Source organism: Mesocricetus auratus, unplaced genomic scaffold (assembly GCF_017639785.1).
Source record: "Mesocricetus auratus isolate SY011 unplaced genomic scaffold, BCM_Maur_2.0 Super-Scaffold_100004, whole genome shotgun sequence".
NCBI lineage: Eukaryota > Metazoa > Chordata > Mammalia > Rodentia > Cricetidae > Mesocricetus > Mesocricetus auratus.
Window position 1 is genome coordinate 99874132 of NW_024429189.1, and position 72089 is coordinate 99946220.

Consider the following 72089-nt stretch of genomic DNA (forward strand, 5'->3'; position numbering starts at 1 on the left):
ATAGTTGTTGATAATAACTTAAATGGTTTTCAGTGTTGTTCAGCATGCAATGCTTGGAAGCAGCCATGCTCACTATGTTACCTCTTTTTGTCATTTAAGTCACCCTCAGAGTACCCTCCGGAAACTGAAGCTGGTGGTGTACTTGATGATGGCAGATCCTCTGTGGTAGGGTTCTAGAGATATTACCCCAGATTTCAAGCCCAGCCATGGTCTTTGCAAAAGGAAACCATTGCTCGAAGAATCAACAGAAATGCTTATAAAAATCAACATAGGGAACACAGATGACACAAGCATGATTTTCAGAAACCAATGCCAGTTCTAGGCAATTTAATAAGCTCTTTTGGGCTCCAGTTTTGCCACATGTAAGGTTGGAGACATAATAGTTTCTCAGAACTAATGAAGATCCATTGAACTTCATGGGCTTATGGTCAGTTTTCAATGAGGATACCAGCTCACTGCAAAGAAAGCCAATCATCAGCCTCAGTGGCAGGCAATACGGGAGCCAGAATTGTCTGCACAGTGCTCCGGCCCTCATCTGTCAAAAGTAACTGAGGACTCTCAAGATGACTCAGCAGGTAAAGGGGCTTGCTGCCAAGTCTAGTGGCCTGAATTTGATCCCAGAACTAGTATGGTGGAAGAAGAAAACTGACACTTGCAAGTTGTCTTCTGACCTTCACATGTGGGCTCAGCATGTGCCTATCTACATACACACATATGTACTACCCTAAATAATAAATAAGATGCTTTTATAAAGAAAAATAGCTAATGAAATGGGGTGAATAATAGTCTGCCCGTACACATGAAGGCAAAATGGTGTAAAAATACTTTTTACGGAGCCACTGAAAACTAACAGTTGAATTGAATTCACTGTTTCTTCTGTGTGCACATTTGTCACCATCGAGGGCATCAATCTGTTTCTATGGTAGCCAGATAGCCAAACAGGCTGACTATCTGAATAGTTGTTGGTTTTCAGAGTCATCTGATTTCTGCATACTGCTCTCCATTTTAACAGACCTCCTTTCTCTGTCCACTTACCAAATTCCTTCCTATTCTTCACAAATCCCCCTCCTACTTGGGCTCTCCCATGCAACCTCCCAAGATTGCAATGTACACAATAGCCCCCTCTTTGAACTGTAGTCCAAGCTGGCATTAGATCAGATTCCAAATGCTGTAGATCTGAGCCTTTCATAGAGTCACTGAGCTGGAAGAGACACCAAGGGGCATGTAGTACAAACCCATAATTTTATAGATAACAAAACTGTGCTCCGAAGAGTTTGGCATCTCGCCATCGATCATTTCAGGCAGTGACTGAGACCCTGGATTTTTGGCTCCTGTCCGAAGTTCTTATAGTGCTAATGTAGGCTGTCGTCAGTGTTCCATGGTTTTGCAGATCTCTCCACTAGGTTGCAAAACCCAGATACCAATATTTTGACCTTAGAATGTGTAGTGTACTTCTTGATTATTTACATGAATACCAGTGTCATGGTCTCTTTAATGGAAGAGGTAAATAACTTATGGTCATCCTCAAGTTGTTGATGGGAGGAATGTAAAGAAAAGATGTCTGTGTTGTTTCTAAAATGGCAAATTCTTCATTTTCCCTTCTCTTTACATAGTATTTTACTAATATAATTATGCTTTTAGGGGCCATGTATTCTGCTAATAATATCTTCCTGAATAGCATATCCATACTTATAACTTGCACATGACACACATCAAGGCACTGAGGCTCCATTAAGCATATACATTGGGACAGTATCCACCTCCAATCCCAGTCAAGGGACATTCTGTTATATCTAACCTGAACTCTTAAAAATGTCAGTGTTCATACAAAAAGACTTTGAGTGCCCATGCCACAATATGGGAGGCTCTCTCAGCTTGGACTTTTGGGGGAGGGGCAAGGCCCTGCCCTGAACAAAATGACAGACTCTGGAGATGCACCATGGAGGGTCTCACCCTCCCTGGGGAACAGAGTGGGGATTGGGTGAGGGTCTGGGGGTTTGGTGGGGAGAGCATAGTAGGAGGGGAGGGAGAGGGAGCTGGGATTGGCATGTGAAGCAACCTTGTTTCTAATTTAAATTAAAAAACTTTTAAAAATGCCAGTGTTATGAAAGACAAAGGCAAAACACAAACATATTTCAGATTAAAGAGATATGGAAAGACATGACAACAAAGTATGCTGGTTATGGATAGATACTAAGAGCTGGAAAAATGAAGTATCTATTCAAGACATTTTGATAACTGGCAAAATTTGATTTTGAACAATGAGTTTATAGAACTATGCTGTGCTAATGTTAAACCTTCTGGTTTTCTTACCACAGTATGTTTATTCAGGGTAATAAGATGGCATCATCTTCTTTGGGGATTAATGATGAGACATACAAAGGTAGCATGATGCTGCCAACCAAATAGTGCATGCGTGTGGGTGTGTATGTGGGAGTATGGGTGTCTGTGCGTGTGTGAGTGTGTGAGTGTGTGTGTGTGTGTGTGTGTGTGTGTGTATGTTGTATATGACTCTGAACCCAACTGCTGCCATTTTCATTAGATCAACTATGTCCTCTTGCAAAAACATAAAACAAAAACCTGTCACAGTTGGGCTTGCTGATTCCTGATATTCCTTCAGACAATGGAGAGGGGCACTTGTACCCTTTTGTGAATATCCACCTACTCCTCACAGCCAGTTGTAGGCAATTCTGCCTTAATTGTGTGTGGGCTCAGGGCTGGGTTAGTGAGTAAATCTAACAAATTCATTGATTCCCCATGGTAAACTTGATGGAATCTGACTTTGGTTTGTCATTAGGGACCTTGTGGAGAATGTATTGGGGTAGATGTCACCTAGTTCCCTCTCAACCACACATCTGGGATAAAATGTTCACAAGAGTGGGTGAAAGGGAGAAAGAGACACAGGGAGAGACATATATGGGGACACTCGCATAGAGTTTTTAGTAATTATAATTCATATCAATATATCTTCCAGTGTGTTTTGCTCTTCCAAAAGTCCTAGTATATTTTCCAACTACTTCAAAGAGGTACACAATGACAATACCCTGACTTGTTCAAATGCCACTCTGACCAAGAACTCCAGGAAAGTACCCATCCTGGCACTGGGAGCTACGGTATCCATCCATATAGAATACTTCTGTTCATATTCTTTAAACACACACAGACACTCGTATATAAATGAATTATATATGTGTATATTGTATATATTTGTGCCTATTCTTTGAGAATTTTGTAAGTATATTTTGATCATATGTGGTAGGTTTCTTAATGGCTTGTTCATAGCTCCTAAATTTCAGTTAACCCTTGCTCCACACTCTTTGTGCCCACTTGTTTTTGTCTCCTGTTTTTTGTTTTTGTTTTTCGAGACAGAGTTTCTCTGTGTAGCTTTGGAGCCTGTCCTGGCACTCACTCTGTAGACCAGGCTGGGATTAAAGACGTGTGCCACCAACACCCGGCGAACCCTGTCATCCTTATGCCTCTGTAACTCAAGCTATTCTAAGTTATTCCCTGCTAAACTGCTGTCAGTCCCCAACATCTCAGTCTTAATGAATGTCAGGGTGTTCTTTGAGAAAGCTCTTTGAGGCCCAGAAGATGGAGCAGAGAGGGTCTCTGGACAGAAATAAGGGTCTAGAGCCCCACAAACAAACTTTTTATACCTCACAGTTTCTCTCAAGATGATATAACAAACAACACTAGTACACTGAGTTTAAGGTACTTGGTTTTAAAATGTTGTGTCTCTATTATGAAGAATCCACTTCTGCTTAAGTAATTTAAAACAAATTCATAGGTTAATAAGTAAACCTTAGATTTCTTTTTTAAAAACCAATAGGGCTGGGTTCTCACTTGGAAAGGTGTTAGAAAGTGTCATCTTTTAAATAAAGGTTGATGGTGGTCTCCTTTACTTAGTCTACTTGTATTTGTGGACCATAGGGCAAGTAAAAGGCAGAGCTACCCTACAGTCCTGATGATGCTGAGAGAGGAGAAAAGTAGAGGTAGGCAGGTAAGATAAAAGTCCTTGTGGTTTGTGAGTAGCCTTTCGCCAGAGCTGTGAGCAATGCCTTCCAGCATCAGGATCATGTTTATACTGTAGCATCTAAAGTGACCTTGGACAGTATCTCAAAAAACACATACACATTTCAGCTCATATGTAAGCACATTTCTGGTTGAGTAAGGGTTTAGGTCCAACATCTTTTAAACTTCTCTGAGCTGACTGAGTTTTGATCCCATGGACAATCCCATGGGATCCCATGGACAATCTGATGCAAAAGAAAACCAAATGTTTTCAGGAAAGTCCATATTTAAGAAACTTTTCCTTGGAGATTCAGTCAAAAGGACCTGATAACACAAAATCTCCTTTCTCTGCCTTAAGACTGTCTCATGACTTTTGTTCATATATTGTGGAAATCATCTGATTCTAGCACACATTTTGTACAGGCTTGTATGCATCAAGATAATCCAGGAAGCAACTGAAGATACATATTCTTGGGTCCTGTGCTGGTTATCAACTTGACAAAGCTAGAGCTATCTGGGAAGAGGACCCTTAACTGAGAAAATGCCTCCAGCAGATTGCTTATAGGCAAGTCTGTAGCGCATTTTCCTGATTAACAATCGGCATGGATGGGAGGGTCTAACCCATTGCGGGTGGTGCCACCCTTGGGCAGTTGGTGGTATGAGGAAGCAGGCTGAGCAACCTTGGGGATCAAATCAGTAAGTAACGTTCCTCTGTGGTTTCAGCTTCAGTTCCCACCTCCAAGTTCCTCCTCTGACTTTTCTCAATGACAGATTTTGATCAGGACCGTATCTTACATAAGATGAAATCGTGTTTTTGTCACCAAGTTGCTTTTGGTCATGGTGTTGTTTGTTTTATCATAAAAAATAGAAAGCAAATAGATTTCAACTAAACACAAACGAGAGGATGGCAAGGAAAGCTGTGCCTTTAAGGGGCACCTCTGTTGGTCTCAGTACTCATGCCCACAGTCGAATCCAGCAGAGGAACTGGTGCTTAGCATGGGCATCAAACCCAAAATTTCTCTTGGCTCTGCATTTGGTTGTAAACTTCCAAGGTCTCTATAACCCTTTTTTTTTTTTTTTTTTGCCTTTCAAAGAAAGGACTATGACCAGACTATCTTTTACGTTTCCTTCGATAGTAACGATCATGATCAGCCTTTGTATGATTCCATAGAAAGTTGTGAGGTGACTTAGAGACACCTACAATATTAAAATGTTAACTAAGAATTGATTCCCAGGGTTGTAGACTCTGATGGGAAATGCCTGAGTTGCCCCATCTGTGTACATCAGCCCAGACTCTGACCGCAGCCCAGTAGTTCCTTTGTCAGAAGCTGCCTGGCAACAAAAGTGTTTCTGATCCAGTGAAAAGCAAAACCATATGCATGTTTATGGCTTCCACTCCTGAACAGTGCTCAGGGAGTGTTCATTGGAAACTCCCTTGCTACAGATTGGGTTAACATGTTAACCTCTTTGTATTAAGGGGTGGAGGGGGACTGGAAGAGATGAGTTGAACCGATTGTCTGGCAAATGTGGTGCACGAGTTCGCCTCCAAATATAAGCACCTGGGTGCCCTCTCCCCCACAGCCCACCTTAGAACACGCGGCAGCAACTGTTTATATCGGATGCATTTCCCAAAGTTTATGAATTAGTTGCAATTAAATGTAGCAGACCAATTGGTTACTTGGGGCTTTGGGAAATCCCAGGCCTGAGAAAATGACCTTTAGACCTGTTATCCCGGTCCACATGCCAATTATCTCTTCTCCCCCCATCTATACCAGGTTACTGAACAAAATAAGCAAGTGAGGGTGGAGAGAGCATGGGCTGGAGCTGTCGCCCTGGTCTGCACTATTGAGTCATCACCGCGATGTGCCAAATTACTCAAATGAGTCTGGTCATGTTCACATTGAGCAGCCAGGAGGATACTCTGAATGACTCGCATGAGGACATGAAATGCCAGCGGGATTCGTATAATCAACATCGTGGCTTGTGCCAAGAAGGGTGGGTGGAGTCGTGTGCCACATGCAAGGGATTCCTAAATGTTTACTCTCATTTACTGGCTGGTTATATTTGACTTCTGTGGGTTGGCACAGCAACCGTTCTGTTTAATTCTGGCTCATCTAATTGTTGGAGGGACACTTGAGGACTTTTAACCTAATGTTTGAAAAGCAGTTGTTCGGGGGCCCCTGTGCCTTCTCCTGAGGGGTGCTTGTTGGTCTCGGTGTTTCATTTTATCTGCAGGCTCTGGGACAGATGAGTGCAGATTTTGCTCGTGGATTTTACTTGTCTCTTTCATGCTTTCTTCTTCTTTCTATTCTATAATAGGGCTAATAATAGCACCTTTGGGGAGTATTTGGAAAGTTAAACCAATTAGTATGTGTTAACTTAGCACGGTGGTGTGGGTATAGTAAGAGCTCAAGAAATACAATTTAGCTTCCGATTTCCATAATGCATTATTCTAAGTTACACGTGTCAGGACCATACAGCATTGTTTGAGCTCTCTACCACCCTTATGTAGAAGTGATATTTCTACCCAAAAAGGTAACAGAAGTCCAGGCTCATGGAGTCCATCTCATTGCTAGAAACTCACAAAACCACATGATCTACAATTCTGGTCCTGCCCAGAAAGGGGTTTGTGAAGGTTGATGTCAAAATGTCTTTGTTATATGGTGCTGACACCTTGAAAGAAGGGTTTCCCTTGTGTTCTCTGGAGACTCACGCTCAGTGCTTTCTATTCTGGGCTCCAGTCTCTCCAGAGTGTGTTCCTGAGCTGCCTGGGGATCTGTTCAGACACAGCTTCTGACACAGCAAGTCTGGGGAGGGCTGGGGCCAGCTGGAGAGATGCAAGCTCTGCTGTTCCACAGAACAGGCTATGAACAGTGATGCTGTGCCTGCTAGGCTGCATCCAGGAGAGGCGCTGTCACAGTGGTACAGCGCCAGCCCATCCTACAGGTCATTTCAGTAATGTTGTGGGTAGGGAAGAACTTAGGGGTTTCTAGGAGAGCATTTTTCAACTCTGGATGCTTATTAGAAAATGGTGAGCTCCATAGTTTTCATGAGCCTACATTATCCTAAGGAAATAAAAAAAAATCACCTTGATGGGGGTGCTGGAGAGCTGATTCAGCATGAACTCTTCCTGCAGAGGACCTGAATTCAGTTCCCAGAACTCTTGTCTCAATTGCCAGTAACCCTAGCTTTGTGCTAGAGTTTTACACACACACACACACACACACACACACACACACACACACACTTTATTTTTATTTTTTTATTTTTAAATTTAAATTTAAATTAGAAACAAGGTTGCTTCACATGTCAATTCCAGGTCCCTCTCCGTTTCCCTCCCCTCCTCCCGTGCCCTCCCACCAACTCCCCCCAATATCCCCTCATTTTCCCATGGAGGGTGAGACCCTCCATGGGGGTGTCCATAGTCTGTCATTTCATCCAGGGCAGGGCCTAGACCAAGCGTTCAGGATGAGAGTGCATCTCTCATTTTTGGATGGGTGACTAAAGTCGATTTGTACACCCGGGATAAATACTGATCTACTACCCAAGGCTCAATAGATTACCTAGGCCTCCTCACTGACACCCACATTCAGGGTGTCTTGATCAGTCCCATGCTGGATTCTGAGCCATCAGTCTGGGATTAAAGAGCTAAACCTTGTCAGGTCAGCTGTTACTGGAGATTAAACCAGCCCAGTCTGGTCATCAGTCCTCCCTCTCTGTTACTGGATTTCTTTAGTTCAGCTCAGTGCTTAGCCATGGGAGTCTGCCTCTGCTTCCATCAGCCACTGAATGAGGGTTCTGTTTCCCAGACTCTCTGGCCATGGGATTGTAGGCTGGCACTCCCCATATCTATGTCTAAAATCCATATATGAGAGAGTACATGCCATGTTTCTCTTTTTGTGACTGGGTTACCTCGCTCAGGATGGTTTCTTCTAGTGCAATCCATTTGCCTGCAAATTTCAGGATTCCATTGTTTTTTTCTGCTGAATAGTACTCCATTGTGTAAATGTACCACATTTTCTCTATCCACTCTTCAGGTGAGGGGCATCTAGGTTGCTTCCAAGTTCTGGCTATTACAAATAAAGCTGCTATGAACATAGTGGAACAGACATCTTTGTTGTATGAATGTGCATCTTTTGGATATATGCCTAAGAGTGGTAGGCTTGTGGTAGGCTTATTCCCATTTATCTGAGGAATCTCCATACTTATTTCCAAAGTGGCTGTACAAGATGGCACTCCCACCAGCAATGGAGGAGTGTCCCCCTTTCACCACATTGTCATTGGTGTTTTTGATTTTAGCCATTCTGACAGGAGTGAGATGGTATCTCAGAGTTGTTTTGATTTGCATTTCCCGGATGGCTAAGGATGTTGAACACTTTCTCAAGTGCCTCTCAGCCATTTTAGACTCCTCTATTGAAAACTCTCTATTTAGTTCTGCAGCCCACTTCTTAATTGGGTCCTTTGCTGTTTTGGAGACTTGCTTCTTGAGTTCTTTGTAAATTTTGGAGATCAGCCCTCTGTCAGATGTGGGGTTAGTGAATATTTTTTCCCATTCTATGGGCTGCCTTTTTGTCATGTTGTCTGTGTCCTTTGCCTTACAGAAGCTTCTCAGTTTCAGGAGGTCCCGTGTATTAATTGTTGATCTCACTGTCTGTTCTACTGGTGTTATATTCAGGAAGCTGTCTCCTGTACCAATTTGTTCAAGGGTACCACCCACTTTCTCTTCTAAGAGGTTCAGTGTGGCTGGATTTATGTTGAGGTCTTTGATCCATTTGGACTTAAGTTTTGTGCATGGCGATACACATGGATCGATCCACATTCTTCTACATGCCAGCATCCAGTTATGCCAGCACCATTTGTTGAAGATGCTTTCTTTTTTCCATTGTACATTTTTAGCTTCTTTGTCAAAGATCAGATGTTCATACATGACACACATACTTTAAAAAGTAACAAAAACATGAAAACAAACAAACAAAAACAAAACAAAAAACCAAAAATCCAACCTTGACAGGGTTTGTCCATTTACAACAGTAGCAAAGATGATAGCCACTGCATTAAGACAGAGGTCTCCAACTATAGCATGTCTCAGAAACAGTGGAAAGAGTTTGCTAAAATAAGGAATACTGGGTCCCACCCCCAACATTAATTAATTAATTAATTAATTTACATTTTTGAGACAGAGTCTGTGTGCATACATGTTTGAATGCAGGGTTGATCTTTCTGCCTCAGACTCCTGAGTGCTGGGATTACAAGTAAATGTACCTAGAGTCCTTTCACTTTATCTTTGTAGCACTGGGAACTGAACCCAGGGTCTTGGGTCTTTAGGGCCCTGGGCTTAGTAGGTGAGTGATCTGTCACTGTGCTAACATCTTTTATAGCTCTTTCAGTGTTCCTGGGGCTGCAGAAGGCCAGGGAAATTGAATCTCTATGATCCAAGAGAAAATGATTACTGCTATCTGTGGGCCACACAAGGAGAAACACTGCTCCAGTATACAGTAGGTTGTCCATCTATCCATCATTCATCAATTCACTCACTCATCAAAATGTTTGTAGAACCCATGCAGGAACACAGTTCTTTAAAAAAATTTATTTGTTCCTTTTAGTTGTGTGTGTGTGAGAATGTGTGTGTACATGTGTGAGTGTGTGTGTATGTGTGTGTGATATGTGGTGAGTTCATCCAATCAGAAGAGGCTTATCTTTTCCCTGGAGCTGGAGGTATAGGCCGTTGTGAGCCACCTGACATGGATGCTGGGAGCTGAGCCCAGGTTCTCTGCAAGAGAAGTACGTTGTCTCTTCACCACTAAGCATCTCTCCAGCCAAGGACACAGTTCTTAACAGTACAGAAAGAGGCATATTAGCTGGTAAGTGTTGGGGAAGTCCTGTTATTTGCCTGTGCATTTGTCAATAAAGTACTGTCTGGCCAATAGAAAACCTAGATAGGAGGGACTAGGAGTCGAGGAGGATTCTGGGAAGGGGAAACACAAGAGAGTCAACATGTGACGCCATGGGGGTAGGACTCCGGGAACTATTCTCCGGTAAGAAACATACTTAGATTAACAATTATGGGGTAATTACTTAAGGCAGAGCTAGCCAGTAAGGGACAAGCAAGGCCAACAGCTTCATAATTAATATAGCCTCCTGTGTGTTTATTTGGGACTAATGTGGCTCTGGAACCAGGTTGCCGGGACGGCTTCACTCAAGGAAATAGCTTCTCTTAACAGAATGGTGATCAGGAGTGGGATCATGAATTTCCACGAAGAATGGCAAAAGCTTTAAAGGAATTTTAGAAACAGAAGAACGGAGAGACGCACAGATTTTGGTAGCAGCATTTTTCTCAGGTGTGCTCTGTTTTGCTAGCAACAAGCCGAGGTTCACGCGGCTCGTTTACTGGAGTCTTCCTGACTCGGCATAAAAAGAAAAAGAAAAAAAACCAACAAGGTTCTTTTAAGAGACTCTGCTAACGATTAAAAGGTGTGTACGTACAGCTGGAAGTGGCAGCTTTTGCTGGATGTCAGCATGGACTGAGGCGGTAAGCTAGAATCACGCTTACGCCCGCCATCTTGAAACGGCAGTTTAAAACAGCCGCGGTTTTACAAATAAGACACGTGGCCAGAAAAATGTAAGGATTTACAGTAAAGTCAGACTTGGATGAACAAAACCTTTAAAGGTTTACAGTGTGTTTAAAAATATACGTGAGATTGAGAGAGAAAATGAAATGACAAAGTGGTATATAAATACAAAAGCCGGCGTTGTGGTGGCGCACGCCGGTAAGATTTACTCCAGAGGCAGAGGCAGGCGGATTTCCAAAGAGAAATCCTGTCTCAAAGAAAAATAAATAAAAGTAAAATAAATAAAGTAATAATAGATAAATAAATAAGCCACGTAAAGATGGAAAATACACAGAGAGTCTGGATACTGTACGCTATTGTGTTTTTCAGTTTTTTGCTTGCTCAGGAAGGAACTGCTACTAAAGTACACTTGCTTATAAATGCTGCTAAATTAATACAACTTATATCTTTTGAAAATGCCTTGACCTCAAAATTTAAGTGTAAGGATATGTTACTTGGAAAAGGAGTTTTTATTTATGTTTCTACAGAAAATGAAAAGCTAAGGATTCCTTCCAGGCTTTTGTGGTTTGACGAACCAAGACCCCCGGAAGCAGTGGACCAGGTGTTCCAACAATCGAAACAGCGAAGATGATGCAGTCTTACAGACCCCGAAAATATGGACTTATACAGGTTTCTGAGTTTTGTCATGATCCCCATGGTATAAACAGCGCCCCCTTCCAGCAGGAAGCAGTTTGGAATGAGCGACATCCCAATTCCCATCTTGTTTATAAATCTTTGTTTTCATTTAAATGGGATTGTTTATAATTGGCTAGTGATCACAGCCAATCTTTTTTAATGGTAAAAAGGGGAATTATGGTATGGGTATTGTTTTTCATTTATTGACACAAATTCAAGGTCAATTTTGTGATATGTATCTTTCTCCTCTTGATTAAGTATTGTGCTTATACAGATCTTTTAAAATGTAATGCATAATTGAATACAGACTATAGATATTTACTTATAATAGTCAGAACTTATAGTTAGGTAAGTTAGGTTTTCTAGATATATAGAGATGTATTTGAGACAGATAGATAGTCTTCAAACCTTTCAAAGACCTTCAGAATATGGCATTTAAAATGGTTTAGGGTTTGTCTTGACAATGAGAAATGTCTGCTCCTGACAGCACCAATTACGTCTGAGAGGAAGATGGGCATTGAAGTTTGCTTTCAACATGGCAAGATTAGCCATTTGGGCAAGAAACTGCTCTTGCCTAGATTGTTTGACTGTTGTTGTATCATCTGGATATGCAGGACCCACAGGAAAGTGACTACTGAACTCAGTCTTACAGGGTTCCTGCTTGATGAAGAGTCTACGAGACTTTCTGCAGGACAAAGAAAAATGACTGACAGACTGCCAACGCAGATGGACAGTTTGAAATTTCCTGCTTTGCTGAGAAGTGTTCCAGACACATTGTGGCCTATGGGCTGAAGATGGATGCCCCAACGTTACAGAGGAACTTCGGGTGACTGTCCAGGCAGTAAGATATCTCTGTCAATCCTAGTGTTTATATATTATCCTTCTGTGGTCTTTGATGGAGTTGAAGACAGATAGTTATAATTATAGTTTTCCTTAGTTATGATAAAAGATAAGCTACATATAGGACTTTGGACTCACAAGGATGGGATGGATGATATTTTCTTTAAATCTTGCTAAAATATTGTAACTATGTTCTTACTTGATAACTGTTCTGTCATATACAATTTGACTATGTTAAAATTAAGACCTTTTGTCTAAACAGAAAAGAGGAGATGTTGGGGAAGTCCTGTTATTTGCCTGTGCATTTGTCAATAAAGTACTGTCTGGCCAATAGAAAACCTAGATAGGAGGGACTAGGAGTCGAGGAGGATTCTGGGAAGGGGAAACACAAGAGAGTCAACATGTGACGCCATGGGGGTAGGACTCCGGGAACTATTCTCCGGTAAGAAACATACTTAGATTAACAATTATGGGGTAATTACTTAAGGCAGAGCTAGCCAGTAAGGGACAAGCAAGGCCAACAGCTTCATAATTAATATAGCCTCCTGTGTGTTTATTTGGGACTAATGTGGCTCTGGAACCAGGTTGCCGGGACGGCTTCACTCAAGGAAATAGCTTCTCTTAACAGGTAAGCACATAGTGCTGGATCTATTTGAGAATGCAAAGGAGAAGCATGGATCCCTGGAAGTGAAGTCTACACGGCCACCTCATTGATATGTCAGAATTAAGAACTAGATACATTAGTACCGAGGGAGGTTTCAGACAAAGACGGAGGGTTAGGCAGAGGCCATGTGCAGTTAAGGGCAATCTCATGATCATCAAAGCTTGCCAGTGAAGAATCCAGTACCGGGAAAGAAGGGAGTTAGAGTGGAGAGTGGGAGACAAGGCTAGAGAGATAAACAGCAGCCAGCTCACAAAGAACTCCATGTGCCATTCAGACTTTATTTCAGGGACAGGATGGTGCCAGTGACAGATTTCAAGTGGGAGAGAGACACGGTCAGCATCACACTTGAAAACATTCTGGCTGAAGTGTAGAGAATAGACTGTGATGGAGGTAGGAAGACTGGTCCCAAGAAAGAAGAAAAGCCACTGTCATTTTAAAATGTTTACTGCGAAAGGTCTTAGTAGCAGTAGTGTGTGTGTGTGTGTGTCTGTGTGTGTCTGTGTGTCTGTGTCTGTGTGTCCTTAGACAATATGCTACAGCTTGTGTTTAATGTCTTAAGTCTGAAATGGCCACCAGAGGACAGATGGCAGGTAAAGTAAGGCAGTCCTCCTAAGAGACTGATGTGTTAACCAGAATCAGAAGTGAACAGTGGAAAAATACATCTATTCAATCCAAGACTTACCTGAAACTTCTTTGGGGAAGTTTGCCAATGACTCTAATAATAATTATTAACAATAGTAAGTGATAAACGCTTGGTTTAAATCTGCCATTTCAAGGTAGAAACAATTGGTCCAGGAAGGTGTGCACTGCAGCCACGGAGGCACTGAGGCTGTCATCTGGCAGTTCAAAAGTTGTGTGACACTGCCAGTCCCAGCTATGGCCAGAACTATTATTTTTTCTTGGCTTCTTCCAACTATAGCCAAAGAGACATGGAGCTGAAGGGGTGACAGAGATCGACCATTCTTCCTTCCTCCTACACACACACACACACACACACACACACACACACACGGGTCGGGGAGAGAGAGAAGTGTACATCCCTCTCAGGGTGGAAAATTGTCAGTGCCTGGTCCCTCTGACATTCATGTCCATCCAAAGACTCCCAAAGCACCACATTATTTTTAAATTAGAAATTTCTGAACACACAGAAGATTCAGAGCTCTTACAGCTAAATGCTAAGGAAATATTTATTGATGTCAAGACACTTTAAATTATGGTCTTCGCCTCCTAAAACATTCCCCAAGCTGTCAAATTAGCCACGCAAAGGAAATCCTCCAACCTTTCCATTGCTTTCTCTACTGGGTTCAGTCTCATGCTCCTTTGGAGACAGAGACCTTCTACTTTTCACAACAATGGAAAGGACAGGTGCATTTGCTGGTGTACTGACATGCAACACTTTCTTGTTCTGTCCATTAGCATAGTCAGCCTCCCCAGTGTCAGCACAATGCATGTTTTCATAATTCTAACCTTACAAAGGAGAAAATGACATGTACAGAATGCCATATGTGACATGTTCAAAACAACATATCTAGCACGCCAGAGACCTGGAGCTAGGTTTATTTGACATGAAACCTTATCAGGAAATTTAAAGAATTTAAGAAAAGATTACTCTTCTTAAAGAGAACTAAAACTGAATTAAAAATTCCAGGCTCTTCATTTATTTGAAAGAGAAGAAATCCTGGGCTGGGGTGATGAGCTGCAGCCTGCCCCAAGCTCCGTCGGTGCAGAACTTAAGCCTGGAATCTGACTCTTGTCCTTCATCTCCACTTTGGTCACATGAAATGGTGCCTTGAAAGGCTGGGTTCAGTGTCCTCTCAAAGAGGACCGCAATGTCCTCCACATTCAAACTGGAAAACACTAGGTGTTAGGTGTTACCTAACCTCACAGCCTGCAGTTTCTAATCTGTTCATTCTCACTCTGCCCAACCCAGTGTTACTCACCAGGAATGCATAATGCATTTTGAGAGGATTTTTGAAGCGAGTCATCAAATACGTGGCAATGCAACCATCTAAAGTTCTGTTCCCAGCTCTTAGCTATTCAATGTATTGCATGAACATGTTAGAAGCACAAATGTGCAAAACTCAGCATCCACCATTACTTGGTCATCATGTACATAACAAACCCTATCTTCCTCCTCACCCCAGCACGCCAACTTTGAGAAACCTACAGAATTATTCCTATGGAAATGGGCCTCTCCCTCTATCTGGGATGTGATGGAGGCTGCAAAAAGGACTCCCGAAGACAGAGCCTTTCAAGGCTTGTTTCCTGCTGGATAACTCACCAGATCTTTAAAACTGGAATGTGAAGCAAGGGTTCAGCCAAGGAGCTGGTGAGCTCTAATGGAGCAATCTGCTCTCCCCCGACAGCTTTTAGCGCTGACTTTTGGAATGTGTTTGATGAAAGGAAAGCAACTTCTTCAGAGGGAAGATACTGATGCAGCTTGGCTGAGGTTAGGACCCGTGGGAACAATACCCCAATGTTATCAGGGGTTTGTGGGCCTCCAGCTCCATCCCCAACCTGACAACAGAAGGGAAAGCATGTTTTAAAGGCCTAGCTGTCAGCTGTCATTGTTATGAGTAGATGTGGGCTTTTCTTTTCCCCAAAGGAACTGAGGAATCGCTGTTTAGCTGTTGCTTGGATTGAGAGCTTCTTTGTGATTGCTTTTTCCCCCCCAAGCAAACCTAGAACCAGGAGCACAGTAGCTTAGCTTCTACTACCTGCCCAGACCATTGGATTTATTAAATGACTAAATAGGTAAAGGAAGTTTTTCATTCTTTTCTACCATCAGGTTTGAGTGCCATTGATCAATAAATAATTAACAAAAGGGGGCATCTTTATTTAATATTTTAGACTTCCCAGTGTTTCAGGAAAATAAAACATCTAAAGAATCGTACACCACTAACATCTCTATTTATGTAACCGTTAGGAATCTAACAGTGATCTTTCAAATAAATTCTATTCATCTTTATCACCATGGTTAAGCAAGATTATTAGCACCAACTAATTAATCTTATTGCGAATTTCAAAATGTGGCAATAAAAGGTTGGTCTGCCTAATGGTCTTTGGGCATAAAAGAGCAAAGGAATATCTTCTAGCTGTATCAAAATGGGCAATTTAAGAGACAATTGTATTGACAGTTTTTGGTTTTACAGACACACACACACACACACACACACACACAACCAAAAACTACCACCTACCTTTTGGTTGCAGTTCTGTGCTTAGGTCAGTATCTGGGAGTTGGGTGCACTGACCATCTGCCCCCACCCCAAGTCACTCTTTTATTGGGTTTGGCAAGCCTTGCAAGGCAACTGTGGGCAGTTAGTAAACCCACCTGGGGCTTATAAAGATAGTTGGTCCTTGATTAGCACTAACAAACTGAGCGAACCAACAGCCAAGGGTATTGAGCTTGTGCACCTGGCCTGGAAGGACAAACTGATCAGAATTAATCAAAAGTGACATGATTTAAATGACTTATAAGTTGATAAGACATTTAGTGTGACACTGGCATGCTGGCCCCACCAGAAACCCCTGAAAAGACTTCAACTCACCAAGGAATTTTGTGGGCTCTACAAAGGTATCTTGAGTTTTTCAGCTACTACTTCCATCGTTATTGTTAGCTTTAAGTCAACTGGTCTCTGGTAGAATCACCAGGGTTAAGGCTGTGGCCTCCGTGAAGATTGTTTACTTTTATCTTCCTCAGATTCCACAGGTTCTTGGAAGCATGAGGTGTCTATTGGTAAACCAAGTTCTCAGAAGGGTGAGGTGCTTACGAAAGGAAGACAACAGTCAGACATTCAGGCTTCCACGCTGTGACTCTCTCAGGATGTGCTTGGGACACAGACAGGTCTTTATGCAAAAGGAGGGTTTCCCTTGAAGTGCACCTGATTATACTCAACCTGGATTCAAAGAGCCCTGTGCCATGTGAAAGGAAAATGTTCTACCATAAATCTGCAGATCGGAAAAGGTCAAAGTCACTCTCAGTAATTAGCCTGCTGAAATACAGTGGCCTGCTTTTTGTTTAACCTTTTAAGAAAAGGGCTCTGGTCCCACATGTCCCAACAAGCAGCCTTTCATCAGGCACACTCTCAAAGCTCTCACCCCTCCTTCCTTCCCCTACCTGCAGCCCTGGCAGACCACGCTTTCAGATTGTTGCTTGAATTCCCCCAGCCTTAGTATTTGGGTTTCCTTCTCCATGTACTCTCTGCAATACTAATCACTTGAAGTTTATGTAGAGGTACCGCTTCGGAGTAAAGCAAGCTATGAATAGAGAAACCCAGAGGTCTCTAATGCATCATTTCAAATACTCAGAGAAATCTGTAGGCATGCACTGGCAATTAGAATATATGTTGTTTTGGTCAAGTACGTTAAGCGACAAGCTTATTAATTTAGCTTTTCTGCTACTGTGTTAAACGTCTCTGGGTAATTTGGTAACTGTTAGCATTGTGGATGTGTAGTATGTAGTTACCACAGAAATATGCTGTTGGTATCAAATACACATTGGGTTTTGAAGGCAATAAAAAGGAAAGCATGTTAAATATTATTTTATGTTGATTATGTGTTGAAATAATAGTTTGGACATATTAGGTTATACAAAAGACAATATTTAACTTGATTTCACATTCAGGAGGCAGTGACAAGAGATTTAAATGTTTGGGCTAGCCTTAGCTACCTAAGGAAAATCCCCTAAAGAAAAGCCAAAGCTGGTTTTACCCATATCATTGCTATAAGGACTATAAAAAGCGTACGAAATTGCAAACATGGCTTGCTTGCTCTCTCTATTGGAAGGTGTGAGAGCAACAGGCCATTTGCCTTCCAGAGAAAAAGGAGCAATGTGAGATGTTTATTAGAGTATCACATGCTCTGCCATCTAATTTTGTCCTTCCTGGTGTTATTATATATAATAATATATTATGTAATTTTTATATGTAATATATATTATATAGAATGCATACTATATATTATATATAACTAATTCTTGACTTATTTTCTAGGTGTGTTAAAAGTTCAAGAAAATAAACTTTCTCCCTCCCTCCTTTCCCCCTTCCCTCCTTCCTTTCCTCCCTCCTTCCCTTCCTTCCTTCCCCAGAAAATGTAAGGCACATGGTAGGTTAATGGAATACTTTTCAGATATAGGACACTTCCTAGATGGAGAGACTGGGGAGAGGCTGAATATTAGAACCCAGGCTTAGTAATGATTACTCAGACTCCTGACTTATTATGCTCAGGTTCCTTTGAGACAACTTCTGCCTAGTGACTTGTAGGTAAAAGTCACTTCTGAGCTGAGTAACTAGTTTCCAGGTTGCTCTTTTCCTTCTGTAAGATTGCAAACCTTGCTATAGATAGATATTGTTTCTCAAGTTTGGGTCCCCAAATGACTTGTAAATCTGGAGCTCAAGCAAGAAATACTCACACTTTGCTTTCAGTGGTTGAATAGCAGGAACTCTTTGCATTGGGGTAGAAGGCTGTACAGCTCTCCATCCTGAAGTCTTACATTGTACAGATGTTTATTCTTTACTAGCTAAAAACAAAGAGGGTATTATTGCAATCTCTTGCATCAACAGTGAGCTTCATTTACAATGTCAAAGCTAGAGCATCTACATTTAAAACACTAATTGAACTGATAGCAATGGTAATGAGTTAAGAATGTCAATCAGATTACTCTGGGAAACTTCTCCCTTGAGCAAAAGAGGTGACTATGAAAGAAACAACCTTTTAAAGAGCAGTTACGGATCTCCCTGAGTGGCACTAATTGATGTGTGTTGGATCATTTGACTCACTTTGTCACTGTTTTTGACAACTAATTGTGCTCCCTGCCTTACTTCCTGGAACTGATTTATCAAGGATGTAGCATGGAGGTCTTGGGAAAGCATGCCTGAATGATGACTGAATTTGGGAGATGTGAATAAAAGGAGATTGATCCCGAGGAAGTGACCCCAGGTAAAGAGTGAAAAGATACAAGGTTCTGGAATCTAATCAATTGCTAGCAGAAACGGAGTCTCTAGCTTGGAGGTGACACAGCTGGCTTGGAGAAACTCCATCCTTCATTTCTCAAACATGACCTTCTGTGTCATACTTCTAAATAAAACGTTTATTATCTGTTTCTATTTCAACTCCCATGTCTTCTCTCACCTTCCTGAACAGTTTCCATCCACAGCACTGATTAACAATGCAGAAGATAAATGAATCATTTTGCTCTACACTGGAATATAGGGCACTATGGCTAATGAGCTGCATGTTTTAACACTGATTTGCTTCTGGGATGCTCCAACTGGAGACACCATCTAAATCCTAGTGTCTTGAGAGGCTCTGGGAATGCTCAATGTGTCACCAGACAGAAGTGGAGACCCTTCATAGAAGCTGAGCATAGTGCTAGGAGGACCATGGGTGGATTCACACTGTATACATCCTTTTTCTGGTTGAAACATTAGCAAAGGAAACAAGAGAGATGTGACAGCCTGGGTTATCCGGGAGCAAAATCTCCTTTGGGCTAAGTGGCCAGTGAATTAGTTTCTTCCTTTCCTGGGTAGTATGCTTCCTGCCAGCCTCACAGTGGCCTCTTAGGAAGAGTCTGAGATCGAAACTCAGATACATATGATTTACTGAAGGAGTGTTGGGGTGGGGAGAAAGGAGCAGGAGGGGCAGGGATTAGAGATGAGTAAGCATGTGGTCTCCTGTGATCCAGCTTCAGCCAGGCCCATGGGGCACACGGGATCATGCATTGTGTCCCAGCAACAGTTGGATCTTTGTGTAAAGAAACTACTTTTTTGAGTTCCTGACTCAGAGTGTCATTATCTATGTATGCATTGCTCTAAGTCCCTAAGTAGGGGGCAGAAACTGTGAGGGTAAGTGGCTCCTGACAAGTCACAGCAACTCTGGAAAAGGTGGGACAAGAGGTAGGCATTAGCAGTGGCAGAAGATGGAGGTAGTGAGAGCATGTGCCCAGGAAAGGGGACCTTGCCGGGGCATCCCCAACCCCAGCACTCTGCTGATATTGCTCTACCCGTGGTCATACTTCTCCAGGTGTTTGTGTTTGGGCCTCCACAGCCCTTGTATTCTAACTTCATATTTCAGTAATCTAAAATGAAGTGTCTGCTGCCTCTGTTGACAAAGGAGGGGCATACTTACTGTTCCCCAAAGCCTCTTCCACCTTGGAGAATCCACGTGTTCTCTTAGTAGATAAAAGGATGACCAGTTTTCTTTTCCTGGCAATAAATGACCTTTTATAGAGAAAATATCCAGTCAAGGAAAGGTTCTGAAGGTAGAGGTGTCAGAGTGTCTGTTCTATGTCAGTTTTCTAAGGTAAACCTCCATCTTGGAAGGAAACTCTTAAGATTTCCCATGTTCTAGCGCAGTGGTTCTCAGCCTTCCTAATGCTGTGACACTTTAATACAGTTCCTCATGTTGTGGTGACCCCAACCATAAAATTATTTTCATTCCTACATATTCTGCTACCCTTATGAATAGTAATGTAAATATCTGATATGAAGAATATCCAATATGTAAGCCCTGTGAAAGAATTGTTTGACTCCCAAAGGGGTCATGACTCACAGATTAAGAACCACTGTTCTAGATGGAGGTGAAGCATGCTATCCTGCAGAAAAACTCATTAAGCTCATAAAGTAAACAACTGAAAGGTTTCAGGAAGTCCTTGAAACTGACCAGATTAATTAGGAGACTCCAAGTCACCAGAAAGAGACACCAGCCCACCTGCCTTAGAAGACTCTCAATAAGCTGGAAAGGCTCATACCATTTAGACCACTAGGAAGATACAGAAACCAGTCAACCTGCCTTGAACAAACTCAGACCAACTGACCTAGGTGGGACAGACACTCTTGAAACTGTGAGCTGCCTACAGACTATGCAATGTTCTCGAGGTTTCACATTTCCATGAGTCATGACCCATTCTGAGGTGGGCTTTGGGCCATTTCTGCTCATGTAGGTAAGCCCTAACCCATATCTCTGTAAGTAACCCAATGAAACTTGGTGTCAAAGATTGGACTTTGCTATATTCTTACTTTGGCCTGCTGTTGGTTACTTATCTGGGGTGAGTAGACGTTTGTTCACATACTACAAAAATAGTGTCATAAAACAGTGTCAGATTGGATTAGTAACTCTGTCTGTAGAAAGTTGGGTACAGAGCCCCACCAGGACTGACCAGGCACATTGAGCATTCCCACCACACTGACTTTCTATAGGACTTTGTCAGATCCACACATACTATAGGAAGTTTGTGGCTGGACACTCAGAGTCCAGAAGCTAAGAAAACCTGGCATCACCAGGGAAACCTGTAGCCAGGGCTAATTCTGCCTGGGGAAGCAGGGAGGGTGAGGCATGTCCTGCTCTGCTGTCTTAACCACCGAGGGTAACAGCAGGAAGTCAGCCAGGCAGCCCTCTATTTTGTTGGTGGTGGTTGCGACACATTTATTTGTTTTATTTCTTCATTTTAAAAATGTACCTGTGACTTTCCATTCTTCCTCATCTGCTTTCTCTTATTCCAAATCCAAGTAGTACTATAATGAACACCCCTCTTCACTTTTTCACTAGACAGTGGTGTCCAGTGATGAGGACTGTCTATATGCCAGCACATGCTGTGTACAAGTGACCTTATGGAAAAAAATCACAACCAGCCATCAGACTGGCTGGCTGAGAGAACAGATATGAGCAGTGCTTCTCATCATGGAAAAGAACTGCAGCGGGGAGTGGACATAGGGGAACTGCTTTCAATTCTTACTCTGCTGCCAGCTGTGTGACTTTGAATGCCTTGCTAACTTTGCCATGCCTTCATTTCCCCAAAAGTTTCCCTAACACTTGACTCTTCAGAGCTGAGGGTACATATTGTCCAGGGCAGAAGTGGTATAAAACATCAGCCCCGATATAAATCCCAGTGAAGGCATTCAAACACAGAAGTCGAGAAACAACATTCATGGGCTCCTAAACACAAAAATGTAACCACTCATCGCAATGAAACCAGAATTTTCTTAAAAGTCCATACAGAAAACAGTCCATACCAAACTATGTAACAATGTCCATGGGATGCTGAGGGGATTTTGAGTCAGTCATCCTTCAAGCATTCCAGCCACAGAACACCACAGACTTTCTTAAGCAAGCAAACAAACAAAGTATGGCAGCGTTTAATCCCATCAGCCAATGAGAGCCTGAACAGGAAACCGTGAACCGGGGTCACCGCGATAAAAGGTTGCTGATGGTAAACATTCGTGTTATTTAATAGCAATAAAAACCAAGGAGCCATTGAAGTCGCTGTTACAGAACAGAATGTAAGTGCCATAAAACTAAAATATAAAAAATAATATACACAATAAAACCAGGAATGCACATTTCCACATTCTTCCATCAGAACAGACAATAGATACTATCTGGTGGCTAATGTTTGCACATTGTTCTTTCAAGCAATAGTTTAGGGACAATCGATTTCATGAAGAAGCCTTTTTTTTTTTTATTCCTGAAGTTGAATCATTCCTTGCCTTTTCCCTTTCAGCTCTGAAGTCAAGACAAATGGCAGCTAAAGCTTTGTTTTAAAATATCAACCGATTCTTATATTGATTATTGATCTCCTGTTTGTCTTTCTTTCCTTAGTCCAGTAATCCATCCTTCCCTCCACCTTTCCCATCTGTCTATAGATATAGAAAAATGCCAATAATGAAGATCTTCTAAAGCAAGTAGCCATTGTTTCTGAATAAAAAGCGATCCTATGTAATTCCAGATTTAATTTTGAATGTTTTAGTACTTGAGTAAGTTAGTATGAAGGTGCATCATTCTCATAAGAAAGCTATGACAATATCACTTCCAAACAAGGGTAGTGATTCACTCCTTTAGTCTCAGCTCTCAGGAGACAAAGGCAGGCAGAAACTTGTAAATTAGAGGCCATTCTGGTCTACATAATGAGTTCCAGGCCAGCCAGGGCTACACAGTGAGACCTGGATCAAAAAGAAGGAGAAAGGGATGAAATATGCCAGTACTGTAAAGTAAAAGTGGGCACAGACAGCTCTGTCTGTGTATAACTGTCAATGTGAATGCATGTAGACACCTACTCATATCCTCCACATGATTTCCAAGTAAGAAGGCCCCTTAAAGGAGGCAATAGAATAAAGTGAGTGACAGCTTTTATTCTTAATTTTTCAAGTTTTCTCTGATTATCATAATATTTGTTTGTTTGTTTGGTTGGTTTCTCAAGACAGGGTTTCTCTGTGTAGCCCTGACTGTCCTGGAACTCACTTTGGCCTCGAACTTGGAGATATATAAGGACTGGAAGGATAGGTCAGTGAATGAAATGCTTTCTGGGAAAGGTGAGGAGCCAAGTTTAGATCCCCAGCACCCATATAAGAAATCTGGGTATGGCCATGGGTGAATGTAACTCCATTGTTATGTGGATGAATGAGGAGCAGAAGGATGGACGGTGGGGGAGAGACGAAAGGCAAAGACAGAATTCCTGGGCCTCATTGGTCAACCAGTCTAGAGTCTAGCTAAATCTCTGAGCTGTAAGTTCAGGGAGGTGTGCTGTCTCCAAAAAAAAGTAGAGAACAATAGAGAAAGATGCCTGACTACCTGACTTCAATTTCAACTTCAAGCTTTCACGTGAACACACACACACACACACACACACACACACACACAAATAAGAATGAATTTTAGAGAAAAGAGAGACACTTCTAAAGACCTTCTTTGGATTGCCCAGGAAGCTCATTGGCAACTGGCAAATTTTTGGAACTATCTTCTCAGAGGCCCCAGACCTTTCTGGTCGGCACTTTGAGGCCTCATGATAGTAATCCATTACCAAGCCTTTAATGCATGGCATGACTTTGCCTCTAATTTCTTACATACTACAGCAAAGCTGTTCCCAAAGGAATGAAGAAAGCCTGGACACATAGCAAGCAGGTCAGAGGCAGTGGGGACTGCACTGAGGAGATTCACATTATCCAGAAGGAGTGTCTCATTCAACAGTAACACTGGCCTCCTGCTAGAAGATGACATACAGAGCAAGATGCTCTGGCAAACCTAGACGTGTAGTGTTTAACTTGAGCATACCCGTTTTAAGATGTTACTCCGCTAACTCAAACAATGGGTTTTTTAAGATGCTGTGAAGAATGCTCGATAGATCCATCTGGGTTGGAGCTGGAGCTCTGGCTGCCATTTTCTAACTTCTGCTTACAAAGGGCCAGTCTTTGTACCTTGGTGCAAGAGCTGTAGGAACACCAGTTTAGCAAAGACATCATCATTTAAATTATACAGTCATGGACAAGGGTGTTTTGGCCCACTACCTCCTTCTAACATCTTGGAAATCCTTTTCAACAGATGGAAGGCTCACCAGAATGCATCCCCAGAGGAGGCGATGCCTAGTGTCCACCATGGACATCTGAGAATTCTTTGGATTCCTTGAACAAACTCAGATCATAGAAAACGCCTCCCAGAGACGTGTAGGGGAATAAGAAGCCTGACATGATACTATGGATGGTATTCCTTTGAACAGAGCATGACATTTTCATTTCTGCTGGCCTGCCTGAGCCAACTATGATGTGGCTTCCTCAGGTCCTCTGGTTACTGCATTCCTTTTTATAAAAACACCATGTAGACAACAAACAAGGCATCGGTACACAAGACAACATGCATTTTTGCCTAGCTCCTAGAGTCCTATTACATGAGAAAAAACCTAGCACGCCACCTGCTTAAGGATGTCCTGTGAGATAGCCCCACCCACTGTTTGATTAATACTCCTGTCTGTTTCACCCCTTAATTTGTTTCCAGGGAACATTTGCTTTTGATCAGGCGCACTGGGAGGGTATAACCTGACTGAGCTGTTCCCCTGGAGTGAAATGTGTAGCACTTCTTAACTCCCAACTCCATTTAATTTATTGTTTGTTTTTGCTCAAGGAGGACCTATTTTTACAGCTGAACAGGTTTGGAAGCTGATTTGGAGTGTTTCATTTCCTCACGTGAAGAGTTATAATACAGAGGATGGTGACCAGCTGTTTCCACCTCCAACGAAGGGGACTGAGCAGCCATTGCAGTAAAGGGGACTTGGGTTAGTTGCCAAGAGGAACTTCCTGAGAGTTGCTGACTACCTTCCTGTAGAGCTCTTCAGGATGACTGTCTTGTCTCTGAGGTGGTGATGTGAGAGCAAGATTAACAGCCCTAGAATCATCTGAGTCCCTGTCCCTAGTCATTGCAGTGCTAGGTCTCTAGTTGGTAACTGTTGACCAAGCCTGAGATTTACAGATCTGGGTAACTGCAGATGAGGCCTCCCACATGTTAGATCTTCTGTTTCCTTTCCATCTGATTTCCAAGTAAATGACTTTGAGGTGAAGGGCTGGAGTGCCAGCTGTTAAATATTTGAGGTTTGTTATTGTTGTTGTTGTTGGCAAGTCAGTTATTATACAAAGCTTTTACTAAAATCGACCACATAAACTTGAACTATAGGGAACTGCATTAAAAACAAAGGGATAAATATTCATGGCTTCAAGCCCCAGTAATTTCACCGTGTTTTGCTCCTCTGCATGGCCCTGGTGCCTGAGTCTATTGTCTTGAACCATTTCTGGGTGTTACAGCGTAATATTCAAGAGTAGGAAATACACGAAGGACTGAAAGGAGTTCCTCGTAGTTCTGGATAATGTGAAATCCAAGGTCTTCCTAGCATGCAGTGTCAGTGAGATGTTGCGTTGTCACATGAGAGAGGCAGAAAGGGAGAGGAGACCTGGAAATCTTCACATGGCAGAACAGAGTCACCCAGGGAGGTGACTCCATGTTCTTGGGTGACAGAGCAGGCCAGAGACTACTCCCACAAGCTTCCAGTTGCAGCATCAGCCCTCCCTGGCTTCCCCATTTCCCAGCACTGTGTACTAGGGATAGACTCTAGCACATGGGTTGTGAGAGACACTCAGAGCACAGTAATATCTGAGCAGTGAACCTAGTGTGCAAGGTTGGGCACTTGGTGATGGAGGCACTAGGGTGCACCCAGTTTGAATGCCTCCACTTACACCTTAGAGACTCAGACTGTGAAGCAGGGTTTTCCCCAAGTACAGCCATCAAACTTTTATCAGCATCCATGTGTGGAAGAGGGCGGGGAGAAACTAACAGGAAACTGTCCCCCTGGTGACTATCGGGCCTTCTCAGTGTTGCCACAAATCCTTCTAGAGGCAAATAGCACAAACGAAAGCCTTTGGGGAAAGAAAATTCTAGGCCTTGAATTTGCAGTCCCCTGCTTTCTGAGTCCTATGTTTACAAGTATATGCCATCATATTGCCTTTAGAGTTAAGTCGCAAAACTGTTTATTTTAGCTTGAGCTAATTAGCACAAAATTTAGACTGACCATAGCTATTGCAAGTCCTGCTTCTACTTCAGTACCGATCACCTGACCCAGAACCTTACAACAGAAAAACGGTGCAAGGAAAATGTGCAATTTCAACCTGCCTAGTAGGTGAAGTAAAGCCAAAAGGAATAGGAGAAATGCATTTTAGTAATTTATTTATTCTACCAATACCTTTCAAGAAATCTTATTTTTATCATATAATTGACATCAAAATATTGCTGGAGTGTTCTGTTTCCTTTTCCTTTTCTATTTTTGATAATATTGTTTTGATACTGTTGTTTGAAATCTGCTGTGTATTGTGCATTCACAGCCAATCTCTGGCTACGTGTATTTCGAGTGCCCAACAGCTTATGTGTCTATGTACTGGTTACCATGTTGAAAGGGCTGCTCTATATTTTTGAGACTGCCAAGGCTGGGCTAAGGCCGTTGCACTTGCAGTCTTGTACATGCCCAGATTGTGCAGGCAGCGAACAGAGGGTTTATCTCATGTTAGTGCCAGATGAAGCATGGAGTTCATCTCTTGCCTCACAGATTTAAGCAGATATGGGGATGACTGAACTTCTGGGAGATTGTTGACTTGCTCTAGGTGACACATTGCTATGCTGGGTGCTTTTGACTACATCCATTGTACGATTTCTGAGTTCTACAATACTTAAAGTCTTGATGCATGATTTAGATTCCCAACTGTCACACCTCCAAGGCCCTGTCATCTACCAATGGATTACTTTAGGCCAATTACTCAAATCCTTGTATAAAAAAATGAGAATTCCTAGGCTCTTCATATATATGTTCATTTTAAAACACTTTATAGAAAACAGAACAATGGTTGGAATCTCTCCAATATACAGTGTTATTCATGTTTTATAATATGATCAATAGTTTGGATAAAGAGACCACCTGTGATGGAAATGGTAGGAAATGATTAAACAGTGTTTTGTCCAGCTGCTCCACTGCCTGAAGGTCATCATGGTTATAGTAAGGGAAGCTAATGACTAGGTTGCTGTCTTTTGAATACTTTGATAATAATTTTGCTTTCTGTTTAAAGGGTAAATGATGCTTTCTATTTCCAATATCAGTATTCTAGTTAAAGTGGTAAATATATGCCCTTAATGAAAAAATATTGATGTTGTGTATAATGACATCATTTTACTCAAACTTTGGCAATTGAGAATTCCAGAAGGTTTCAGAAATATACTGCCACCCACTTCCTCTCTTCCTCCTGCAAGACCCTGTGAGGCACAAGCTTGAGGATGCAAAGGATTTCCACTGTGAACTGAATCCTTCATGGAAGGAGGTGGGAATAGAGACTAATGAAAGAAAAATGTATGTTTCCTATCTGTGTATGTTTGTATGCATCTATCACCTATCTAAGTACCTATCATCGGTCTGTCTACCTACCCATTTATCTGCATAGAACTCACTCACATCTCCTGGAGGGCTTTAGCATTTGGTAACTGATTGGTGTTTCTCAGTAGAACTCGCACATTGCTTTGTGGTATCTGCGTGGGCCATTTTTTATTTTTAGCACAAGCTTTGGCATGCCCAAAGGAGCCATAGTTAGTACAGTTCTGCTGGCATTTCTTTAGAAGTTAGGATGACATTTCCATTACCCCCAGGGTGCTGTAGTTAAGGAGAACTAATGCCCCTGCAATAAAATTAGGGGCCGATACTTTTAGATGATGTTAGTATTTTAATATCGTCTTTTTCTCCTAATGTATCTTTCACCCTGGCCAGGGAATTATAGAAACATTATTTAATTTAACTGAAAAATAAAAACAACAAAAAAGGAGTTCTCACAGTGCATTTAGCACTACTTGTGGTGTTTCTAGGGAATGGTTCTTTAAAATGCAAATAATGCAGTCTTTCCATTAAGATCATTTAGATGTTATTAGTTAAGACCAGACATGAAAGCATTGAAAGGCAATATAAAAAATAAGTGATTATGTCCTCAAATTAATGATTAGTGTTTTCCCAAGCTATCTTTTGCTTAATACTTGTGGGCTGAAAATAGCAACCCTTTTATTTAACATCTATCTCTATAAGTTGTCTCTGTGGTTCTCTTCATTTGGGCCAAATTCTCTACCATCCTAGCATGCTCCTTCAAGGCCTGTAGTTAGCTGGCAACTTGACTTCTATTGGGTGGGGTGGATGATGAACTCATCCAGCTCTCTGCAAATGCTAAGTTGGTTAATCTTTGTGGGTGTTTATTTCATTGAATGTTCTTTGCTCTAAGGTCTCTCAATCTCAAGCAGGCTGTCTTGGGTTTCTGCACACTTACAAGAATTGCAATGAATATAAATTTGGGCATTTTGCAAGATATCGACTATATGCCATTTGCTAGAGTTCCAATGTGAGACCAAGCCCCAAGCCACTGCATAAGGGTATTATTATTGACCAAGAGACCTCTACAAATTTCAAATTGCAAAACAAAAGATGAGGCGTTTCCTTGTTTCTAAGTCATGGATAATATTTGGGCTTCTTTGTTACCTCAGCCTGACCCATTGTGACGGAGACAGTAGCTCAGTCAGTTCTGGGCACTCAAAGCCAGCTCGACGAATCTTCTTTGGCATGGATGCTGATAATCCAGACAGCTGAACACTATGTAATTATGCACAAAGCAACTTTTTGTATCTCTTTATAGAATGAAACTCTCAGAAGAAAGCCCAGGAGTTTATGAGAGGTGCTCAGGTAAAGAAGGATGAGAAGAGAATAGGAAATCAAACGGGTGTGACAAGACTCTGAGTACAGGAAAGGTGATGTCTGGAAATGACTGTCAGTCTACATGAAGATTCACAGTGAGGTTTTCTGGTGGCAAGGTGGCAGTTGGAAGTGGTTATCTAAGAGCATCAGGTACCTTCCCTAGATGCACCCTCCAATTCATTCTTCACACCAGGAAGGAGGCAAGCTAGGGTTTACTTACTGTGTCCTTTCCTCTAGGCATATGTTGGTGATATGCTGCATGAAAATCGGTCTCAGAAGAGTGGATACCCATATGACTGTGATGATTCACTGATATTTATATTGGAGTTTACATATGGTTATGAGAGAGTATATTTGTAAGAAAAGAAACGCAGATACTTAAAACACCTCAGCGGCTCATATTAGACAAGATATCTGTAACATATGGAGACAAAAAAAGAATTTAAAATAAGTTGGATATGGTGGTGCCCTCCTTTAACCCTGGAAATATGGATGGAGACAGAGACAGGTGTGCCTCTGTGAGTTTGAGGCCAGTCTGGTCTATATAGTAAGTTTCAGGACACCCAAAGCTACAAAAGACAAATCTTATCTCAAAAAAGCAAAAGAAGAAGAAGGAAAAATTTGAATAAATAAAAAGACATATTCTGAATAATATGGCAGGGTATGGTAAAATGGACTAGAAGTATCACTTATGAGGAAAATTCTAGTATAATTTTCATGAACAATGACAAATAGAAACCTGTAATAAAATAATAGAACCTAAAAGGTGGTTTCCAGAGGGACACCACTGGGAACTTGTTGTTTATTGGAAACATGGATAGAAGCTCCCATCCCAAAGCTATTGGATCTGACACTGTTGGAGAGAGGTCAGATGCCTCTATTTAGAGGAACACTCTGAGCTGATTCTGAGGAGCCCAGGCTTGAATTTTAATTTGGTATTATTATGTATGTATATGTACATAACTGGGGAGGAGTTGCACATACCGCAGTATGCATGTGAGGTCAGATGTCAATTTTTTGGACTCAGATATCCCTTTTCACCTCCATGTGGGCTCCAGGCATCAAACTGAGGTTGGCAGGCTTGTACAGTGCAGCCTGAATGAGAAATGTCCTTTACAGACTCACTCGCTTAAGCCCTTGACCTTCTGCTGGTGATGCTGCTTGGGAAAGTTATGGAAACTTTGGGAAATGCAACCTTGCTGCAGGAAGCTTTGGGCTTTGAGGGTTTACAGCATGGCCCACTCCCAGCTCTCTTTCCTCTTCCTGATGGCTTTGCACTCTTATGTCCATGTCTCCCTGCCATGATTATATTTCTACCTGAAACTGTAAGCCAAAATGGACCTTTTCTTCCTTACATTGATTTCAGGCTACAGCAATTGCTATGATACTAAAACACATAGCAAGTGCCTTTACCCACTGAGCCAGGCATTTAGACTTAAATAACACTGCTATTTAAAAACAAAACAAAACTGTCTGGTTGGGTTGGACTGAAAAACAGCTAGAGGTAAAGTATGACTGATTGAATCAGAAGAGGTAGTTGGTATCAGAATGTGTGTGTGTGTGTGTGTGTGTGTGCGTGCACGCACATGCGTGTATTGACAGCTAACATAAAGCAACATCCAATGCAGAAGAAGAAAACAACAGAAGCAAAACATACCCAGAGTCCTGTTGATCAAAGATGTTGTAGAAATCAGGGAAGATCTGTATTTCACATCAAAGTTCTTATCTCCATCTTCTTTTGATAAGTTGAAAGGTATGGCAAAAATGACCCACCAGCGACTCTAACATCTAAGTGAGGCATCCACACAGAATGAGCATGTGGACACTGATCTGACACCAACTAGTCTAGTACCCTATTGCCATCAATTGTTAACTATGTAGTATGCAGTAACCTTCCGAATCTCTATTCCTCTTCTCCAAAGGGATGTTTGATGTTTACAGTGCTTTAAGTTTGTATTTGAATTTGAGATGACACAACCAGGGGTTTCCTCACCTCCTGATTCATTCCAAGCATGGACTGGGTTTATTTCTTATGGTTCTTCTAGTCCAAATGGTATCAGTTAGGGGTCACTAAAGTGTTGGCTTGGCTTGGGCCAGGACACTTGAAATGCTTCACTCACATATGCAAAGTGGTGGGTTTCGTCTGAAAAGCTGAAACAACTAGAGGTTGGCTGGGTCTGCCTCTTCCCACATGGTTTTCCTGAGTTTATTTATGTGATACAAAGTGGTCAAAGGGTAAAAAAGGACACTTTCTGAATGCCCAGTTTTCAGATCATTGTTTTGGCGAATTCGTTCAGTCAAAGTACCTTACACTTAAAGAGCAGAAGAAACAGACTCATTTTTTTAGAGAAGTCACGGTTACAAATGCAGCCAAAGACCCACAGAGACTGTCTGTAGCCAACAAGTTTCTAGCTCGGACTCAGTCATTTCAAAGTTGGCTTTCCTGTAACCTGAAATTGACAAGGCTTTAATGATTTTTAAAAAATACGTGGAAACATAGAAGTATAGAACAATAAAGAGAGAAATATGTATTTCAGATCTTTGTGTGCTTTGTGATAAGTGCAAAGCATGAGAAGGAAGGCTATCTATCATGTGAAACAGCTTCAAGAGATGGCTTTTTCTTTTTTCTTTTTGGTAAAAAGTCTAGGAATCATATTTGGAGATAGAAATGTGAATTTTATCATTTATCAAGAAAAGTTCCATGTTTTAGAACAAAAAAAATTCTTATCTGAACTCATAAAACTTGAGTTTCATCTTACGATTATACAAATTCATGACTGCATAAAACTTAAAATGCCAGTTATAATTTACAATAAACACTGGAGGGGTGAGAAGCTTTGAGGTCATCCTGACCTGCAAACCTTAAGATGAGAACAAGGGGAACTGGTTAAATTACATCTTAAATGGCAGGTATAATAGGCCTACACATCTGCTTTCCAGTGGGAATGGTTCCATCAACAGAGTAAGACTATCAAGCCATTCCCTCAATACGTCTTCACATGAAGGGTGTTCTTGCTGGTGGATGGGATATGCCCAAAGATGGATGATTGGACCCTCTCTCTTCTGGTGATAGTGGAGCAGAACTGGTGATCTCAGCTTTCAAGACTGAACCTGTCTAAAAACCTCATTCACTCAGCATTGGGAAATGGCTCTCTGAAGAGAAATTGATCCTTGATGAAGTTCTAATGATCTGTAGTAAAATGAGAAAACAAAGGAAAAATGCTTAAGCTGACAAATGCATCCCACTTTAATGATGGATAGAAAAGTCACACATCTTCCTTCCTTCAAGAGTTTCCTTTGTTCAGTATTTGTCCTGAGATGTCAGCTTCCATACATTCTTTAGTGTCTTACTGGCTCCGATAGCTTCACAGGGCAGAATGTGGGCAGCCTGAGACTAGATTCCCTCGCTGGGTTGCCTCATCTTATTCATAGTCCATCAGGCTTCTTTCTTCAGAATAGTGACAGTTGTACAACCATATACCAGGGAAGGTTCGCTGACAAAGTACATGCTCTCAAGTTTTAGCCACCCAATGGGTGCTTGGGTTTTCCCTATGAGGTGGATCAGAGACTTGGTATCCCTGGTGTGGCTCTGACATGTCTCACTTACAGCTTTTGGAGTTACTACAGAAGGGGATATTAGGGGAGGATAGAGATAGCTGCCAACAACTCGCCTGCCTGGAAAGGACACAATTCACTTCTCCCACGTTCCTCTCATATGAACAAACTCAGTCATAAGATCCTAGCTAACTACATAGGGTCTTAATTGTGAGGAAACTCTAAATTAACCCTTTCTCAGGAAGGAAGAGAAATGAATTGTAAGTGTCTAACCCAACAGGGTATTCTTAAGGACTTATAATTTCATTTCCAAAAAAATAATAACAGATAAAGGAAAACATAAAACTATATTCTGAGCATGGCTACCTCAAGGGAAAAGCTACTAGAATATTAACTTCTTTAAATCTGAATGCATTGCTTATCTTGTTCTTTGCAGGTAGAGTTTGCACACATGTGGTCGAAACTCCAATCAGAGGAGTCGTATTTCAAAAGGACTAGAAAAGCAACGTGGCTGAGAGAAATGGGACAGTTGAAATATAAAGAAGAAAAATTAAAGTGATTTCATGTTTCTGTTGTCATGGACCTGGATATCCTGATATTTTAATATTTGCCCAAATGGTCAGGTGGCATGGCAGGAACTGTGTCCCACCCCGTTCTGTGGACCAGAAGACCATATGGAGGTTCCCTCCACAGTGACAGGTTAAAATGAATCCTCTCAGGGCTCAATAGATGATGGCTGTCTAGCTGAAAGTGGAGAGGATGACTAGCCTCGGCAACAGAACCTTCTAGTGTATGCTGCCATAAGTCCATGCCTCCCCACTGTAAGGAAACAAAGCAAGCTTGTGTACTTGGCCTATGGATGTCTATGAATGGATAGGCCAAAGGTTGACAGACTTGTTTCTGTGGAATAAAGAGTTGAAGAATACGGCAGAACTCTGGACCTACATGTCACCCCAGATAGCATATACCTGGGTGTGCCTTGCCACATGTTTAGGAAAAAATGCCTCCTTTTGGGAGTCATATGAGAGGACTGCCATGCCTTGGCTGTCTCTGTACTGCCTTCAGGAGCCCTGAGCATGGCATAGTGCCCTTGGCTAAGGAAAGGATATTTATTGGGCTCGTAGTATGTGACTGTGTATGTGTGTTTGTCTCAAACAAGGTTTGTTGGGGCCTACTGTGGCTGTGGGGATGGGGAAGCAAGAATCAAATTTCTCCTCAACTGTATCTATATTCATTTAAATTACTATTCTGATTTTAAGTTAAGGCCTTTCCTCAAAATATTACTTTTTCTAAATTGCCCTTTAAGAAAGACATTCTGCTGCATTTTGACCTCAGTCATTAGCATTGTATGTTCAGAAGTCTGACTTGTTCAACATAGAATATCACTCTAGGGCTAAGGACACATCCCAATTCCAGCTGGAAAAGCTAATAAGATGCCTTGGAGAGAACTTTGCCTATTTTGTTAATCAACCAATCAGACTAATTGGATGTATATTCACATACATCCTCCAAGATCTCACGGTATCATCTAAGCTCACACATTATCCAAACCTTTAGACTTAAAGGCAGAGATCAGTAAACAGTGGTCCTTGACACCAAAACTAACTCCTATCATTTCCATTTTTTCTTGCTTGTTTTTATTTTTTCATTTCCTACTCTTAGAGATAGTTTTACTAGAATACAGCGGCGCCTACTTATTTATTTACCTGTCATAACTATTTTTGTGCTACATTGGCAAAGGTGGGTAGCAGTAAAAGAGATCATAGGGGCCAGAGAATCTGATGTAGCATTTATTCCTTGGTTACTGATGGGTGCAGTTTTCATGTCTGGCTTAAATATGCCCAGAGGAGTCAGATGTCAAAAGGAATGGAAAGGGGGCTGGAGAGATGGCTCAGAGGTTAAGAGCACTGGTTGCTCTTCCATAAGTCCTGAGTTCAAATCTCAGCCACCACATGGTGGCTCACAACCATCTGTAATGAGATCTGGTACCCTCTTCTGGCACGACAGTATACATGGAGGCAAAATGTTGTTTACATAATAAATACATAAATATTTTTTAAAAAGAAGGAATGGAAAGACCATGTGAAAGGAAAGAGTCACAGTGTGAAATGCAATACAGTTTTTCCTGTATACACAGATGTATACACAGATGTATCTTAAACACTGCATTTTTAAGCCTGCTATTCAAAGAGTAAAGAAAAAAATTTCCACAAGATTAGCGGGCAACCAGTTCATTGTGTCTTCATATCGGCTCATGATGAGCAACGCTGACTATCAAAAAACAAGCACTAGTTCTCAGCTATAAGTGAAGCAAGATCACTTCCTTTACATCCCGAGTAACACAGCTTCCTGTCCACACCTCACTCCAATTTGAGACTGCTTAGACTTCCCTTAAATAAGAAACCGGTCATGCATCCCTCATGGGAGGCCTTGCCCTTCCTGGGGAGTCTATGGGGGTAGAATGGGAAGGTTGGTGGGGAGTCATGGAAGGATGGGAGGGAGAGAGAATTGAGATTAGTATGTAAAATAAGATTGTTTTTAACTTAAATAAAATTTTATTAAAAAAGAAATCAGTCATGCTCAAATACATACATACAATACATACATACATGCATACATACATACATACACAAATGTATATCGTTGCTTCGTTGCTACTGCTTCAGATCCATGAACACATGGTATTAAGCCTCTGTGGATTGAACTAACTGCTGCTCCCCATGTGGGGTGTATGTTTGATGGTGTGTGTGTGGGGAGGGCTGCTCCATTCTTCATTCTTATTTGTATTTCTAGTGTTCTTACCTGACAAATTTATAATCTGGAAAGTGTGTTTTATTTCATTTTTATACTGACTTATTTATGAATCCCAAAGTATGGGAAGCGCTTAGCCAGCTGGCACTGGAGCATGGTAGAGCAAACTGAGGATCTTCGCTTTGATCCTTCATTAGGAATGTTATGAGGTTTGACCTCTCAATGGAGCAAATTTATTCTTTTGTCCACATATCTTGAAACGTCTCACTGAAGCTAGAATTTGCAACTTAGTAACGAATGCTGTAAGACAACGCCTGTTGCTGGTCTATGCTTAAACATAGACAAGGTGATTCCTAGGGTGGCTGATGTCTTCAAAGGACTACTGAATTCAAGAGAAAGTCTTGCAGAGTCTGTCCTACAAGGAAGGACCTGAAGGCAGAAGCCACTCATCTCTATGAACAGGCCCGGTGGGTAGAAGCTGGAATTTAGTCAATTCTGCTGTCCATGGCTCCTTTAACAAGCCTATGAAGTGTGCTCACTATCTAGAATTCTTGGATTAACAGCTTGAACCTTATCAAGACGAGGCAAACACGCTCAGGGTTGGACAACAGGGGAAGTGGTAAACTCACCCAGCCTGAGGCAAGGCTTTTCCTCCAGATCAGAACAACAGCTAATCTTTCTGCTAATCCTTTCTCATTCTCTTTCTCTTTTGTTTTTTGGGGGGTAATAAATCATCTCTAACGTGTGAAATCCCAAGGAAGCCATCCTGAGTCAGTTTTAGGCAAGCTCTGCAGGAATGTAGGGAGGTTGTCACATTTGTCCACACAGACTTACTGAGCAGAACTGAAGCAGTATGCTGGGCACAGATGTGCTGCAAGCCTTAGAAAAGTCATTGTCAGCAAAAGACATTATCCAGTAGGGTAAGGGGAACGACAGCAACTAGTAGGTGAAAAAAATTCACAGAGAAGCACAGCCTTGATTATTAAATAGAAAGCATCTGAGCTTTCAAAAAAACAAGCAGTCATGGTTCAGGTAGTAAGTGATAGAAAGCCGCCATCACTACTTTTTGTTTGGTTGTTGGAGACAGGATTTTACCCTAGTCCACCCTGGCCTCAAACTTAAGAGCTTCCTGTTTCCACTTCTCATTTTACTGTGATTAGAAGAGTGTCACCAAACCTCATTGGAAGGGCCACCTTTTTATACAAACAAAAGTCTGGTGTGTGCCCAATAAAAAATGCAAACAAAAGCAACAAAAACAAAACGACAACAAAACTGCATCTGTCATCATGGTATTGATCACTCAAAATTCAAAGTCTAGGGAGAAAAGCACCGATTGGCCTGAGCTTGGAGTGCCCTGGCTTATTCTTGGAGCTGGTAGAGCAAACTGAGAGAGGGTATGTACTGTTGGGTCGGTGCAGTGAGGGCTGCATTTTGGAAAGAAAATAACAATTCTAGACTACAAAACTGCCAACCATCCTCAACAACTGCAAAGTAGGATTGGACTCGTGTCTCTTTAGTGTTTCAGACAAGCAGATGTCATGTATGTGGAGCAGTTATCAGGATCTTTAAAAGAGGTTTCATAGCATCCATGAAAAAAAATAAAGGAAACCAAAAACACAGAAGTAGAAGAGAGTGTGTTCATAGCAGGTATAGTATATGAACCATCATCAGGCCTGGGTAGGTGGTTCATGGACACAGGACCCAGCATTCCTCTCGTTTCGATGCCATGATAAATGCTTGACTATGGGGATGGAGATGGATACTCCTTTAACAGCAAATGGTAGAAATCCAGATAGTGTCAGAGTCTGAAGTGAGACCACGCTTAAGAAACCAAAGAGTGCTCTGAGAATTCTCAGCATCTTTCTCCATTTCCAGTCTGTTGACAGTGCCTCGACTTCCCCATACACTGTTAGCAATGGATGTGTGACCCCATTCTTACATCTCATTTGGTAGCAACTTCAGACAAGGAGTGCCAACTCTAACAAAAGTTCCAAGGTGATCTAATTCAGCTACCTGATTTAATCATGTATCCCATCTTGAAACGGTGACAGTAGCCAGCTCAATGGAGTCTTCTGATTAGCCAGGTCAAAATCACACAGCCACCTGTAGAGTCAGGGGTGTCAGTCCCACCGAAGCAACCTGCACAGAGCTGAAATTGGTTTTACTGTGAAAATTAAGATATTGCAAAAAGAGAGTATTTTTAAAATACTTTTATTTTTGAGATTATAATATAATTACATGGTTTTCCCCTTCTCTTCCCTCCCTCCAAAGCCTTCCATATACTCCTACATGCTCAACGAGGGGGAATTTGAAGAACACATGAATAATCACTGTCCTTTGAAACAACTAATTTCCAGGTGGTGCAGAGCTGATGGTGATGGCTAAGATTGCTAGGAGTCCTACCCTGTTTAATACAGATTCCAGCAGTCGACCATACTACATTGAGGGTATAGTCACACACACTGTCTGCAGATCTACTTAGTTCATTCTTGGACATTCAGTATTAGCAGAATCAAAGTATACTTTGGCTAAACTTCTACTGCTGAGGATCAAAGAAACTCTGTACATATATACTATAATAAGTTCATACATCAAATACAGAATCTTTTTGGCTTAATGCAAAAAAACACCCATTGTTAAAATGTCGCATTCATGTAGACACGCATGTCTTATATATGCGGACAAATCCAAGCAAATGTACACTTCTAGGTTCTTGTTTGGTCCTGCTGTAGGGTAAGTACTTATGGGTAGACTAAGCCATACAGAGATCTGGGACTTGCTGAATTGCTGAAGCTGTGTTACAGACTGTGCTATCTGAAATGTCATTTTGAACCTCCTGGTAGTGACATATTAACTTCAGTGCTGTTGACCACAGTACAAACTGCTTTCCTTTACTTCCTGTTATCTCTCTCCTACTTTATAGTGAGACTCAGAGGATATTTGAGAGGAGGGACCATTGTGGTGAAAAGGTAATTGTCAAACAAGAAAAGCAACTAGCTCTCTGGTTACAGGTCGATAAGGACAACCGGGAAATGAGCTTCTTAGACCTCTTTTGGACTGGCCAGCTTCCCTAAGGGTCAAAAGGTCATAGGGCAACTTAAATACAAAGAAAAGTCACTTCTGGACTTAAAACAAAGAAAGCATTCTTGGCTAGATTATAAACACTGCAGACATGCCATTGTCACCTGGGGTCTGCTGACTGCACAGATCTGATGTGATCATGTAATAGAATAGACTTTGTGCCATTTTATAGGAAGAGTTTGTGGCTATGAGGAAGAGAATCTTCCGGGGAACTTCTATAAACCGTATCCTCTCTTTAAATGCTGAGGTAAAATGGACATTTACACAAAAGTTTTATATGCAAGAGGCCAAAAGCATAATTCATAAAAGAAAGAATCCATCGAACTTCGTCAGAGTTCAGGACATTTCACAGACTGGGGAGATGGCTCGGTGGTTAAGAGCACGTACTGCTCTTGCAGAGGACCTGAATTTACTTCCCAGCACCGACGCTGAGAGAATCCCAATCACCTAAGAGTCAGGTTCAGAATCTGAAGATCTCTGTGGGCACCTACACTTACATATTGTATATATGCCACACGCATGAATACATGTGGTAAAAGGCAAAGATAATTTTTAAAAACTATTTTAAAAGAATAGCAACATTTTGCTTCAAGAGAGACTCATTAAAAGGGTTGAAGGTGAGGGATTGGTTAGGAAACACATGTGCAAATCATGTGCTGGACGAAGTCTTGTGTCTATAATATGTAAAGAACTCTCCAAGTTTAACAGTAAGAAAGCAACAACTGGATGAAGAACCTTGAACAAGTACTCGCAAAAAAGACATCGGGATGCCTAATGTCTGCTTTCTGTTATATATGCTTGTTCACTTCTAACCTGGAACTGGGGAAATAACCTGTCATTTTGAGCGGTGTGTTCCACAGATGTTAATCATGAAGTCCTTTACCCCACCACAGTGAGCTATACTCATAGTGAGGCTAGAGTAAATGGCATTGAGAACTCTTGGATTGCTTCTAATGGAGCAACACTCTTAGACCATTTCCTGAAAGACAGAGGATGTCCTCTTCAGAGCCCACAACCTGGCTATGTGGGAAGGCAGCTGACTACTACTCCTAGCTCAGAGTCATTTTAGCAAGCACTTGCTCATAAAACAGAGGGGAAGCAGTGCAAGCTTGACTTTGATTTTCAAGATATACCAAAAGAAAACTACGATCATGATCCACTTTTTCATTTTGCAATTTTGTTGCTTTTAGTGCTCTATGGTTTGAAAAGAGGTAGATTAGCTGTGTGGCTGACCTCAGAGAAAAGTATACGAACCCAGATTTTGGATCTGGGATCAAGAACTGTAACCATAAATCAGGCATAATGGCACACACTTAAATACCGGCATTTGGGAAACCCAGAGAGGAGGATTGTGAGCCCAAGACAATACTGGGCTACAAAGTGAATTCCAAGCCAGTTTCAACATCTCTCCACCTTAAAAGCGAAAACAAAACAAAACCAAACAACAAAACTGCTTGCTAGATGTCACCTGCCTAGACCCTCTGCGGCTCTGCACCATCGGAATGAAGTTGATGCATTGTCAGAGTGGAATTCAGGGATCACAAATGCGTTTTAAAACAGAAAATTTACAGTATACGGGATCAGTTATACAGATGGTTGCAGCTATGGGAAGCTTCATGGAAGAGTTCAATAGGCAGCCCTGAAAGTAGCAACATTGGAATCTTTTATCATAGGAACTGGAGGAACCAGTGGGAAGAGAGGGTGTCATTGGTGCTTAAGGGGTCAGCTGATGCAAAACAGAACCCTGTAGGATATAGAGAAAGTGTTTGACCTACCGGTAAGGATTCAGGCAGTATGCTGGCCTGTCCCTGTCACCTGGCAGAACGCACTCAGGCAGTACCCTGGTCAGCCCAGGGTTCCATGTCTACTAAGTCTGCACTCAGGTGCAAAGGTCCCCTTTAAAAGAAAGACCCCCTGCCCACTTACTCTCTTTCCTGCTATTCCCCTGGGGCAGACAGGGCTTTTCCTGACTCCCTCTTCTCTCTTCTGTCCTCTCTCTGTCTCTGTGTCTCTTTACCTTATTTTCTTACCTCCCCTCAATAAAACTTTCAGTATGAGTCAAGTCTACAGGTCTCTGTTTCCCCATCCGCCCACCGTTCATTACACGCAGTCCGTCCCACCGGGAACCTGAGACCTGCCATATGTGGTCCCAACCCGTTATTCTTTATTCCCAACACTAGGAAGAAAATCCAGGTATGGGCAAGGATGATGGCCGTGGCTGAGAAGGGGGTCAAGTCGGAGGCAGAGCTCTCTGTTTTCCTTCTATCTTTTACCCTCCAGGGTCTCAATGATTAATGCCTCCCATTACCTAAACCCAACTTAAAAAAAAAACCCACTCAGAAGACAACCTAAAAAAACCCACTCAGAAGACAACCAACTTAAGTGGATTACTAGAAAATTCAACCAAAATGTGATCCACTTCCTCCTTCTAAGATGAGAAGCAGATCAAGGGGATTGTAAAAAGAAGGGGTCTGTGGGAAACAGGCCTTTGACCATCTGGGTCAACATGACACTGACCACAAATCAGTCTCGTGCCTTGAGTTGGGTCTGTTGGGCCTGGCGCGTAAACTCTTCGTCTCTCTAACAGAGCACTTTTAATCAGATTGCGAAGCCCTCTGTCTGTTATGGGCAGCAGCTTCGATGACAGTCATGGGAGCCTGGCGTGGGGAGCTCTGTGACAGTGTGTTCAAATTCCAGCTTTGAACTACTTCAAGGAAAGGTCCCTCTGTGCTGTCTGCAATCCTCCTGCGTTCCCCTATGCAAGACATTCTCTCCTCACATTTCCCAAGTGTGTTCCAAGTTACTTCTTGTTTATTCCTCCCCTGTGTCACTCACTTTTACTACCCTACGTGTCACCTAATGATGTCCACCACTGGTTACTTGTTGTAGTCCCTCTTCTCAGTATAGGAAGCAAATTCTAGAGGCTGTTGACCCTGTCTTAGAACTGCACCGTTTTACCTAATGGCTGCCAATGCCTCTCCTGGCACTGTCTTTGAAAGCCATTCTTTGTGTAATTCCTAAGCCATTTTCCATGTTCTGCTTCCTCCAATAGTTGTATTAGTCAGTGTTCTCTAGAACAAGGGAGTTGATAGGATGAATATATGCTAAAGGGGAACTATTAGATGGGCTTATACAATATGGTCTGGATAGTCAACAATTGCTGTCTTACAAATGAAAGAATGGGAACACTTAGTCGCTCAGAGCAGGAGGCTGGATGACTCCAGCCGTCCCAGTCTGACACTGAAGGTCTAGGGGATCTCTGGAGAGCCACTGGTCTTCTGTCCATGTTGGAAGGCTTCGGAAGCTGTGTTCCGATGTTAACAAGGGGCAGCCACAGCAACAGAATATGTGTCTTTGCCAGAGGGACATGAAGGCAAGCAGATGAAAACAAAACTTTCCAGTTGGGTCTCCATCTATCTGGGCTGCACGTACATTTAGGGTAGGCCTTCCTTGTCAACTCACCTACCCAAGGCAATCAATCACAAATGTGTCCAGAGGTTTGTCTCTTAGCTGATACCAGCCCCAGCCAAACTGATGCAAAGATTAATCATTAGTAACTTCCGGTGGGAATCCTGTGGCTGCATGCCCTGATAAACTTGCACTATAAGGCAAAAGAGGTGTTCCCTGGGTATATTAGTCGATGTCCAGGCTGGAGCACAGAGACCATGCTGGGTGCTTCAGTAAAGGAATTGGATGTAGGGAACCAGCTGCAAAAATGCTAAAAGAACTGCAAAAACACCCAAAGGCCAGAAGGGGAACAGCTTAAGAATCCTACTACTTCTAACAGGACACCAAGGGTGGAGTGAAGATTTGGTGTTATCGGGACCTGGGAATCAGAACCACCCACAGGGCACAATTGATAACAACAGCAGAGGTTTCCTGTTGGGAGTAAAAAGAAACAAAGAAGACACAGCTACTTCCAGAGCCCCTGCCCACCCTGGCTTCCTCTCCCATCTCCTTATTGTCTCTGTCCTTTTCACTGACAAAGTTCCCATAAGCAAGTCCAGGAGACTGCATTTGCAGAGGAAGAATTTAGGAGCAAACAAGTCACCCAGCATGGGTTGTACCATCAATATTCTCAGGGCTTTACCGTTTTTTCCCCAGCTCCCTGGGGGGGAAAAGGCCCTTTTTGTTCCACAAGGATCCCATGAGTCTGGGTCTAGGGTGTTGATCTAGTTTTTTTAATCAGTGCTAATGGGCAACTTAATAATCAGCTGCAGGCTCTCTCCTCCAACCCCTACGTCAGGTGGACCGTTCCCACCCAACTATAATTCTGTATTTATGGTCACAGCATGTGAGAGCACATGGGTATTGATGATAGCAGAGCGTGCACAAATTGATAGCGAAACTGTGAAAGTTATTAGCGTTGTCCTCATCTTGTGTCAGCCATGGGTCCATTGAGGTAGATCCCTTCCCCTAGTCCACTCTTCCTATGTAGTACCTTCAATCTTTTCCCTTGATTTGTCTACAAACGATGCTTCCTTGCCAGGTCTAACCCACATCCAGAGATCAGATATGGCCACAGGCATGATTAACGCTTCCTATGAGGACTTATTGTTTATGAATTATTAATAGATTCCTGATTCCTCCCCATCTGTATCTCCTACTCTGAGTGTGTGGCCTTAGACATGGTTTAGCTTTCCTGGCTTGATTCTGTTTGCTCTTCAGGAGCTATTATTTGATTACGCTTATTGACTTCTGTTTTTAAATCTCTTCAATGTTCTCTTTCTTCTTACTGAGCTGTGGGATTCTCTGAGACTGTCCCTCCCTCCGTACACTGCATTTAGTTGACTATCAAACAACTCAGTATTTGACTGACAACTTGAGAGGGAGGGGTTAATGCCAATAAAAAGGTTCTCTGGCCCCTCTGCTGTTACTTTGTACTGACCACCCACTTTCTGCTTCAGCAATGGGAAGCAGCGGGGCCTTGTGTTCTAGGCCTATGAGCTCTTTCTCAGGGAATCACTGTGATCATTTACTCTCTTCCGTTTCTATCGCTGTACCTGGTCCATTCCACAAGACACTCCTGTGGCTTCCTGTCATCACACTGTAAGTTAACTTTCATTCTTGTCTGAATACACTCCAACAGTTACAAAGGCTGGCCCTTTGAACAGCGTTGTCTCTAGCTTGACAACGTACATGCAGAAGCCACCTTCTAGGGACAAGCAGCAGCAATTCTCTTGTTCTCTTTGCTCGATGTTATTTCAAGGCTTCTACTTCTTTGAATGGATTTCTATTTCTTGCAATTAAGCAAGCCATGACTAAGGGAGATAACGAAGCATGAAACTGCCCTTCCCAGAGAAACCACAAGTATGGAATGAGGAGTCCCCGCAGAGGCCTTTTCTGTCCTGCCTTCATCCTGCAGGGACATTCTTTTCACAGTCAGTGAACTCCTGAGCAATGCTGAGTTCTGTTGACCGGGTTCACAGTGTCATGTGGCAACTATCTCAGATTCTGGAGCCAAGATGAAGGATGACAGTCCTTATCCTTTCGTACTCTTTTGTCCAACCTTGGGAACCATCTCTTTACCCTGAGATTGCTCATATCTGACAATCTTACACTACAATTGATCTTCAATTAGCCTGATGTCATATGACAGTAACCCTTTGCATGCTGCAGTGTTGAGTTGCAAGCTTGCTGGTTTCTGACTTACTCCAAGGAGACACACAACCTAGAAGCCTCTTACTTGATTACGTTATTTAATATAGTGTCATCAAGCATCTATTGCGCTCCTGCCCATGTCACTGTGCATCCAGCTACTATGGAGACTAAAATCTTTCTGGTCTTCTTTCTTTCACAACTAGTTGAAATGTCCAAGCTGGGACATACTTTTAGACAGATGATTCTCTTTGGTTAAAATAAAATCATGTCGATTATGCCTGCTTTTATTACACATCACCAGTTTGCTTCCTCTTGCTAACAGTATTTTAAAGAACAAAAGGAGTTTAGGTGGGAAAGTTTTATGAACCAAGGACCGGGCATGGAGGCACACACTTGTGACCCCAGAATGAACACAAAAGGCAAAGAAAAGGAACTACATTGAACTGGAGACCAGCCTGGGCTACCTGGAGTTCCAGACCAATGGGGATCTGTCTCAGTGTGAGATCCTGTCTCAAACAAACAAGCACACAAACAAACAAACAAACAAAGCTAAGGAAGGTATTCTTCAGAAGAAATGGAGGAGGGAGACTATCATTACCAAAGTCAATAGAAACCTAAGACTGGGCTGCGGCTACATCTATTTCTTAGGACCATCTTTTCATACATTTTATGGTTGCTCTCTCTTCCCTAGAACACCCCTCCCCCTTTCTTTTGTAAAATCTCCTCTGACTTTCTGTCACTCCCCTCACAGGATGCTTACTATCCCCGTGACTCTGACCTGGCAATGTGGGAAATGAAGGTCTTTACTTTGGGTCCTGGGCTATCCAACCTATGGATCAAATACAATGGGTGTGTGTGTGTGTGTGTGTGTGTGTGTGTGTGTGTGTGTGTGTGTGTGTGTTTCAGTTTTTTCAAGCATCAGGTATGAATCAGCAAGATGAGCTCAGTCAGACTTCTCTGCTTCTCCTAGGGGAACATTAGAGGAAAATCCTGAATGGTCGTTTGTCTGCTAAGGGAGAAAAGAATTTAGGAAAAGAAAAAAGATGATCAGACTCGATTGTGTACTGTGAGAATATTGTGAAACTCATTATTTTGTATAATTCATATATACAAGTAAAAAGGAATACTATTAATAAAAAATATATCCATCAGACACCTAGGTATATTCAGTTGTACTTGGTCTGGGAACTGTCACAGCTCTAGACAGAAACCTAGAAAGGATGCTACACCCGGAAACTACAGTCACCATTTCATGATCCAAAACAATAAACAATTTTTGTTCTTAACACACATTCCAGCCGTGTTGTTGGCCTTATTCATTAGTTTAAAGTTACTGACCTGCTGCGCTCACAGAACACTAGTCAGTCAACTCTCAAGTCATCTTTTCAAGAAAATTAGAACAAAACAGAATTACTCAGAGTCAATGACAAGGGACACTTAGTTAATCAGCTAACCCAACTGGGGCTGGCCGTGTGTTTGCAGAACTGTTTCTCCTTCATTTCTGCTTTTGCCTTTCTTTTTCTTGTCTCCTTTTGCAGCTGTCTGTTTGCCCACATTCAGATGGACACAGGTTACGTAATTCTCAAACCTACATATGGTGCTCTGTCATGGTGCTGAAGAAGAGGAGGAAATAGGTATAGAAACGCTGTGAACAGGAACATGGAAAACTAAATCAACAGAGATTACAAACCTTAAAAAGTAAAAAATGCAGCATTCATATAATCCCCCAAATAATCTCACCTTGTACGTTTTTGTTCCTGTTTCTATTTTATTTTAGTTTGGGGGATTTTTGTTTTTGTTTTTTTTCTAGGTTTAAACACTTTGCTTATTTCCCCCTGCATGTCTGTTGTATTTGCTCTGGTTATCTTTTCATTTGACAATTGAGGCTAGTATGGTCAATTAAAATCTACTTTTATTATTCATGAAATGCATAAAATATGCCTCTCAAACAAGTCCACATATTCTCTTTGAACTGAAGCAAATATGTGCCCTGTAAACAATGGATCTCTACATCTTCTGCTTCATTTGCTTCCCATTGAAAAAAGAAAACTCACATATGGAGCCTTCTAAGCGTTACAGCTGGGAAGGAAAGTCTCTGATAACATGGCTGGGCTTTGATGATTTATCTGCACTCACAGTTTCCCAGCTCTACAGACCAGCTTCTCGATCCCTCCACCCCAGCCTTCTTTGTGTCCCCTACTCATGCAGCTGTCCAGTTGGGAACCATGGGACTCACTCACATGCTGACTTCCCAGCCTTCCTCCTTGTCACCCTAGAAGTGTTGACAGACACGGTGGGCATTTGTGCCAGTCATCCCTTTACAGGGTGGGAGACGGGTGTAAGCACCGGGTTGCAGAGGAGTTCTCAGGCTCAGGGTGGAATGGCACAAGATGGCCTTAGGTCCAGATGCTGCTAGGAGAGATAAGTGTGACCACACAGAGAGTTGGGCTTGGCCTGGGCTTTCCAGATAAGGGAGGTGAGACCGATGGCCACTGTAGGTGGGGTTTTGCAAGTCTGGTTCTTTTGACCCATAGATGAGTGTGAGACATGGAACCCAGCATTTTTTAAAGTTAGCTGCCCAATTCAAATAACTAACAAGTCTTTCCAATGCAGTTCACTCCTTAATAGCTGTCCCTCCCTCCTTTACTCCCTCCCTCCCCTGTCTGTGTGTGTGGGAATCGGTTCTTTCTTTCTGTCTTATGGGCTCCCGGGGTACAATTCAGGTGGTCAGCTTTGGTAGATAGTGACTTTTGCTGAACCATCTCACAAGCCCAAAGAAAGTGTCTCATGATTTTTGTTTCCTGCTTATTTGTTTGCTTGATTATTATAGTCCTGGGATTTGAACCCATGGCTTCATGCATGCTAGGCAAGCACTGTACTGCTAAGCTGTATCCACATGTGTCTCAGGTCACCTGTGCATATACATACAGAGAAGAAGGGAGGGAAGGAGAAAGGGAGGGAGGGAGGGAGGGAGGAGAAGAGAGGGAGGGAGAGAGAGAAAAATATATAGTAAAAACAAAACAAAACAAAAACCCCTTGGCTCCTGAGTTTTCTGTGTTCTGTTATGTGCAGTTGTGTGCCCTAAGTGATCTCCCAACACCTTTGACTTATGCTTCTACATCTGAAGAGAAAGTATGCTATAATGACTTGAGTCTCCTGGGTCCTAACATCTGGTTTCTCTAGGTATCAATATTATGCTAACTTCATATATTATATTAAAATCAGTGGAGTTGTATTCTAAACCCTAAGTCATTTCCACTGAAACTTAACAAATAAATTAAGCTATCAAATTTGTAGAGTAAGCCTGGTCAACAGAAGGCTTAGTGTGTATAACTTACAAAGTTTCCCAACAACTAATATCTTTAGGAAAATGTAGAGATTATTTTCACTTTTTCAGGAACCATGAAAAACTCTTCCAGCAAAGCCTATATCATGGTATTGGGCCAAAGAACAAATTATTCTATTGCATCCCATCAAGGGCCTTTGGAGAAAATAGCTAACCCTTCCTTATTTAACAAGAGGAACTCAAGACGGGAAGTTGGAGTGAGCCATTGGAATCATCCAGTCACAGTCACTACCTCCAGGTCTCTCTGTGCTCAGAGGAGAGCAATTCAACTGTTTCCTGGGGGTAATCCAGCCCCTAGATAGTAGAGATAGAGGCGGGATTCCACTGCTTGCAGATAATGGGACCCTGCTGCACTGACCCACTAACACAAGGCTCTTCCTATCTGCCAAGTGTAGCTGGAAATGAGTTCCCTATAAACACCTCCTTGCTGTTAGATTTCTGTGAGTTGGAGAGAATGGGGGGGGGGTGTTTGTATGAAGAACTAGGAAATAAAAACGAGAGGGTTTTTTTTTGAGGTAATCACTTTATCTTTGAATCTGATTTGTATTGGTTATATTTAAAATGTTATTCATGTCAAAAATCTAAATAAAATTGCTTTCCTAATATCAAAGATAGAGGAATGGGTAAATATTTCCTTTTAAGTTGGTTTGCCTTTGTTTAGGCTGAAGGTATTGCGATGTTCCACCAGGTGGCGCTCTGGTGAAGATATGGTTCTCTAAGATTCTCCGCCCCCTTGTTTCTACGCCTGTAAATACTTTTTAGTAGATCCGGTTATTATTCCTAGGTTACACAGCCTAAAGAAAATGACTGATCATCTTAGAGAAAAGATGGCTTGTAGACATAATTATGACACACAGCCGTCCTTGTATGAAGAGCAATAGCCCCCGGAAGTGTCAGGTCCCTTTCTAAACATCTAAGGAAGATCTTGGATATGAGTCCCCTGGGACTAGAGTGAGGAATGTAGAGCTTCTACATCCTTTAGAGACTTCATGCTTCTCTGAACCACATCCATAGCGTGTGTGAATCAAGGGGGGGGGGGGTTTAAGTGTATCAGGGTTCCTTAATAGGGAGCCAGGTCATTTGTGAGCCAGTCTCTTGGCTCATATGAAAACTGTGTGTACCAGCAGTTTTCTAGGAGGAAGGTCTCTTGCTTTCGATAAATTGAAAACAGGCAGCTAGTCCTCAAGTATTAACATTTGAATTAGGTCATTTCTGGGCTTTCTCTGAGTTTCAGTAACCTATAATCCTGGAGTCGGTCTTCATGCGTTCCTAATGGTTTTGTTGCGGCGGTCACAATGAGGTCCAGCAACACCCTGTCTAGATTAGGTGGCACGCCATGTGACTGGGTTCATTAGGCAGCAGTGGCCGAGACAGCCTAGAGAAACAGTGAGAGAAACTTGCCAAATCCCACAGGAGCTCAGCGGTGGAAGCAGGTGCTAATTATCGTTCGGATGAACAGGATATGCATTTTTTTGGGAGTGGGTTAAGAATTTCTGGTTAGACAAGCTCCAAATTCTTTGGCCTACTTTGAAGGCACTGCCTGTGCCATCAGGGAGGATGAGATTTGGTTCCCTGATGAGTACCTGCTGGGCCAAAAACAAAACTCAGCAAGGAGGTTGGGATCTTCTTTTTTGAAGTCATTGTCATGCAGATAAAGGTTCCTCGCCAAACTAGGCCATCGGGGAGTGTCGGGTCCTTCCTTTCTGGTTCAAGAAGAAGAAATCTCTCTTATAGGCCTTTTACAGGACTTGGTTCCGTAGCTATGTGATGTAATTAGATAGATTACTGCAGGAAAGGAGATTTTTTAAACTGTCCTAGATAGTGTTTAGGAGGGGAGGTGCTCAGGAGGCGAGGATTCTGGCTGGGAACATAGCCAATGGGAAAACCCCGTTATTAAACCGAGCCCAGTTCATGCTTTCATCAGCAGCAGGATTTAAATGTGTCAAGGTGCTAGAGGTGGAGATCAGATAAGCACTTGGGAGCTGGAAGCAAGGCTGCCCTTCCAAAGAGTCTAAGTTGGTGTGTTGTTCATGATGGAGTTAATATGGCAGGGGCTTCTTAGATTTTGGAAGATCTGGCCTAGTTACTTTTTATAATGATCTGACCTATTACGTAAACCAATGCTTCTCAGCCCTGGCTACACATTAAAATCACCTTTAAAAAGTTGCTGATGTCTTTAGCCCCACCCAAATCAATAAATTAGCGTCTTGAGGGTAAGGCCTACATTGCTGCTCAGAAGAGTTTCTCTCGTGGTGACTTCACCCCGGTGAAGAACCACTACTCTAGAACAATTATCTCTAAATACGGGGCCCACATGCTAATAATCTCCTCCCAGACTTGCAGCATGTGTTGGACAATGACAACATTCTTAAAGTACTTTTTAGGGCATATCTAAATTTAAGCTTTCAGTTACACACAGTCACACAAGGCAATGTCATTCTTCTGGGATTCAGAGAGCACCTAGAAAGAAAGTGTGCCTATGCTGTTATAGATGTTTTCAGACTCATAATCATCCCACTCACAACCCTCTTGGATCCATCAAGATGGAACTGTGAGTCCCCAATGCCTTACATATATATGTCACACCAAGTTGTTGCTTGCTGAATGAATAAATTAAGGTGTAAAACTAATCTAGTGTGGTTGCAAGAAACGGATAGACTCAGGGCTGGGGGGGGGGGTTGGAGTTAAAGAGTTACCTCAACAGTTAAGAGAATTTATTGTTTGTGCATAGTGCCTGAGCTGGAAATCAACCTCCACAGGACGACCCACTAGTAACTCCAGTCCCAGGGTATCTGATTTCCCATTTCCTCTTCTGACTTCTATGGGTACAGGACACAAAAGTCACACACACACACACACACACACACACACACACACACACACTCAGGCAAAGCACTCCTACAGACAAAATTATAAAATAAAGAAATCTTTTAAAAATTTATTTGACTGTGTCAAAATGATTAAGCAATCAGCACCACCACCCCATGGTCTTTACTGCTTTATATCATTAAACAAAAATCCTCATAACAGTTCTTATTGAACATTATTATTTATTACAATATGATGTGAAGAGGTATGTAGCGAATCGTAACAGATTATGGTTATGGTTATTATTATACCTTCCACACAAGATGGGAGAGAGCTGACTGCACCTCATCCTCTAAACTCTGTGTATGCTATGGCTTATGTATTTCATGTTATACACACACACACACACACACACACACACACACACAGAGAGAGAGAGACAGAGAGACAGAGAGACAGAGAGAGACAGAGAGAGACAGAGAATAAAAGCCAGGACAGTCCTTTAACTCTTCTTCCCAATTGAAGAGTTGTGGGCCTCTTTCCGTGTAGTCTACTAGGGAAGCTAAGGGAAGCGATTTTGAGGCTGTTGACCATGTATCAGCGTGCCCTGGGACACACTGAGACATAACTGTTAAAAGGGAATACCTTCCAAAATGTGACTTGGAAAGAAACCCAGGGCAACACTGCCATGAAAATGGAAAGCCTGAGCTCCAGGGCGGACAGCGATTCAGGTAAGAGTGAGAATGAATGAGTGGGACAGACACAAGGCAAGCGAATCAGCTAGGTGTAGTGATGCAGAGATTACAGAGGAAGCCTGCAATGAGGCAGCCTGTGGAGCCGGTAAAGATGGACAGATAAGACGAGAAGGGACCAGGACTCCCGGCAGATTCTGGTGACTGACAAGAGACATTCTGAGAGTAATGGAAGGGTGACTAAAATCACCCATCTGTAGGACTGAGAAAGCCAGGCCAAAGGGTGTTAGGGAGCTGAGTCAGTACAATAAAGGAAGGAAGTGAATGGCCAGTAGAGTCAAATGACATTGGGTATTGTAGAAAAGATAACTGGTGAAATGGTGACGGAAGGCAGGCCATTGGTGAGAGAGATGAGAAGTGATTCTAAATGCTCCGCACACAAAAATTTTTATTTAAATCAAATTAGAGCTTGGGTGACATTTAGGGAGACCTGGGCCATCAGCTGGGCTTCTTGCGGTGGAACCAGTATTTATTCCTAGTGCAGGAATGGACTTTGGGAGCCCATTCCCCCAATCAGGGATACTCTCTCAGACTAAATACACAGAGGAGGGCCTAGGCCCTGCCCCAAATGATGTGACAGACTTTGATGATGCCCCATGGAAGGTCTCAGTCTTCCTGGGGAGCAGATGAGGAGTGTTGGGGGTCAGTGGGAGGTATAGAAAGATGGGAGGGAGAGGGAACTGGGATTGATATGTAAAATAAGATTCAGGAAAGATGGAGGCATGCAATGGTACATGCTCACAGATAATAAAGGAGCAGGTTGTTGCTGTTGCCCAGAGGAGACAACAAGATGGCTTCTGTTTGTTGGGCTTTGTCTTTTTTCCTTTTCTTTTCTAATCTTTATTTTTTATTCACTTTTGTGGGGGAGCTACAAGAGTGGAGGGCAGAAGGACTGAGAAATGAGTGGGACTTGGGTACATGATGTGAAATACCCAGAGATTCAATAAAAAATTATAGTGTAAAAAAGACAAAAATCCTTAGCATTACATTGACTTTCTTAGCTAAATTTATCTACAATTTGGACCTAAGAAATAAGTTTCATTCTTTTCTTTGAATTCCATATTTTTTCCTCAGTTTTTCTTTTTGATACACTATATCCTGTATATTCTACTGAATGTGGGTGAAATCATTCTGGTTAAGATAAGGTCCCAAGTTCAAAATAGTCTTATGGGCATTTGTTTGCTTGGTTAGTTGGTTTCTTTTCTAGGACAGAATCTCCCAGAAATGTAGACAAGGCTGGCCCTTCAACTCATGATCTTCAATTTACCACGTGCTGGGATTTCACACATGTATGACCATGTCTCTCTCCCATGGACACAATAGCACACTACATTGCTGTCATACAATGTGTGGAAATATGATTTCTATCTTTTATAAATAAATAAAATCACTTTTAGAAAAATACAATGGAAGAGAATTTTTGTTTGTGTAGGTAGAGAATAAACATGGGATGCAAAGTGTGTGTGTGTGTGTGTGTGTGTGTGTGTGTGTGTGTGTGTGTATGGTATGTGGGTGAGGTGTTTCACCATCTGTTCACTGTGGGCTCTCAACTAGATCCTTTTCCCTGAAGCATTCTGAATCAGACTGGCAACTTCAGGTATTTCTTAAGCAAATTTGTCCTATCATTGTTACTTAGGATTCTAATAGTTGGGTTCTTTTATCACTTGGATAGTCTTAATTTGACATCCAAAGATCTCCTGGAGTAAACCTCAATATAATTCTTCCCTTCATCATCCTGCAGTTTCTGTGTTATGCTTTTGACAATATTGTTCTAAGGGGTATGTGTTGCCTTCCTATTGTATGCGAGAAGTCTACAGGACATAGATGGTGAAGCCCTTCACCACACATGTTATGGGAAGCTTTGCATTTATAAATAAATTCTTGCTCATTTTGCCTACCATCCATCCTGTTTCAGGTTGACTGATGAATTACAGAAACTGGTAGGCCATAAATGTCTTCTTTGAGTGTTTCAAAGATGGTAAAAGTTGGGACTGGAGAGATGACTCGGTGGTTAAGTTAGATAAACTCATGCACTACTCTTGCCAAGAACCTGAGTCTAGTTCCCAGCAGACACATCAGCAGCTCACAATCACCTATATCTCCTGCTTCAGGGGAACATGATGCCTTCTTTTGACTTGCACAGGCAACTGCACACATGCACACAACCCGCCCCATACATGTATACATAATGAACAATGAAATAATCCCTTGCAAAAAAGATATTTAATGATGGTAAAGATCATCTTCAGGAGACAAAAGATCAGATTTCAAATGTCTACATTTTGACATTTCACTCTGAAAGAGTCTTACTTAATGTCTTCACAAAGGAGACCAAGAATTAGTTTTCAAAAAGGAATCTTTTGACAAAAGTAGCCTTTTCCCACAAGGAAACACATCACTTACCTTCCTGTTGTGATTTGAGTGTGAAGTGCCCTCCAGGGGCTTGTCCCCAGCTTGGTCCCCAGCTGCTGGGAAGGATGTGAAACCTGTAGAAAGTGGGACTTAGCAACAGAGAATACCTCACTGGGTGGTGGTCCTGGGGTTTAGAGTCCAGACTGTGACCCAGCCCACACACAAGCAGCTGACACAGCCACAGAGTCATCAGCCACCATATCACCCCCACATGACGAATTATACACCCTCTGTGACCCATGATGTATATCTTTTCCTTTAGGTTTCTATTTTCTCAGGTATTTGGTTGCAGGAGCGAAAAAATTTAACAGGTTTTCTTTGTATCATCCCTTCCTGTTCTTTCAAACATTTCTATTTCCTTTGACCAGTGTCAAGTCTTCAAAACTAAAGCAACTAATCCAAATTTCCCAGAGGAATACTGTCATGTTTAATATTTGCACAAGTGGCCTAGTGTTTGCCTATATATTCTTGAGGGCACATCACATTATGGCCAGAGAATTGCATGAAACGTCATTGCAGAGGGAGGGTGAGTGGCTAAGGTTAAGGAGCCTGGCATGATGGAGGACAAGAGGAATGATGCTCTTGGAGGGAAGAGTTTAGTATACAACTTTTAGAAATAGCAAATTTTGTAAATATGAGAAATGCTATTGACGTGAGGTAGTCCAGTGTTTCATGATGTGGTCAGGGAAAATAAAGTCTAAATAATACTGTTTATGAGGGTTTGTTCTCTATGAAACAGCCACAGAGTACACCAGGAATATCTTATAATATGAAGACATCTAGCAGGTCACCTGGGGAGTGATCTTCCACATCTTGTAAAAACTTCAGGTAATCAAAATGGACAGAGACAATTAATGTATAAAGATGCCTCATTTGAAGGAAACATGTGATGGCAGAATTCTTGGCAATGTCCAAGTAACTTTGAGCTAGTGAGCTTTTTTGCAGATATAATTAGTGGTCTGGAGGTGGGCGACAATAGAGTGACTCAGCTTCCAAATCTGGTAGAACTTTTAAGGAGGTCTTCATGGTTCTATCCTTCTAAATCCAAGAAGAAATTCTTTCATCTCAAAGGTCATGGTCCAGGAAGACCTCTAGTCAAATGCCTCCTGAGAAAGTTGAAATAATATATTTCAGTAACTTGCATCTTAGCAATGAGTTTTTAAAACTACAGTTGGAAGAGAACTTGGCCTATGTACTTATAACTTCTCTGTGTCAGTAGGCTTCATTAAGATTCGTAGGTATACTGTATCAGTTTACTGAGCAATCCGGGACTCTTTTGGTCCCCCCCAAAAATGTTTGTCTATTCAGTAATACTCACTGGTATGTTTGTTGATTTGGTGCTTAGGTTGCATTTTCATTTACAGAGAGGCATTAACTAAAGCTTGAAATACTTTTTTCTAGATGGAATAGTCATTTTGCCACAGAAACAGTTGATGGGCAGTAGCCATCAATAAACAGTATCATGACAATATCCAAGATCATCATGTTGGCATCATTCTTACCACATACTGGATGTAATCATTAACAGAGATTCCCCCCCCCCCAATGGAGTTAGTTCCTCTTTGAACCAGGGGGAGATTATATGAGGGATATGTTTCCTCCATGCTCTCACGGAACAATGGTGTTTGTATTTTAATAAATTTTTACCAAAATAATAAGTGAAGACGTGCCAACTAAGGTCTTTCTGACAGACATTTCTTTATTATGACTTCCCTGCTCTCCCAATTCCTCTAGAGCCTTATTGTAATCCTTATTAGAAATATGAAAAAATACTAGAGACAAAATTGCTAAGCCTTTCGTGCAGGCAGATCAAGGGCACATGACCACATACCTTGGCTTCTGGGAGGTAAGGGGAAGGCTGCAAAGAAGGTGCTGAAGGAAATACTTTCTTCTCCAGTAACAGATTGGTGTTTAAGATATGATTCCTCCCTCCTCACCCCACCCCCTACCCAGCATTAAACTCAGTTGTAAGACTATGTGCGCTTATGATTGTAGCAGCCATGTGTGCGACCCTGAGGGAAAACCAAGAGACAATGAAGAAGAGGCCACAGCAGTCATGGCACCAGTGCTCCTGGGTTTCTTGCTAAGTATAGATTGGTGTTCCATACTTTTACAAGGATTTCCTAAGCATGCTTCACTATTTTCCTAGATTCACTGAGTATTCCCTAAGGCCAGGTTGCATTCCTAAGCATGCTTCACTATTTTCCTAGATTCACCGAGTATTCCCTAAGGCCAGGTTGCAAGGTGCTGGAGTTCTCACTGGGAGTGTAGTAGACATCACTGCTGTCCTTTGGGAAGTCCCTTCCAGGGAAAGACAGAAAGTAATTAGAGGCTATCAGACAGCCATTTATCTTGATTTTGTGGGAAGTCTGTGGCCACAGAGGCTTCCTTGTGAAAGGGACTGAAAAGAATGAGGCAGGTTGAGGAGGGCTTTGCTCACTGTGCATCTGTGAATGGGTTAACAAAACAAATAGCCCTAAGAGCCAATGGAGTGAAGGACAGAATCTCAGGAGGAATGAAAGTCACCTTAATCAGCTGTGCAGGCATGGCCTCCTAAATCAGAGTGAAGCCAGCTGCAGTGGAGGGAGGGAAGTTTCTGTGACCCCAGCTTCCCTCCTTCGGCTCTCCACAGTCCTTATTATTATCATGCTTATAAATAGAAAGAAAGCTTCACCACGCTCGTGGTAGCACCGTCACAGACAGCAGTTTTCATTTGCTTGCCATGCTTTTTGTTATAAATGATCTAATGACTGATCCCTTTTGGCTGAGAATTCCCATAATAGGTTTCAGCCTCGGGTACTTTTTTGTTTGTTTTTAAACATTCAGCCACTTTGATTTATGTTAGTGTGAAAGTATCTACATTTTACTTTCTCTGTTGCATGCAATCTACAGATAATTATTTAGCACCAAGAAATATCCAAAGTAGCTGAGCTTTTTCCACTTATTTAGATTTCACAAAAGTCCCTAGGGTAGCATAAAAACATCTTCAAGCCAGGGTAATTTTGCAAAAATTGCTCACAGTCCAGGAGCTATTCCTGTGCTTTCGGGATTCTGTAAACATATGGAGGAAAGAAACTTTGCCCACAACTATGCAGGTGTTGCACAGGGCCCTGGATTCCCCTATCCCTGCCTTATTGGGAAGGGCAAGAGCCACAGGCTCCAGGAGGGAAGAAAGGAGGCCTAGAGATCTCACCTCCCCTTCTGCCCTGTTAGACAACACCTCCTGGCCTTCTATAGAGAAAGTCAGGCTGTTTTCCCCTCCCCTTTCCCCACCTCTCCCCTCCCCTCCTCTCCTCTATCTTCTTTGCAGATGCCTCTCTGTCTAATTTCTTCTAGTCTTAGGTTCATTTCCTCTCCTGGTTGGGGACTCATCCCTATGTGTCATAGGTCTAGCAAATCCTCTGTAGTCTTAATGGAATACTTTGTATTTATATTAAAAAGGATTGTCATGGCTTCCACCAACAGACCAGGGGACCAGGTAAACAAGGCCCTGTATCCTGGCCTGCCTTCCAGTGCCTGAGGTCTGCCTGGGGTCTGCTATGGAGCCTCCCCTCCCGGACGGGGCCATGCACCCCAGATTCTTGGTCTCCTCTTCCACCAAGAGACCAGGGGACCAGGTAAACCAGGCCCTGTATCCCTGCCTGCCTTCCAGTGCCTGGGGACTGCCACAGAGCCTCCCCTCCTGGTGGGAGCCATGCACCCCAGATTCTTGGTCTCCTATTCCACCAAGAGACCAGGGGACCAGGTAAACCAGGTCCTGTAACTGGCCTGCCTTTCAGTGCCTGGGGACTGCTACAGAGGCTCCCCTCCCGGCGGGAGCCTATGCACCCCAGTTTCCCTGTCTTCTTCTCCATCCATGGGACCAGGCAATTAGGGGTCTGTTTCTGGGCCTGTGCCCCAGTGCCTACAGACTACCACTGAGTCTCCCCTCCAGGAGGAAGCCTATGCAAACCAGAGTCCCGGTCTTCTTCTCCACCCACTGGACCAGGACTAGGACCAGGAAGAGGAGAACTACCAGAGTATTGGACTTGATTGCACCCACCGAAAGGGAACTCTGGTCCCCTAACCACTAGACCAGTGAGGGGCTCTTTCTGCACCCACTAGAAAAAGGGATGGGAAAGAGACAACACAAAAACACACTCAGCAACAGAAAAACAAATATGACACCACCAGATTCTAAAGACTCCATACCAGCAAGACTCCAACATACCAATGCAAATGAAGCAGAAGAGAATGACCTTAAAAACAACTAAATGATAGAGGCCCTAAAAGACGATATAGGAAAATCCCTCAAAGAAATAGAAGAAAAAACAAACCAAAAAGTGCAAGAAATGGAAGAAAAAACAAACCAAAAAAATGCAAGAAATGGAAGAAAAAAAAAAACAAGCCAAAAAGTGCAAGAAATGCGAAACATGGACGAAAAGACAAAACAAAAATTGCAAGAAACAATTCAAACAGTGCAAGAGTTGAAAACTAAAATAGAGACAATTAAAAAAACACACACAATCTGAAGGAAGGCTGGAAATAGAAAAGCTGGGCAAATGGTCAGGTACCACAGACGCAAGCATAACCAACAGAATACAAGAGATGGAAGAGAGAATGTCAGGTGCTGAAGATACACTAGCAGAAATTGATTCATCGACCAAAGAAAATCGTAAGTCCAATAAATCCCTAACACAAAACATCCAGGAAATATGGGACACTGTGAAAAGACAAAACTTAAGAATAATAGGTATAGAAGAAGGTGAAGAAACCCACCTCAAAGGGCCAGAAAACATATTCAATAAAATCATAGAAGAAAACTTTCCCAACCTAAAGAAAGACATGCCAATGAAGGTACAAGAAGCTTACAGAACACCAAATAGACTGGATCACAAAAAATTCCCCTCTCCACATAATAATCAAGACCCCAAATATACAGAATAAAGAAAGAATATTAAGAGCAGCAAAGGAAAAAGGTCAAGTAACATATAAAGGCAAACCTATCAGAATTACACCTGACTTCTCCATGGAAACTCTGAAAGCCAGAAGGTCCTGGATAGATATTCTATCAACAATAAGAGACCATGGATGCCAGCCCAGACTACTATGCCCAGCAAAGCTTTCAATCACTATAGATGGAGAAAATAAGATATTCCATGACAAAACTAGATTCAAGCAATACATATCCACTAACCCAGACCTACAGAAAGTTCTGGAAGGAAAACTCCAACCCAAGTAAGTTAACTACAACCAGAAAAACATAGGCATTAGATAATCCCACTTTACCAATAGCCAAAAGAAAAAAGGGTGGAATTTCACCAACAACAATCATTCCAAATTAAGAAGAATGAGCAATCAATGGTCATTAATATCCCTCAGTATTAATGGTCTTAACTCACCCATAAAAAGATACAGGCTAACATAATGGATTCAATGAGAGAACCCATCCTTCTACTACATACAAGAAAAACACCTCAGCCTCAAAGACAGACATTACCTCAGAGTTAAAGATTGGGAAAAGATTTTCCAATCAAATGGACCCAGGAAACAAGTGGGGGTAGCAATCCTCATATCTAACAAATTAGACTTTAAAATAAAATCAATCAGAAGAGATGAAGGAGGTCATTACTTACTTATCACAGGAGAAATCCACCAACATCTATGCCCCAAATAAAAAGGCATCCACGTTTGTAAAAGAAACATTATTAAAACTCAAATCACATATAAAGCCCCACACACTTATAGTGGGAGACTTCAACACCCCACTCCTAGACAGGAATACCAGACAGAAACTTAACAAGCAAAGGGGCTAATAGAAGTTATGACCCAATTGAGATTAACAGACATCTATAGAACATTCCATTCATATAAAAAAGAATACACATTCTTCTCAGCACCACATGGAACCTTCTCAAAAATCAGCCACATACTTGGCAACATAGCAAACCTCAACAGGTACAAAAAAATTGGAATAACTCCATGCATCTTGTCAGACCAACATGCGTTAAAATTAGAATTCAACAACACAAATTGCAGAAACCCTACAAACTCATGGAAATTGAATAATGCAGAATTGCACCATTCCTGGGTTAAAGAAGAAATAAAAAAAGTTATTAAAGACTTCCTAGAATTCAATGAGAATGAAGACACAACATACCCAAACTTATGGGATACTTTGAAGGCAGTGCTAAGAGGAATGTTCATAACACTAAGTGCCCACATGAAGAAACTGGAGAATAGTTACACTAGAGCATTAACAGCACAGCTGAAAGCTCTAGAACACAAAGAAGCAAACTCCCCCAGGAGGAGTAGACACCAGGAAACAATCAAACTGAGGGCTAAAATCAATAAAGTAGAAACTAGGAAAACAATACAAAGAATCAATGCAACGAAGAGTTGGTTCTCTGAGATAATCAACAAGATAGACAAACCTTTGTCCAAACTTACCAACGGCAGAGTGTGAGCATGAAATTAACAAAATCAGAAACAAAATAGGGGACAAACAATGGACTCTGAGCATTTGAAAACCTGTACTCCACAAAATTTGAAAATTTAAAGGAAATGGACAATTTTCTGGATAGGTATCACTTGTCAAAATTAAATCAAGAGCAGATAAGCAGTTTAAATAGACCTATAACCCCTATGGAAATAGAAGTAGTCATCAAAAGTCTCCCAACTAAAAAAAGTCCAGGTCCAGATGGCCTCAGTGCAGAATTCTACCAGAAATTCAAAGAACAGCTTCTACCAATTCTTCTCAAAGTATTCCATGCAATAGAAGCAGAAGGGTCATTGCCAAACTCTTTCTACGAGGCTTCAATAACCCAAGCCACACAAAGACACAACAAAGAAAGAGAACTTCAGAACAATATCCCTCATGAACACTGATGCAAAAATACTCAATAAAATACTGGCAAATCAGACCCAAGAACACATCAAAACAATCATTCACCATGATCAAGTAGGTTTTATCCCAGGGATGCAGGGATGGTTCAACATACGAAAATCCATCAGTGTAATGCACCATATAAACAAGCTAAGACACAAAAATCACATGATTATCTCACTAGATGCAGAAAAAGCCTTTGACAAAATCCAACATTCCTTCATGATAAACGTCTTGGAGAGACCTGGGATAACAGGAACATACCTAAACATAATAAAAGCTATATACAGCAAACCAACAGCCAACATCAAACTAAATGGACAGAAACTCAATACAATTCTGCTAAAATCAGGAACAAGACAAGGCTCTCCACTCTCTCCATACCTTTTCAATATTGTGCTTGAAGTTCTAGCCAGAGCCATACGACAACAAAAGGACATCAAGGGAATACAAATTGGAAAGGAACAGGTCAAACTTTCACTATTTGCAGATGATATGATTGTTTACATAAGTGGTCCAAAAAACTCTACCAGGGAACTCCTACATCTGATAAATACTTTCAGCAAAGTGGCAGGATACAAGATCAACTCAAGAAAATCAGTAGCCCTACTGTATACAGACAATAAAAGGGCTGAGAAAGGAATCAGAGAAGGATCACCCTTAACATTTGCCACAAACAACATAAAATACCTTGGTGTTGGGGAAGTCCTGTGTATATGTCAATAAATTACTGCTGGCCAATAGGAATCTAGATAGGTGGGGCTAGGAGTCCAGGAGGATTCTGGGAAGGAGAAACACAGGAGAGTCAAGATGTAATGCCATGGGTGTAGGAAGCCCGGTACCATTCTCCGGTAAGAGAAATACTTAGATTAACAATTATGGGGTAATTACTTAAGTCAGAGCTAGCCAGTAAGAAACAAGCAAGGCCAACAGCTTCATAATTAATACAGCGTCTTGTGTGTTTATTTGTGAACTACAATGCGGCAGAGCCCAGGCGGCTGGCGGGGGATAAACCAAAGCGGCTAGCAAAGAAAAAGCTTCACTTTACATAATGGTTGTCAGGAGCGGGATTGAATTTCCACGCAAAACAACAAAAGCTTTAAAGAAATTTTAGAAACAGAAGAACAGAGAGAAGCACAGATTTTGGTAGCAGCAATTTTCTCATGTGTGCTCTGTTTTGCTATCGACAAGCCGAGATTCACGTGGCTCGCTTACCAGAGTCGTCCTGACTTGGCATAAAAAGAAAAAAAAACCAACAACAACAAGGTTCTTTTAAGAGGCTTCGCTAACGATTTAAAAGTTGTACGTACAGCTGGAAGTAGCAGTGACATCTCCAAGCCGGCAGCTGGAGTCACACTTACACCCGCCATCTTGAAAAACCGGCAGTTTAAACGGCCTTGGTTTTAACAGATAAGAGATGTGGCCAGAAAAACATAAAGATTTACAGTAAAGTCAGACTTGGATAAAGGAAAGCCTCTAAAGGTTTACAGTGTGTTTAAAAATATACGTGAGATTGAGAGAGAAAATGAAACGGCAAAGTGGTAAATAAATACAAAAGCCGGCGTTGTGGTGGCCCACGCCGGTAGGATTTACTCCAGAGGCAGAGGCAGGCAGATTTCCAAAGAGAAATCCTGTCTCAAAGAAAAATAAATAAAAATAAAATAAATAAAGTAATAATATATAAATAAATAAGCCACGTAAAGATGGAAAATACACAGAGAGTCTGGATACTGTACGCTATTATGTTTTTCAGTTTTTTCATTGCTAAGGAAGGAACAGCTACTGAAGTATACTTGATTATAAATGCTGCTGAATTAATTCAACTTATATCTTTTGAAAATGCCTTGACTTCAAAATTTAAGTATAAGGATGTGTTACTCGGAAAAGGACTTTTAGTTTATGTTTCCACAGAAAATGAAAAGCTGAGGATTCCTTCCAGTCTTCTGTGGTTTGACGAACCAAGACCCCCGGAAGCAGTGTATCAGATGTTCCAACAATTGAAACAGCTAAGATGATGCAGTTTTACAGACCCCGAAAATACGGACTTATACAGGTTTCTGAGTTTTGTCATGATCCACATGGTATGAACAGCGCCCCCTTCCAGCATGAAGCAGTTTGAAATGAGCGACATCCCAATTCCCATCTTGTTTATAAATCTTTGTTTTCATTTAAATGGGATTGTTTATAATGGGTTAATTATCACAACCAATCTCCTTTTAATGGTAAAAAGGGGAATTATGGTATGGGTATTGTTTTTCATTTATTGATACAAATTCAAGGTCAATTTTGTGATATGTATATTTTTCCTCTTGATTAAGTATTGTGCTTATACTGATCTTTTAAAATGTAATGCATAATTAAATACAGATTATAGATAGTTACTTATAATAGTCAGAACTTATAGTTAGGTAAGTTAGGTTTTCTAGATAGATAGAAATGTATTTCAGACAGATAAACAGTCTTCAAACCTCTCAAAGACCTTCAGAAAATGGCATTTAAAATGGTTTAGGGTTTTACTTGACAATGAGAAATGTCTGCTCCTGGCAGCACCAATTACGTCTGAGAGGAAGATGGGCATCGAGGAGACTCGTTATGGAGTTTGCTTTCAACATGGCAAGATTGGCCATTTGGGCAAGAAACTGCTCTTGCCTAGACTGACTGTTGCTGTATAAACTGGACATGCAGGACCCACAGAAAAGTGACTGCTGACCTCAGTCTTACAGGGTTCCTGCTTCATGGAAGTGTCTACCAGACTTTCTACAGGACAGAGAAATGACTGACAGACTGCCAATGCAGATGGACAGTTTGAAATTTCCTGCTTTGCTGAGAAATCTTCTGGACACATTGTGGCCTACAGGCTGAAGATGGATGCCCCAACGTTACAGAGGAACTTCGGGTGACTGTCCAGGCAGTAAGATGTCTCTGTCAATCCTAGTGTTTATATATTATCCTTCTGTGGTCTTTGATGGAGTTGAAGACAGATAGTTATAATTGTAGTTTTCCGTAGTTATGATAAAAGATAAGCTACATATAGGACTTTGGACTCACAAGGATGGGATGGATGATATTTTCTTTAGATCTTGCTAAATGTTAATAGACAAAATGTTGTAACTGTGTTCTTACTTGATAACTGTTCTGTCATATACAATTTGACTATGTTAAAGTTAAGACCTTTCTTTTTATTTAGACAGAAAAGAGGAGATGTTGGGGAAGTCCTGTGTATATGTCAATAAATTACTGCTGGCCAATAGGAATCTAGATAGGTGGGGCTAGGAGTCCAGGAGGATTCTGGGAAGGAGAAACACAGGAGAGTCAAGATGTAATGCCATGGGTGTAGGAAGCCTGGAACCATTCTCCGGTAAGAGAAATACTTAGATTAACAATTATGAGGTAATTACTTAAGTCAGAGCTAGCCAGTAAGAAACAAGCAAGGCCAACAGCTTCATAATTAATATAGCCTCCTGTGTGTTTATTTGGGACTGATGCGGATCTGGAACCAGGCGGGCGGGAAGGCTCCTCTCAAGGAAAGCTTCTCTTAACACCTTGGGGTAATGCAACTAAACAAGTGAAAGGCCTGTATCAAAAGAACTTTGAGTCTTTAAAGAAAGAAATTAAAGAAGACATCAGAAAATGGAAAGATCTCCCATGCTCTTGGAGAGGTAGGATCAATGTAGTAAAAATGGCAATCCTGCCAAAGCAATCGACAGATTCAATGCAATCCCCATTAAAATGCCATCAAAATTCTTCACAGACCTTGAAAGAACAATATTAAATTTTGTATGGAAAAACAAAAGACCCAGGATAGCAAAAACAACCTTATTCAACAAAGCAACATCTGGAGGCATCACCATCCCTGACTTCAAGCTCTATTATAGAGCTGTAGTCCTGATAACAGCATGGTATTGGCACAAAAATAGACAGGTAGACCAATGGAATCGAATTGATCACCCTGATATTAACCCATACTTGTATGAACATCTGATCTTCAACAAAAAAGCTAAAAATATACAATGGAAAAAAGAAAGCATCTTCAACAAATGGTGCTGGCATACCTGGAGGCTGGCATGTAGAAAACTTAAGTCCAAATGGATCAAAGACCTCAACATAAATCCAGCCACACTGAAACACTTAGAAGAGAAAGTGGGTAGTACCGTTGAATGAATTAGTACAGGAGACGGCTTCCTGAATATAACACCAGTAGCACAGACAATGAGGTCAACAATTAATACACGGGACCTCCTGAAACTGAGAAGCTTCTGTAAGGCAAAGGACACAGTCAACAAGACAAAAAGGCAGCCCATAGAATGGGAAAAGATCTTCATTAACCTCACATCTGACAGAGGGCTGATCTCCAAAATTTACAAAGATCTCAAGAAGCAAGTCTCCAAAACACCAAAGGATCCAATTAAAAAGTGGGCTACAGAACTAAATAGAGAATTCTCAATAGAGGAGTCTAAAATGGCTGAGAGGCAATTCAGAAAGTGCTCAACATCTCTAGCCATCTGGGAAATGCAAACCAAAACAACTCTGAGATACCATCTCACTCCTGTCAGAATGGCTAAAATCAAAAACACCAACGACAATTTATGCTGGAGAGGTTGTGGTGAAAGGGGAACACTCCTCCACTGCTGGTGGGAGTGCCAACTTGTACAGCCACTTTGGAAATCAGTATGGAGATTCCTCAGAAAAATGGGAATAATCCTACCACAAGACCCAGCAACTCCACTCTTAGGCATATATCCAAAACATGCCCATTCATACAACAAGGATGTCTGTTCCACTATGTTCATAGCAGCATTATTTGTAATAGCCATAACTTGGAAGCAACCTAGATGCCCCTCAAGCGAAGAGTGGATAGAGAAAATGTGGTACATTTACACAATGGAGTACTATTCAGCAGAAAAAAAAATTGGAATCTTGAAATGTGCAGGCAAATGGATGGCACTAGAAAAAAACCATCCTGAGTGAGGTAACCCAGTCACAAAAAGACAAACATGGTATGTACTCTCTCATATATGGATTTTAGACATAGATCTGGGGCATACCAGCCCACAATCCCACGGCCAGAGAGTCTGGGTAACAGAACCTTCATCCAGTGGCTGATGGAAGCAGAGGCAGACTACCACAGCTAAACACAGAGCTGAACTCAAGGAACCCAGTGACAGAGAGGGAGGACTGGTGAGCAAAGGGCTTAAGATTGGGCTGCTTTAACTGCCAGAAACAGCTGACCTGACAAGGATTAGTTCTTGAATCCCAGCCTGATGGCTAGGAATCCAGCATGGGACTGATCAAGACCCCCTGAATGTGGGTGTCAATGAGGAGGCCTAAGCAATCTATTGGGCCTTCCTTGCATAGTAGATCAGTATTTATCCCTGGCATATAAATGGACTTTGGGCACCCATCCAACAATGAGAGATGCACTCTTACTCTGGACTCTTGGGGGAGGGTCTAGACTCTGCCCTGGATGAAGTGACCTCCCTGGGGAAATGAGGGGGTATTGGGGGGTTGGTAGGAGGGCATGGGAGGAAGGGTGGGAAAGGTAGTGAGACCTGGGACCTGGGATTGACATGTGAAGCAACCTTGTCTCTAATTTAAATTTAAATGAAAAAAGTAGCAATGAAAATAATTTTGTGACTGAGGTTCTCCACGACATGAGGAACTGAGTTAAAGTGCCGCAGCACTGGGAAGGTTGAGAACCACTCTTCTAAGGCTTCATTCCCATACAGACTAGCAACAAATCCAGTTGGCAATTCAGACTCACCAGAATCTGACTGTATACCTCTGCAGCTCAGTTCCCACCCTCTCCAGATCAGCCCTGCAAACTCACCCATCACTTCTACTTTTGTGACTCTAGAGAATCTGCTCACTACAGCAACCTGAGTGATCTCCTTCAAACCTAAGTTGGGTCAAGTCCTTCTTCTATCCGTGAAACTGTGATTGTCCTCTATGTCACTCAGAGAAGAATATATGTGCTGTGGAATGGCTTTACCTGGCCTGGACTATCTTAACCTCAGATTTTTGTTATGTTCCCCACTGTTACTGCAATCCAACCACCAGCCTCCTTGCCACATCTTGGACATATGCCCTGCTTTATGAAAAGATGAATTTTGTCTGGATCGCTAGCAATCATATGGTTATTCTCTTTACCTGCTGCAAGTCTTTGCTCAAACCTCAGCTGCCCATCAAAAGTTAACTTCACCATTCAAAACTGAACCACCCTTCAAAACAGGTGGGGGGTTGTCATGACTACTGGCAGGTAGTGTTTTTGTTTGTAGATGAGAATAATGAGAGTTGGAAAACTATCTTAACTGGAAAGAACATTGTACTGTTTAAGTACAATATTGCTTCTCCTGTGGGTCTGGGTCCAAACCAGTGACTGCTTCCCCCTTTCAGTCAGGTAACATGGATCTTCCAGCAAACCTCAGATGTCCACTTTTCACATCCAAATGAGTTAATGAATAAGGGTCTTTTCCCCAGATGAGGTTGTGTAGACATGATTATGATGGAAGTCAACAGTGAGTATCCATCCTACAGTTTTAAATTTGTCTCCTTTTCCCAAAACCCTTCAGTCTCTAGGGATCTGTAAAGTAACACTGTTCATAAATATGTGCATTGCTCTTGTAAATGTCATACTGTATTGATGAATTAAAAGTACCACCGTGGGATACTCAGGGTAAATATTTAAAATATTCTGCAATTTTAAAAACTGAGGGGTAATATTTTTTATTGTTTAATATCATAGGAGCTTTCAAAACCTGGGCATTTTAGATGTTTCTTGACTTTTGGGAGACCTTATCCTTGTCAGTTTCTCCAGGAGAGTCTTTTTGTCATATTCTTCATGATCTGCCATCCAGGAATTGTTATCAGATAGGTGTAAAAATCACATTAATTCGGGTCTTTTCCCACTTGAACTTTGAAAATATTTGGGTCTACCAGACCAACATCTGGGAGGCCAGCATAGCACTGATCCAGACCCCCTGAGTGTGAGAGTCAGTGAGGAGGCCTGGGCAACCTATGGGGCCCTGTGCAGTGGATCATTGTTTATCCCTGGCATACAAACAGATATCGTGTGTCCATAACACAAAGAGGGATGCTCTCTCAGCCTGGACTCTTAGGGGAGTGCCTGGACCCTGCCCTGAGTGAAATGACAGACTCCAGATAATCCCTATGTGGAAGGAAATCGAGATAGGGTGGGAGGCTGGGGGGGGTATTGTGGGGGGGTGCGGGAGGAGGGGAGGGAGAGGGAACTGGGATTGACATGTAAAACAAACTATTTAAAATTAAAATAATTTTTAAAAAAAGATGACAAAAGTCCCGAAAACCCACTAGAAAAATCACAGGGTGAAAAAAAACTAAGTCAACGTGTGAAGAAGGCTTTGGAGCTCACCACCAGCCCGTGACAGATGCTTGTAGTGGACAATGTGGTAGTGAAAGGGACCTTCTTAAAGTCAAAGGACTGCAGGGGAAGGTGGGGGAGAACAGAGAAGACAAAGGCTCTCTCGTTCCTCCCTCTCCAGTTTGGATAGGGCTTTGAGTTAAATAGAAAGACAGTTCTCAAACTAGAGAGTCATTTAATCATCAAGAGTGTCTCACATCCATCTCTGCAGTGTAGTAGCAAGAATGTATTAATATACAATAGATAAAAATATCATCCAAAAACAAGATAAAAATTCTTACAAACCCTACTCTCACCTATTCCTGTTCTAAAGTTAACCCATGCCTGGTGCTATTAATTCTTGACAGTATATATGGTTGGAAGCCTAGATACAAAAAGACTGAAACTGAACATTTATCCCAAAATAAAAATACTAATTTGAGGTTTATTGTACATACTTGAAGTTACAATAAATATTTATAAGAAAAAAAAAAAAGAAAATATTTCGGTCTAGTATTTACTGAGGCATTTCTTTTACTCTTATTGTTTTAAGCTTAAGCATACTGTGCAATGATTAACATATACTGGACACTTGACAGAGCTACTAAAAGCAAACTTTCAAGTAAGAGAAATATCCCAGAACTGGCAGTTTTCTTGAATGAAAAGGGACTTGAGAGAAGCAAATGGAATCTCAGGTATGTACCTCATGTTTTTGAGCCCGAAAATTTATTTTCTGTGACAGTATGAAGGGGAGACACTTTTTGGTTGAAGTACCTGTTTTCCCATATAGGCTCACTGAGAGTTTAATCTTCCTTATATTGCTAATGGAAGTCACTTGCATGTGCTTTGTAATGTGAAATGGGTGTCATGGGAATTCGGCCGAGTTTTTAAACTGTAGCCATTTAAATATGGACATATGTATTACCCATGTGCTTCTGAATACTTACTTGGTCTAAAAAGAAAAGAGAAAGTTCTCGAAGCTAGTGAGGATAGGTTGAAAAAGATTCATTCTCTAAGGAAAGGAAGTGCTGATAATGACTGAGGACTTGATGTATCTCACCCTGAAGTCTGCAGACGTGCTTGAACACAAAATCCAAGGAAATTGCAACCAGACCCCCTGTCCTGAACCCTACCAAGAGCTGAGGCATGTATTGCGGTTGCTACCGATTCTTGTGACGTTGTTATCCTTGGGTGTTAACTCGCCTAGACAGAGGGATTCCTGGGAGACTAAGACAGCATATCTCCAGGCGTGCCTGTGAGGACTTTTCTGGAGACATTAGGCTAATGACAGTGTGACTTAATAAATGGCTTAATTCATTATGTGTTCAATGTTTTAGTAGAGCGTTGAGAGGTAGTGGGATAGCAGAAGGTAGGGCCTATGGAGCGAGTCAGCCATTGTGGGGGTGCTTTTGGGGACTACTTCTTTGCTCTTTTCTATGTCTGCCATGCAGTAAGCTATTTCACCACAACCCTCCTGCTGGAACCATGGACAAAATGAATCTTTCCTCTCCTTGGTTGTCAAATGTTCTACCACACCAGGAAGCAGGCATATTTATCTGTAATCTATTTTTTCTCTCCTCCACAGATGTATTTATACAGTCACCTCTATTTTTATCAACCTTCAATTATCTATCCATCTTTTGTACTATATATCATGTATCATGCATCCAGAGATGTATCTGTAACCAAGAATCATGCATGTCTGGATATATCCATTGAAAAGAAATCTTAACACAACTGTTCCCAGGAGAGCCATTTCATGGTTCATTCGAGTGTGATTTTGTTCTGTCACAGATGTTAGATGTGTTTTCTCCAGAAGGGTGTCTTAAACAACAGACCCTGAGCTAGGGGCTACAGGTGAAGTTGAAGGGGAGGCCACAGTGCTCAGAAGCAAATGCTGAAGAGGGTATTGCATAATTAATAAATTACCTAGAAGCAGGAGGCAAATGGTTTTAGGTTAAGCAAAGCTGGTGAGAACTGTAAATAATATTTTCTAAGAATATGAATTCTAGACGGCTGGAGGACCACTGTGATGATAATTAGGGCCTCAGAAAGGATTTAGTGCAGAATTCCAAATCATCCCCACAAACTCACACCTCTTGGCATGTATACATCCCTCCACTATCCTGGCAAATATTCATGCCAGTGCAGCCCTGAAGGGACTCACAGAATAATTAAGGTCCTCTCTAGATGGGCTGTGAGAATGGGATTGTTTTGACTAAGTTTGCAGCTGTTGGATGAGTCCCTCAGAAGCATAGGTATCTTCCTCAAAGGAAATGCTGGGGAAACGAGAGATTAAGTCATGATGGCATTTCACACTACTAGCTGTGCCATGTGAAAAGGAGTGTGTGACTCCAAGAGTGTCCCACACCAGGAAATGGGATCTTAGACAAGAGCAAGGCACTGGATTTTTTTTCATCTGAAAGATCACAGAAACAGACTCTTTCCCGGGGTCTTTAGATATGAACCTCTTCGGCAAATACTTGGCCAACCCTGCAGACACCTTACCCCAGAAAATGGGGGGAGGGTGGTAAGCACAATATATTATATGCATGTATGAAACATTCATAATGGACCCCATTATTATGTATAGCTTATAGATGCTAATAATGAATGAATAAGGAAATAAATATAAATAAGAATACTTTTAAGATGCTGAATTTTTGACGATTTATGATGTGCTGTTTAAGTCTAATACCAAGCCAGTACAAAAAGGGAAAGCATTCTGGGCTTGTTTTGCTTTGTTTCTTTTTTCAGTTTTATACTTTTGAGATAAAGGCATTTCATAATCATTTTAAATACACCCTGTGCTGTTGGAAGAGTCCTAATCTGAAGCATACATAGTTCAAAGCCACTGACAGATGCTCTTGGTAAGGACATAGGAGAGAGTGTCCCATGTGGAAGGAGGTCTTCTTCACTTGTCAGTTCCTCTGACTTTCAGTGATAAGGTAATTTTAAGTGGCAAGGGAAGTGGGGATATGGCATGTTATCTTATGACTATGTACCTTTGACTTACAGTGAAATGATTTTCAGTGTTCTGGCTCAGTCATAAGGAGTAGCTAGCAAACAAGGCCTTAAGGCCAGCACTTCCTGATTCTGACTTTATGGCAGACATCTCTGAACTGGTATACTAAGTCTGTACTCCAAATAGCAACTAATGGATTGCAGTTCATATACATTTGCCACTTTGGCTTAGCATCAGCCTGGGAATCCAGCATGGGACTGATCAAGACCCCCTGAATCTGGGTGTCAGTGAGGAGGCCTAGGGAATCTATTGAGCCTTGGGCAGCAGCTCAGTACCCATCCCGAGTATACACACGGACTTTGGACTCCCATAGAACAATGTGAGGTGCACTCTCACCCTGAACTCTTGGGGAAGGGTCTAGGCCCTGCCCTTTATGAAATGACAGACTATGGACACCCCCATGGAGGGCCTCACCCTCCCTGGGGGAATGAGGGGATAACCGGGGGGTGGGGGTTGGGGGGAGGGTACGGGAGGAGGGGAGGGAATGGGAGAGGGACCTGGAACTGACTTGTGAAGCAACCTTGTTTCTTATCTAAATTTAAACTGGAAAATAAAATATATAAAAAAAAAGAAACACATCTATTTGCAAAAGAACTTCTTTGGGGGGGGTTAGATTTTGCTTGTTGAATTTTTTTTAAAGATTTGTTTGTTTATATTTGTCTGCAAAGGTTGGATAAACTTAGCCCACCCACTGAGAACTTGTTGAGAAGTCAAAATGTGTTTCTTGCAGTCTGAACAACAAATGTCAGGAAAACTACCTAAATTAGGAGTTCATTCATCCCTTTGAATGTGGCTAAATGAAATTGTGACCACCAGTTACGAGACTCAAATATTGTAAGTCCTAGTTCCTATCCTGGGAACTAGGCACAGTCCTTGAAATATAAGATGGCATAAGGCTGAGAGTCAGTGTACAGGAATTGATCTCTTTCTAGGTCCAAATCCTTGTCTACTGATCATTGCCTGTTTGGGGCATCCTGCTGCGGCATCTTGGAAGACATTAAGAGTTCTAGGATCACTGTCTGAGACATAGTTTATGTGACCCAGCCTAAAAAAAAGCTTAAGCAACTCTACTGCTGGATCGCAGGGTGTTAACATATTAGTCAACCTGTAAAAGCTCCCACTGGTTTATATGGAGTTTTAGCATTGCATCAAGGGTGGAGGGGCCCAAATTGTTTTTGGAGAAATATAAGGCTCTGTCTTCAGGATCATGACCCATGAGTTACACCCAGGTTCCTAAAGCCAAGTGGGGACATGGAAGAACTTGGCTTAGACACAGAGATGTGACTCATCATAAAAGATGAACTGGTTTTGAAAAATAACAAGAACCACCTTCTATTCTCTGCCCGCCTGCCTACCTTCTCTCTGTAACAAAGAAAAGAAATGGAGGAGATTGTAAAAGATGTATGAGCTGCACAAACTATTGTTACTTGTGTGTGTTTTTGGAGTCCCTGGTCCATTTTACCATTGGACACAATGCTCAGAGTTATACTCAGTAAGGATGACCGGCAAAATCACACCTGTATTATTTTGAAAATAAATCACTTGCCAAGGGTATACAAGAAATTGAGTAAAGCTGCAAAAAAGTCACATGGTGTGGTATCTAGGTCCAGCCTTTTGATCAGATAAGGGATTCTGATTTGCAGTTTATAAAGTCCACTAGTAGAAAGTTCAAGGTCATTATTGACACATCACTGTCTATACAGTGACAGAAGGCATGCACATATAGTGGAAATAT